The sequence below is a fragment of the Eucalyptus grandis genome, chromosome 9 (genome assembly GCF_016545825.1).
Source record: "Eucalyptus grandis isolate ANBG69807.140 chromosome 9, ASM1654582v1, whole genome shotgun sequence".
Classification (NCBI taxonomy): domain Eukaryota; kingdom Viridiplantae; phylum Streptophyta; class Magnoliopsida; order Myrtales; family Myrtaceae; genus Eucalyptus; species Eucalyptus grandis.
Genome location: NC_052620.1, coordinates 39,502,273 through 39,566,224, shown reverse-complemented (window position 1 = coordinate 39,566,224; position 63,952 = coordinate 39,502,273). Strand labels below are relative to the sequence as shown.

General features: G+C 40.5%; 2 protein-coding genes, 2 long non-coding RNA genes and 5 pseudogenes across 9 annotated transcripts; 4 read left to right on the top strand and 5 right to left on the bottom strand.

The window, feature by feature from the left end:
- Positions 1-6,413: 6,413 nt before the first annotated feature.
- On the bottom strand, positions 6,414-7,361 carry LOC120288160. The gene is made up of 3 exons (XR_005546452.1): positions 7,293-7,361; positions 7,143-7,195; positions 6,414-6,471 (listed from the first exon to the last, which is right to left on the bottom strand). It is a non-coding gene; the product is annotated as an uncharacterized LOC120288160 (long non-coding RNA).
- A 9,113-nt stretch (positions 7,362-16,474) lies between these two features.
- On the top strand, positions 16,475-20,463 carry LOC120288188 (pentatricopeptide repeat-containing protein At5g24830-like). 2 transcript variants are annotated; one of them, XR_005546487.1, is made up of 2 exons: positions 16,475-16,603; positions 20,098-20,463. XR_005546487.1 is itself a non-coding variant. In XM_039301669.1 (2 exons), exons 1-2 carry the CDS (start codon positions 16,507-16,509, stop codon positions 17,952-17,954), a joined length of 381 nt encoding a protein of 126 aa, XP_039157603.1. In that variant the 5' UTR covers positions 16,475-16,506; the 3' UTR covers positions 17,955-18,033. The 2 variants fall into 2 exon arrangements, 1 of the variants encoding a protein (XP_039157603.1); XM_039301669.1 differs by lacking the exon at positions 20,098-20,463 and adding an exon at positions 17,671-18,033.
- LOC120288189 lies at positions 18,034-19,274 on the top strand. 3 transcript variants are annotated; one of them, XR_005546489.1, is made up of 4 exons: positions 18,044-18,065; positions 18,580-18,679; positions 18,751-19,043; positions 19,149-19,274. It is a non-coding gene; the product is annotated as an uncharacterized LOC120288189 (long non-coding RNA). The 3 variants fall into 3 exon arrangements; XR_005546490.1 differs by lacking the exon at positions 18,580-18,679 and having other exon boundaries at positions 18,034-18,065; positions 19,149-19,273; XR_005546488.1 differs by having other exon boundaries at positions 18,580-19,043.
- Positions 20,464-23,184: 2,721 nt separating the features above from the next.
- LOC120288538 lies at positions 23,185-25,468 on the bottom strand (annotated as a pseudogene).
- Positions 25,469-28,411: 2,943 nt separating this feature from the next.
- Positions 28,412-37,868, bottom strand: LOC120288124 (annotated as a pseudogene).
- An 8,790-nt stretch (positions 37,869-46,658) lies between these two features.
- On the top strand, positions 46,659-48,930 carry LOC120288537 (annotated as a pseudogene).
- Positions 48,931-48,993: 63 nt separating this feature from the next.
- LOC104421481 lies at positions 48,994-52,016 on the top strand (annotated as a pseudogene).
- A 258-nt stretch (positions 52,017-52,274) lies between these two features.
- LOC104421479 lies at positions 52,275-54,221 on the bottom strand (annotated as a pseudogene).
- A 2,400-nt stretch (positions 54,222-56,621) lies between these two features.
- Positions 56,622-58,565, bottom strand: LOC120288026 (double-strand break repair protein MRE11-like). Of its 3 annotated transcripts, none has more exons than XR_005546272.1 (3): positions 57,819-58,069; positions 57,425-57,515; positions 56,622-56,641 (listed from the first exon to the last, which is right to left on the bottom strand). XR_005546272.1 is itself a non-coding variant. In XM_039301274.1 (3 exons), the coding sequence occupies exons 1-3, from the start codon at positions 58,462-58,464 to the stop codon at positions 57,495-57,497; spliced, it is 240 nt and encodes a 79-aa protein (XP_039157208.1). In that variant the 5' UTR covers positions 58,465-58,565; the 3' UTR covers positions 57,425-57,494. The 3 variants fall into 3 exon arrangements, 1 of the variants encoding a protein (XP_039157208.1); XR_005546271.1 differs by lacking the exon at positions 57,819-58,069 and adding an exon at positions 57,646-57,745; XM_039301274.1 differs by lacking the exon at positions 56,622-56,641 and adding an exon at positions 58,387-58,565 and having other exon boundaries at positions 57,819-57,959.
- Positions 58,566-63,952: the final 5,387 nt, after the last annotated feature.

Here is a 63,952-nt window from a genome sequence, read left to right as displayed (position 1 = left end):
CAAATCACTGCTGTGGAGTGGAGTGGAGACTGCAAGGCCAGCCTCCGCCCCGTCCTCTCCAAGTTTGATGGGCGTAGCTGGTCAGGGCTAAGACGTACCTGTTCTTCCTCTTTCCCCATTCCGCAGAATACTAATGATTACAAAAGATATCATTCACCGGAAGTTTAATAATTTTATAGGACATTCTCCTGTTCTTTTTGATCTTTCTTCTTCTTCTGACCGGTTTCGAACCTCGGCGGTAGCCGACGACCGGCCACACGAGCCGCAGGGAGCCTCGCCCAGCTGCTACCAGGCTCGGCCTCGCCGGAGAGGCTCGACTTGGCCTGGCGAGGCTTCTGAATGTCGTCTAGTTGGCCGCCGGCCATTACTGTGTTGGCGACGAGTTAGAGAAATAAGAAGGGAAAAAGAAAAGAAGCAAAAAAAAATGATTTAGCTTAATTCTAGAATTAGCAATTATTTTTTATTTATTGATAATATTCAAAATCTATTCCCGTTACTAAATGAATTTTATTCTATTAATCAAGTACTCTTTAGCACGTTACCAAATATACCTTAAACGAGCCATGACTACTCTTAGTGGCCTATGACCCAAAAGTTCAAGTTTTGTAAATTCGTCTTCACATTTCAACCAATATGCTAGCAGCCAGCCGGGAAAGTTATGGCACAAGTTTGAGCACGACCAAGCAACGCACCACATTTCTTTGAGCATTTTCACTTATTAAAAAACGCATCATCAGTGACTGACCGGTATATGAAGATGTTGTTATTTAAATATGTTTGAAAAGAAAATGTATTTTTCTCATATTAAATTCTAGAAAGGAGAAATCGGAATTTATTATTTTTTCCCAAGTCCTATGAGGACTAGGGACACGTCATAATTTTTATTTTTTCTTTTTGCAGCCGACAATGATTTGGTTTCGCAAAGCGAACCGAACGACACAGATCCTCTAGTTCCAACGCAACCATCTCGTCAACTCTCCTACCTCCACCTGTCGCATTCCCATGGCAGCATCGCAATTCTGTTAAAAGATTGGTTTTTTTTTTTTAAATGTAAAACGACGTCGAAATAGAAACGAGCTCCGGGGTAAGTTTGTCATTTCCCGTCCGGGTGGGGGAAATCAACTTTCCACCATCACCAAAGTTACCTCTTTTCAATCGGCTCAACCCAGTTAAATTCTGTTTGATTTGCTTTGTTTGAGCAAGATTTCACTTTTTAATTTTTTTACAAATTTTTAAAATGATGGGTAGATATTTTTGAAAGATTCCGTTACAAGATTTTTTTAAAAGATATCACTTTTTAATTTTTTACAATTCTGTTACAAGATTTTTTTTTGAAACATCATAAAAAAATTAGATGTCAATTTTAGGTAGATATTTATGCTGATCAAATTATTTTAGATAATCCATATTAAAGAAAAAAATTCTAGTTGTATGAGGGATCCCGTAGATTCAATGCATTCTAAAACACCATATGATGGGTATATATTTATGCTATCAAATTATTTTAGATAATCCGTATTAAAGAAAAAAATTAGTTGTAATGGGATCCCACAGATTCAATGCATTCTAAAACACGATATCACTGGACATACTTGCTCGACTGAGCAAAATGATGGGTTTGATTTGTATGAAAGCTAAAATGGAATTTTAATGATGGTGTAAGATAGAAAGATGTAATCGCACTTGACTAGAGATTAGGTAATGCAATTTTATATAAGGTGGGTGATCCTCTCGGTTAGTCATTGGCTGAAGAGGTTGGGTGAAGGATTGGCACAAAATGATGAGATACTTGTCATTTTCAAAGCATAGAGTGATCTTTCTCTTTCTTCTCTCTTTGTTTATTTTTTTCCAATGGGCTAAAGGGTGGGACGGTCTCCTCTGTTTCGAGTTATAGCTACTTGGTTCACTTTAGGTGTTTGAATCCACCGTCGTAGTCTCTCCAACGTACCAAAATCTTGAGAAATACCAAAGGCACGACCTGGTCAAAAGCTTACTCACACATGATTCGAACTTATAAAAATTTGAACCCTTTAAACTCATGAAGTGTGACCCTTTGCCATTAGATTCATCACACTAGGTGGTCAACATTTTTCTTATGAATTGTTTTGATTTTTTGCAAATTAAAGAACGGTCACGTTCACATAGTTCAATTCATGTTAATACGCTTCGGAGGACTTAAAGATGAAAAAGAAAGCATGTTGAACATTGCAAGATGTTCTCAATAGCCACTTAACAAATGCCTTTGAGGCATTGCAAACGGTAGTTGATCATAGGTCCGCATCTTGATTTGCTAGCAGAAGGACAGGGGTAGGATTCCTCCATCTATTCTCGATTTCAAGAACTCTCGTTTAATTTGCAAAAAGACAGGCTCGAGCTCAAGTGATGCGCTCACAAATGGTTAGTGGTGTGAGCGAATCTGAACCTCAAACATCGTATTCTCATCGTACCAATGGCTAAGGATTCACCACCATATCGAACCTCAAAATAGTTCTTTCCACTCTGACCTTTCACGAAATCATCGCTACGGAATGGCTTTTTCTGGAGAATTCCAGCCTTTCTTCTCGGGTTCTTTCTTCTTTCCTCGGTTTCCTATTCTTCCCCCGTATGCGGCATCTTGTTATATTTCGAACCCCGTTTGCCATGGGAAGAAAATTTCGATCAAATTCTCTTGGTTTCTTTTCCTTTTCCTTTGGCTTGGTTCTCTCGTGTCCCCATTTTGGCCCATTGAAATGATAGTAGGCACAGGAAGTGTAATCTTATTCCTTGCTCCCTTTATGGCACCTGAGGAACTCTTCGAATCTGAATATATGTATGCATGTATATATCTGCCATAGTCTTCTTTTGTATGTCGACCAATATTCTATACTGTCCGTGTCCTATCCTGCATTTTCATTTGTTAACACTATAGCCGCGTTTGATCATTCAGATATTTTACGCGTTAGGATGAGATTGGATGAAATAAGGATATAATGAGATTTGCAATATATTTAGTAAATGTTTGTCTATAATATAGATATAGACATGGTACCGTATTGTTCGAACACAAATTCTTCTCTTTCTCCCTACCTCTGCGCGATTTTCATCGACTCTGGTTGATGTCATTGATGCCTTCCGCTGCTTCTTATTAGGTCAACATCGACGCTAAGCGTTGTCGGTATCATCCGTTTCTCTCTCCCCCGAGTTTGTTGGCCTCCTATCTTATGGCCATTGAGCCCATGGCCAAGGTCGAGTCAAGCTTCGCCATGAAAGAACCTTATATCTGTCCGTTTATCACCCACCACATTGCACCATCGGCGAACTTCAGATCTCGACATGATCCTACTTGCACCTACTAGATTTGGGCCGAGATCTTGACATCATCCTCTAGAGCTTGACGCCACGACAAGCCTCGTCGATGGCAATGAGACGGAGCTCGGGCTCATCAGCAAGCTCGGTGACCGGGCGACCTCCCATTGCCACCGTGCTCTCACGGAGACGGAGCTAGAGCCCGCCGAGGACATGAGGGACAAACGTTGTCATTCATCGTCTCGACTGTCGGCGGCAACAGAGGCAATGGGAGGCCAAAATCATGGAGACAAAGGTAACTGCATGCATGGAAAAGTGGTGATGGAAGCTGGGGTCGCATTCAGTGAGTGCAAGGAGGGAGACAGAAGAGAAATGAACGTTATGACAACACCTGAACCTAGGCTTTTATTTGGACCATGTTAGGTTAAATATCCAGACATCAAAATTTCGCATTCCCCCGAAATATCATATAGGATATAATGTAGAGTTATATCCAAGTTCCAACTGACTAAACACATCCTGAAATTCCTTTTGTTTCTATATTTTGCCTTTATTCAGGAATAGAGTTAGCAATTGCAAACCAGAAATGGTCGTCCTTTTTTTTTCCTTTCTTTTATATTGTATTTTTTCCATCTTGTCAATAAGTCGAGAAATGGTGTTCCTCAAGCCTGCGAGCTCAGACATTATCTAGAATTTATTCCAACTTATCAATTATTAGAAGAGGAAAATTTCTGTAGCTACAGAAAGGAAATAATCTTTGTGGGAGGATGGGCTGGACATGGCGGTCAACTGACTCAAAGTGTTGGCCACGCCTGAAGTGGATGCTTGGACCGGATCAATGGGCCTGGCCCGACAGTTATTCGGCATGGATCTTCCGAAAGATGCTCGGCCTAGAGCCGATTCCTACTTGGCTTTGGCTTGCAGCACAAAACCAACACAGGCTGGCACCTCGTTCCGCCAGTACACAGCGACGTCGTGGCTGTGGGCCGTAACCTGCAAATGAGACGGCTTTGCCGGGATGCTGAAGGAAACAGATTCCTAAAATGAAACTGATACTGAGGATTGAATACCAAGAAAAGGTCCCGAGCAAACATATAATACTGATTGAAAACGACATCAATGGCATTTAACGTATCTTATTTTTCAACAAATTAAATACTCATTGTAGTCTTAGAGGAATCAATCAAAGTCTTGGAGTTTAGTTCGTCGAGAGAGTTTACTATCTTCAAATAGGAAAATGCACGTTCCGTCTCTATAAATTAATGTTCATTTTCATTTTCCTTTTATATATGACAGTTATTTTCACTTGAAAAATAACGATTCTTTCTTTCTTACGCCTTTCTTTATGGGTTAGGTTTCGCCCAACATGGGCGAATGGGCCTGGCTTGGCCCAACCAATAAAAAACCTATCAGACGTGAACAAATTTGAGCCTGAGAAGTTCACGAATCGATTGGCAAATGGAGGCGGATCCACCCTGGTAAGCCCATGAGCTTGTCTTGAAGTTGATACGTGTCTTGATCAGCAGCTACACTTGTTGTTGGTTGTGTGACTGGAATTTAATTGAACTGTATGCTCCTGAAAAACCAGCAATTTTTTTATGCATTACATGTGACAGAGGCTCAAATGGTTGATACCTACCCTGCATGTCTCATGACAGGTCTATTGTGTAGAGTGGTCAACGCGAATGTTGTGTATATTCTGGCAAATATCAATATGATTCTTAGGGACAAAGGAAGGTTTAGATAGATAGAATGTCATATAATGCAACGCAACAAAAAAGAGAGACTCTCGTCGTGGTGGAGCATATTGTCGAAACGAGGACAAGATCAATCTTCTAGCACGTGCCTTTTAGCAAAAGTAAGAAGGATGAAGTCTTTTAGCAAGTCGCTAGCACGTGCCTAAATTAGCACTCCTCAGTGAAAGACGAAAGTTCTAAAATGCGATGTCCTAAATAAGACTTGTCCTGCTCGCACGATTAAACACCTATAAATGGCAAGATCGAGCTCGTTCTTAACTCCAACACATTCTCTCTCTCTCTCTCCCATCTCACTCAGAGTCTCTGAAACTCCAGCCATGCACGCGGGTTCATCATCCCCTCTCTCTCTCTGAGAAACGCCCCAGCCCTTCCAATCCCTCTCCACCGAAAGATGTTGTCCCCGTCGAAAAGGATTTGCCCGGATAGTGGAAGGCCCGAAGCGTAAGAGGACGCACAAGAGGTGGAGCGGCAGCATCGTCGATAAAGCCCAAAATATAACTCCTCACCGGGTGCTACCGTCGCCGCCATTACGTTAAACCCCAAAGACGAGCCCACTACTTTGGCAGTCCCTCGGTCGAAGACGTATACTTGATGTACCTCCAGAAACAGTACAACCCGAAGCTGGGTCCAGATGAGTGGATGGACTGGGCCAAGAAAGAGAGTGACACTTGCGAGACGAAAGAGGAGTGCCAACCTAATTATGAAGTATGGGGTCGCTCTCAAGCATCTATGCAAAAATTCAAGGATTTAGATACTAACCCAACAGGTAACTCCAACTTAGATTTCGGTGATATGGATTGGGCTATCAACGGCATCATTCAACTCTTTGGGCGAACCCATTATCGAAGATGCTCTTTGGGGTAGTGTCGACGGTCACTTGATATAGATACTAGTGCATGCAAAAGGCCCTCGACGAAATAAAGAGCCCAGCGGAGACTTGGACCTTCGCTGGACCATGGGTTTCAAAACTAGTTGTTCAATTTGATCATATCCGATGCACGTTCGACTCGTTTGATGGTGAATTTGCTTATGGTTTCCTCTCTGCTATCTCTTCTTCACGTGAATTTGGTTCTCTCCAAGGGAATGCCCAATTTGCAGAATACGAATGTACATCCATTTTCTATGAGCTAAATGTCCGTTTTCTTATGTGTTGCTGTCTTATACCTTTATGAACCGTCATTTTTACACGACACCCATGTCCAAATTCTCCAATTCTCGTGCTAGCATGAACGAACGCACTGTTAGAAGAATTAAACAAGTTAAAGAAGATCAGAAGTGTATAGAAGTCAGTAACAGCAGAAAAGCCAAACCTGAAAAAGTAATCTGGAATGGAGGAAGCTAACCAGAGGAAGGTCGGGGTTGGCGATCCAAGAACGAATGAGCTGGCGATCCATGACTACAGGAGCTGGCGAATCCGTGAAAGCAGAACCTGAAACACAGAAGCAGATCAAGCAAATTAAAGAAGCAGCAGTCGAAGAAATACACGGTGTTGTTCACATTATTCAAGGTTGTAACTTCTATAACAGAAAATAGTTGAGCCAGTGACTAGTATAAAAGGAAAAGATAGAACAAGAGAAGGTGTGCGAGAGTTTATTGTTAGTTTCTAAGGTTGAAAGCTTTCGATTCATCAAGAGCTTCTTCTTCTTCTTCTCTCAGATCTCGTGAAATGATGAAAGATTGTGTAAAGAATAAACTTGAAGTACTGAAGAAGAAATACAACAGAAGCTGAGGTATTCTCATTGCTTGTTCGAGATCTAAACTTTCTCATATATCAATCTTGTTCTGTATTCGATTTCTTCTCATGGTATCGCATGATTTCCGGGTATGATAGATCTGTGTGTTCTTACTGCATGATGTTATAAAGATCATGATATCTCGCGTATAGTTTACTTCAAAGTCTACTGATTATCTCTGGATTTCAAAGTCTTTGAACATAGAAGAATGGCTACTAGACTTCAGAAGTATCCATTCCCTATTCATGTGAATATAGGGAACTTTGTTACCATCAAGTTGAATGAAGAAACTTTCTGTTGTAAGGGGCCCATTAGATTTCTGAAAAGCCAAGATTTAACTCTGGTTTTATTGATGGTGAAACTTTACCTCCAAATCGAATGATACAAACTGAGACTGGAGAAATGATGAACCCTGATTACCTGGATTGGATAAAAACCGATCAGCTTATATCTTCCTGGATAAGCGGTGCAGTATCAGAAAATATTCTAAGTCTAATAATCGGCTTAGAAACCTCACTTGAAGTATGGCAGGCTCTCATAAATAGATTTACACAGAAATCTGTTGCAAAGGAGTTTGAGTTGAGAGAAAACTTCAAGCCCGCAAGAAAAGAAACAGAGATCACCGAGTGAATATCTCGTAGAATTCAAAAACCATTTGCGATCAATTGAATGCAATTGGAAAGCCTGTTGACAATATAACAAGAATGTTTGGCATATTGGAAGGGCTAGGTCCTGAATATGAAACTTTCAGGACAACCATGTATTGTCTTAAGCCTCAGCCAGAGTATGAAGAAGTAATCTCACAACTTGAGAGGTTTGAAACTCGATTACAAACATACTCCATGAATGAGTATAACTCTAACCTGGCCTATTATGGGCAAAGGAAAGCTGGAACAAGTCAGCAAAGAATCAATCCCAGAAATCAAAGAGAAAGTTTTCGAGGAGAAGTTAACTATGGCAGAGGTCAGCCCTTTATTAGAAGAGAATATGGAAATAATTCTGCAGAAGCTGGAAGGAATCAATTCAATAGAATGAATAACATGTATTCAACTCAAGAAGGTCAGGTTAATAAGGATAACTGTCTGCTATGGACAAGGATTTCGACCTTATTCAAATTCTGCACAAAGGTATCAAAATGTTAGATCTTATCCACCACAAAGCTCAAATGGTGATAGACAAGCACAGAACACAAAGCCTACTAATAATGTCCCTCTACAATGCCAGATCTGTAAGAAATCAGGTCACACAGCACTCAGATGTTGGTATAGGTTCGACAATTCATACCAGGTAGATGAGATACCAACTGCATTAGCAGCAGTACACATTGAAGAACCCTATGGCTCAGAATGGTATCCAGATACAGGGGCTACATCACACATTACCTCAGAACCTGGTATGATTCAAACCTATAATACATATAGTGGTAATGACACTGTCATGATAGGAGATGGATCTCATTTGTCAATCTCATGCATTGGTAATGGAATACTAAATACAGGAAATAGCAAATTACCTCTGAATGATGTATTAGTAGTCCCTGCAATCACCAAGAATCTTCTATCTGTATCAAAACTGACAGATGACTATCCCTGTTCTTTTATTTTTGATAAACATGGGGTATATATGAAGGACAATCACAAAGCTATACAATGGTGAAGCTAGGAAGGAAAGTCAAGGGGCTCTACTGTGTGGAACCTAAAGCCGCAGTTTTCTTCACATTGCATCAACAGGAAATAGCAGAAGATACCTGGCATCAAAGGCTTGCTCACACCAATCTTAAAACAGTGAAGATCCTGCAGAAACAAAATCTCATTCAAATTAGTTCCAATACTCAGAATATATGTAGCAGCTGTCAAGTTGCTAAAAGCTCAGCCTTATCTTTCCACTCCGTACCATATTTCTAATGTTCTATTAGAAAGAATACATTGTGATGTATGGGGACCTTCGCCAATTCAATCTGTTCAGAAATTCTCCTACTATGTCATTTTTGTGGATGATTTTTCTAGGTATAGCTGGATATATCCTATGAGACAGAAATCAGAAGTATATGAAATATTCGTTATGTTTCAAAGACTTGTAGAAAATCAGCGGAATCACAAGATCAAAATCTTGCAGAGTGATGGAGGTGGTGAGTTCACTAGTAATAAATTCCAACTTCATCTGGCGTAAGTCTGGAATTAAGCAATTTATCTCATGTCCTCACACACCAGAGCAAAATGGTGTCTCGGAGAGAAAACATAGACATGTGATTGAATTAGGACTAGCAATGATGTATCATGCTAAAGTACCACTGAAATATTGGGTCGATGCATTCAAAACAGCAGTTTATGTTATCAATCTTCTGCCCACAGCAAAACTACACATGCATTCACCTCATTACAAACTCTACAATCGCACACCGTACTATTACTATCTTCGAGTTTTTGGATCAGCTTTGTTATCCATGTCTCGTGCATTACACAAAGCATAAATTTGATCCAGATCACCACCTGTATCTTTCTTGGCTGGCGTGAGAAGCATAAAGGATACAGTGCCTCTTACCTACAAATGGAAGAATTTACATCGCAGACATGTACTATTTGATGAGAATGTCTTTCCCTTTATTCATACACTCGCATCGAATATCACAGGGATCCGATCTATGCCAGACAAGGATAAAAGGAGTCCTATCCTCCGGCCTAACTATACTAAGAAGTCTCCATCACAAGACAATCGTCAAAGGGATACTTGCAGCATACCAGAATCAATCAAATAGCTCCAGCAATACAAAAATGATGAGCTCACCTCAAATAATTATGAAGGTCGATCTCACATCGGGCCATCTTCACCCGCATATTGCATCTGAAAATATACTGGTATTGAAATACAGAATGCTGTTAATAATATCTCTAGTAATAGTGAATCACATCGCCATCTTCACCATAGAGGAACAAATATCTACAAATCAAGAGCATGTCTCACTACCCACCGCCGACAGACAAACTCAAAAACAAGTTGTTGACACCGAAAATATGATTGTGTACATCTTCAACTCATCCTATGCAAACTAGACTACGGTCTGGAATTATTAAAGCAAACCCCAAATATGCATGTCTGGTTGAGTATAAGATTCCCGTTGAACCAAAAATCAACAAAGTCTGCATTAGCACACCAAGGATGGTATCAAGCAATGCAAGAAGAAATGGATGCATTATATCAGAATCAAACCTGGGAAGTAGTTCCTCGAGATAATCACATGAATGTAATCGGGTGCAAATGGGTGTTCAAGACAAAACTTGCACCTGATGGAAGCTTGGATAGACTTAAAGCTAGGCTTGTAGCCAAAGGCTTTCATCAAGAAGAAGGTCTTGATTTCACGTAAACCTTCAAAATTCCCCGTAGTGAAACATGCAAACCAATAATTTCGTTTCGCAGCTATGATGAAACAATGGAAAATCCATCAATTAGATGTCAAAAATGCTTTCTTACATGGACACTTAAGTGAAATGTTGTATATGGAACAGCCTCCGTGCTTTAAAGACACACAAAGGCCTCACCATGTTTGTCTCCTTCAAGATCTCTTTATGGACTTCGCAAGCTCCTCGAGCTTGGTTTGATAAATTCAGCAGCTTCCGCTTGAATATGGCTTTTCTCGTAGCTCCACCGATCCTTCTCTCGTTCATCCCGCATACCGAATCGACACTATCCTTCTCTTACTCGTATGTAGATGATATTCTCACTCGGGCAGCTCATCTCACATGATTTCTAGTCTCATTACTTCACTAAGCATTCATTTTCATATGAAGGATCTAGGTGCTCTACACTATTTTCTTTGGCATTGAAGCTACACGAAATCCAGACATCTATTCCTTTGCCAAACCAAATATGCTCTAGATCTTCTCACCCGAGCTCATATGCAAGATTCCAAACCTCTTTCAACTCCTCTCTCACTCAAACCATCCATTTTAATCAATGATTCTCTACCTTTGCATAATCTTACCGAGTACGTGTTTAGTTGGCGGTTTGCAATACCTCACCTTAACCACTGCATACATGCTTATGCCACAAATATACTGTCAACGAATGCAGCAAACTCACAATTGCAGACTTCAACAAAGTTAAAAAGAGTCTTACGGTATGTAAAGGGTACCATCAAGCTTGGCTTATTTCTTCACTCACAAGACAATGCATCTCTATGGTTATTCCGATTCAGATTGGGCTACAGTGTCGAAACCAAGATCAACAACCGAGCCGTATATATATGATCCAATCTATATCCGGGCAAAGAAAGAAACAACCTACCGTGAGCTAGATCACTCCATCAAGCCGAATACCGTGCTCTTGCATCAGCCACTCGCGATCTTACATGGGTCAGTTTTGTATTACGTGATATAGGCTGTTTTCTTAAGCCTCCTATTCATCTCAGATAGGGATAACAAGTCAGCAATATCTCTTACTCGAATCCTATCTTACATGCTCGAACCAAACATATTGAAATAGATTTTCACTTTGTTCGGGAAAGTCTCTCAAAGGTCACTACAGTCGCCTTTACATTCCAAGTTCTTATCAATTAGCTGATATTTTTACAAAACCATTGACAAGGTAGAGCACATTCTTATATGCGAACCAAATTGGGAATTTCTACACTCTCCATTCCCAATTTGAGGGGGATGTTAGAAGAATTAAACAAGTTAAAGAAGATCGATGTATAGAAGTCAAGAATGTTAAAAGCCAAACCTGAAAAAGTAACTGAAAGAGAAGCTAAACCAGAGGAAGGTCGTGGGTTGGCGATCCAAGTGAACGAATGAGCTGGGCGATCCATGACTACAGTGAGCCGGCGAATCCGTGAGCGTAACCCAAACACGTATGTGCATCAAGCAAATTAAAGAAGCAGCAAATAAGAAATACACGGTGTTGTTCACATTATTCGGTTGTAACTTCTATAACAGAAAATAGTTGGAGCCAAAGTTGACTAGTATAAAAGGAAAAGATAGAACAAGAGAAGGTGTGCGAGAGTTTATTGTTAGTTTCTAAGGTTGAAAGCTTCGATTCATCAAGAGCTTCTTCTTCTTCTTCCTCTCGTATCTGTGAAATGATGAAAGATTGTGTAAAGAATAAACTTGAAGTACAAGAAGAAATACAACAGAAGCTGAGGTATTCTCATTGCTTGTTCGAGATCTAAACTTCTCTCATATATCAATCTTGTTCTGTATTCGATTTCTTCTCACGCACAAGCACCAATTCAGATTCTTCCAAAAATTAAATGAAAGATATGGCATTTTTGGGACCCAGCAAAAACAGAACAAAAATAGCGCCACACCAAAAATTAAATGTAAGATAGATTGATATCTACGGCAATAACAGCAGGACAACTCCCTCATTTCAAAGTTCAAGCAAAGTCCATATCAGCTCAACGATTAACATGACAAAGAAGAAATTTTCACATGCTAAAACCCCTTAGTCCATTAAGTATTCCAGACAGCACAAAGCATGAGTCTCGACTGCAGGCCAATGCAACAAGGATATAAAGACCAAGAGCATCATAGTCATTAGGCAGAGGAAAGCAAACATCAAGAACAACATTAAGGTCCCACAGACTAAGCTCTCAACTGGAGCATTTGTCTGCAAAAAGATATACCTGATATCATTACGTTTTGTATATCAAATCATCGTCCAGAATTTCTCAAGTCAATCGAATCAATATTGAAGGATTTTACCGAAATGACATCCAGCAAATGCACCGGCAATTCAGATTTGACCAACCTGTAGTTTCTTCAAAGGTTGATCAGCGGAACCAGGGCAGGAATCAAAAGATCAATTAGGCTCTGCTCCCGATTCCGTTCCAAAAGCAAATCCGACGTGGAGTGGCATTCAGTTCCATCATCAACAAGGTAATCTGTCCGAAGCAAATCGCTCACACAGAGTGCGGGAAGAAAATCACTAAAAACAGGAGTCCAAACTCCGGGGAGGAGGTTTTAGTGGCAGATCTCTCAAAACAACTAGCGTAGCACATTATTAAAATCCTGCACCATGAAGAAAAGCATAAGAGGCTATGCGACAAGCTCCACACTTCAGACATAGGCATTACGAAGGCATAATACGAAAAAGGCTTAAGAGCCGAGCAATTAGTTAACAAAATCTGAATTTCACCCCAGGAAGCAGAAAACTGCGTGTCTGCGAGAATTCTGATAAGGGAAGATATGCGATAAAACGTCCAAGCTAAACACTGGAATTTGAACCTCTCCCCGATGAGATTGAGAAGATATTTAGAAGAGTTGCAATCAGAAAAATTCAGGACTACATGCCTTGTAAAGGTATAGAAAGGATCCCACCAGTCGTGCATCCATATATAAATATCAGATTTGCCCTAAGAATTACAGGAAAAAAGATAGATTGATATCTACGGCAATAACAGCAGGGCAACTCCCTCATTTCAAAGTTCAAGCAAAGTCCATATCAGCTCAACGATTAACATGACAAAGAAGAAATTTTCACATGCTAAAACCCCTTAGTCCATTAAGTATTCCAGACAGCACAAAGCATGAGTCTCGACTGCAGGCCAATGCAACAAGGATATAAAGACCAAGAGCATCATAGTCATTAGGCAGAGGAAAGCAAACATCAAGAACAACACTAAGGTCCCACAGACTAAGCATCCGGCAAAATCAACGCGACCTACGGCCCAATACAAAAGCTCCACACCAAATCTCTTGAAGAAGGGAGGTCAAAACCAAACCTTGAAAAATTCAACAACTCAGCGAAGCCAGATCATGTCCGAGAAGATAATAGTGTATTAGCTCATTAATAAAAAAAACCACAATATACTAAGTCTGCCAATCAACAAATTCTCCACTCTTTAACTCAAACGAACACGTCAAGCAAAAGGGTTAGCCCTTGCACTCGGTTGGATTCCCCAAGTAACTTCAAATTTGGCTACCGCCTTCCTCACCGTCTAGGCAACAATCTAAGAATTTCCTCCACTTCGTCAGACTCACTCTCAACGTGCTGAGAAACTATACTAATTTTCTCCAAACAAGACCGGAGTCCACCAGTTTCACCACTCTTTAATGGAGAAGAGCCTTTTAAAGAATAGCACACAATGTATGAGAAAGGCTCTGCCCTTGCCCCTTTTTCAAAATTCTAGACAAAGTTCCAAGTCATTCACCTCTTTCATCGATGTCTAGATGATAATTTGGAAGCAACTATCGGTGTTTCTCTCTTCCCTACTCCCACTGTGCTCAACGCAACATATCAAGACTGATTCAAGACTCGATAGCTTAGACTAAAATCAAATAACCTAAAAGCCTTTCGCATACTTCTGGATAAGGAGTAGATCGCATATTCTGAAGAGTGGGTTTGAAGGAGTGCCACACCTTGACGGTATTCAGCACTTCAAGCAATCTCCTAGGATCTGAACAGCCATCACAAAAGCATTCGGCGACCGCAATATTGCGGAGGACCTGCATTGCACTAACGTTAATAGCTCAGACCATGTTGCTTTACGCGAGTCAGACAAAAGGAACGACTTCTTTACTCAAGAAATGCCGTATAGAGATTCTAAAAGAAAAGGAAAAGTATGCACAGCCAGGAACAGCCCGTGTGAGCGCGCGCGCGCGAGAGAGAGAGAGAGAGAGAGAGAGAGAGAGAGAGAACCTTTACTGCATCAGCAAGTTCATTAATAGGCTCATGAAGGCTTCTTGAATTGCTGGAGTGATTCCCGGGCGTGAATTAACTATCAGACCCTGCAAAAGAAAAAGTGCAAGGGTTTACCGATGGATGAATTGAAACAGCTAAAGCAAATCAATTCACAAAGAAAGCGCACATTTTGCTACCTTCGAATCAACTAGCCAAATTTTCTTACAAGCTTCCTCAACTGGAGCATTTGTCTGCAAAAAGATATACCTGATATCATTACGTTTTGTATATCAAATCATCGTCCAGAATTTCTCGAAGTCAATCGAATCAATATTGAAGGATTTTACCGAAATGACATCCAGCAAATGCACCGGCAATTCAGATTTGACCAACCTGTAGTTTCTTCAAAAGGTTGATCAGCGGAACCAGGGCAGGAATCAAAAGATCAATTAGGCTCTGCTCCCGATTCCGTTCCAAAAGCAAATCCGACGTGGAGTGGCATTCAGTTCCATCATCAACAAGGTAATCTGTCCGAAGCAAATCGCTCACACAGAGTGCGGGAAGAAAATCACTAAAAACAGGAGTCCAAACTCCGGGGGAGGAGGTTTTAGTGGCAGATCTCTCAAAACAACTAGCGTAGCACATTATTAAAATCCTGCACCATGAAGAAAAGCATAAGAGGCTATGCGACAAGCTCCACACTTCAGACATAGGCATTACGAAGGCATAATACGAAAAAGGCTTAAGACCGCGACTTAGCGGTCTTCGAAGGAAGGAAGCCCGACCCGATCAACACCCTAGCAGAAACCCTAGCCGTGAGAAATGGAAAAGGGGATGACAGCCCCAAACAGCTCGATGAACTGGAAGGCACCTGGTCCGCAGGAGCTGAAGTTAAACGCCGATGGCTCCTGGTGCAGCTCGACGCTGGCGGGTTCGGTTGCCGGGGTGTGCCGGAACGCCGCTGGTCTCCTCGTCGCCGGCTTCACCAAGAAGTTCCACGCTCCGTCCGCCTGGTTTGCTGAAACCCTAGCCGTGGGACAGAACCACGCGAATTGATCTCAAACCCAGCCGTGAGACAATTTTATCACGTGTGGAGTGCTTATCGCGCCGTGCGGAGGGGCGGGCCGTGCGGAACCCCCTTGGCCGGCCCAATCCATTGTTGCTGATTGCACAGGAATTATGGCCCAGCTTAGTGGAGTTTCTGTCCTCTATGAACCGAGGGATACCAATAAAGCTGGATTGAGGATTGGGTTGCTAAAGCCCACCGAGCCAACTCGGTGCGTCTAAAATCAACGATGTGTGTTACATAAATGACAAGTTGTTGATGTTGAGGCTTTTGTGTGCAGATCAACTTCCTCTGGAATGTGTTCCCCCACTGGAAATATGTGCTTTGGTTCCATCAGTTATTTAGTTTATGCTTTTTTTGCCCTTGCAAAACTGAGTCTCAGGCATGAGCTTCTAGTTTCTTTCCTTTGCCATTTTTCATTGCTTTTATAAGGGAAATTTAATAGATACTATAAAAACAATGATGCCATTCTGCCAATGATTGTGGTTTTGTAATGTGATCATTCTGTACATGTGTCTGTTACAGAGAATATGAGGCATCCTTGTGTAGGGGTAAAATGGTCCTTAACTTTCTAGGACCATATATGATCAGGTTTTGCAGAGAAAAAAGATATCTGGGTAATTGTGTGTGTGACGTCATGAATTGGTGAGTCCTTTGAATCTCTCTTCATTCATCTCTGAATCTGCCGGCTTCAAGGTTGATTTATAAGTTGGTTTCTATGTTTATTGTGGTCATCATTTGTTTCCTAGAATTTGATGACTCAGTTGTTATGAGTTACCATGGACGATGCTTCTCATGTCTCAATGTATCACTTTGTAAGCATGTCGATGTGCTTGTCATTGTATACTGACAAGAAATGTCCATTTAAGGAAGGTTGGGTATTGCATTGGTAATTGTGAGTTCTGAGCGATGCATAGCTTTGTCTGATCTGATTTTCAAATTATTGATGATTATCATGCTGAATATATCTATTTGGGCTACTGCAGTCAATGAACTTCTGTCAGGTCATTGTAGTCAGTGACATAATTCCTTTCACACTATTTTTTTTATAATGATTTTCTTTCTCGAAATTTGCAGGGAGAGCATAGACGTGGCAGGCATGGTTGATGGTGGGTACAATTTAGTGGCCAATTATGAGGATCATGAAGGTATATTAACGAATTTGTGTTCAGAGGGTAAGCTGGGGGCTGCATTATGGTTGCGTGAGAAAATGATACACCGTGGTGCTGTTCCTGATATAGTTTCTCATAATTATCTTCTGAGTGGATTGTGTCGAAGCGGTAACTTAGAGAAGGCAGGTTTTCTTTTGCGGATATGTTGAAAAATGGGACCTTCTCCCAATAGTGTATCCTTCAACAGTTACATCATGGGCTATTGCCATTCTAATAACGTGGATGGTGCTCTTTATCTCGTCTTCTATGGTGAGTTGTGGTGTTCAGCCAAATCGTATAACCCGTAACATACTTGTGCATGCTTTGTGCAGGAGGGGTCTTTTGGAGGAAGCTAGGAAGCTTCTTGGTCGGTTAGTTAACGAGGATAATGACAAGGCAACCTCGGATTTAATCGCGTCAACTATACTGATGGATGGTTATTTTAAGAATGGTAATGTTCTTGAGGCAGTATATATATGGAACAAGATATCTTAGGAGAAAAATAAGATGGATGTGATTGCTTACAATTCTTTTATCCATGGACTTAATTCAAATGGGGACATGAGGAGCGTGATTGGTGCATGTTGTCAAATGCTGAAAAAAGGTTTCCATCCTGATGTTTTTACTTACAATAGTCTTTTAAGAGGATTCTACGAGGGAGGAAAATTGTGTGAGGCGTCCCATGTCCACAGCATTATGTTAATGGAGGGAGTTGCTCCGGATCTGATCACTTATAAAATAATTATCCGAGGCTTATGTGCTCATGGAGATGTTGAGAAAGCATATGAGTTCCTTCAGCTTATGTTAGAGGAGTCGATGGTGCCCTGATCCATCCATATGGAATTGTGTTATTCATTGTTATGGAAGATGCGGTGATCTTTGTAGAGCGCTTTTTGTTAGGGATCAGATGTTGGCATTTGGCATTGCGCCAAATGTTTTTACTTGTAATGCATTAATAGATGCACAAGTAAAGAGGGAAAATCTTTCTGATGCTTACCTGCTTAAGCAAGAGATGCATCAAAATGGGCTTTTTGCTGATGTGGTTACTTACATTTTGTTGATAGGTGCTGCTTGTAACTTAGGCCGGATGCGTTTTGCACTTTGGTTACACGATGAAATGCTGAGAAGGGAGTGTGAACCGGACATTGTAACCTGTACTGAACTAATTAGGGCTTACTGTGTGAGAGGTGACTTGAACAAGGCAGAAAGGCTTTTTGAGAAGATACAAAAATCTGGAATACCAATTGATCATATTCCCCTGAAGATCCTTGTTAATGGATACTGCAAAATGGGGCAGCTTAATCTGGCTTTTAACCTCTATAAGAAGTGGCTGTCAAACTGGAACTAACTTCCCACTTTTTATGTTAGAGAAGTTGGTATTCTTGCCACATGCAACTGCAATTTCTCTTGGGCATTATTCATGACAATGGCTGTGTACTGCACATCAGCTTGATCCAAGGTGCGTTTATCTTGTATCGTTTCGAAAGTTTATTAAATTTTTCACTCCATGCCTGTAATTGCGAGAATGTTTTGAGGATTGTTATCATCTGGCTTAAAGATTTGAGGGTTGCCACTTTTATTCTATCATTCTATTCAGGTGTTTGATAGGATGATTTCGACTCATGGAAATTTCTTTACGAGCTTATAGAATTCAGGACCTTGAAAAAACGATGGCTTTCTCAATTTACTATTAAAGAATCTCCAAAAGTGAAGTTACAGGTTTTCTAGACATACAATTATGAGATGATAAATTCATGTCATACAATGAACCCTAGTGAGCGTGGTCATTGACCATTGACCAATATTTCATCTTTCTTTATTTTTCCCTCTAATCCCCCTTTCTAAGAGTAAGTCACCGTTAGATTTTTGCTAAGCGTTTCATTTTGGCAAAGAGCGCTTTTTGCTGTTTCTGTTCATTTCTCCTTGTGAGTCGTTTCTTTCCTTTTTAAATTTCATTAATGTTGCTTCATCAGTTCTCTTGCTTCTCGATTGGAATGCCTAAGCGGTGGTTGGTGTTTTTGACATGGTCCACTGGATCAGTTTAAATTTCCGCTTCACAGTTCTGTTTTGGAGGTATAATTCTCAGTTAATAAGAACTTCTGTCTGTCATGTATCAAGCTAAGCATTCAATTATGGTTCATCAGGATTTTCGATACCATGACTGGGTGCCAGGAAGGACTTAACCATCAGTCAAGAAGCAGTTACAAAAAATATCTAAAGGGGATTCCTTCTTTAGTTTGTTCGTGCACAATGTTATCATCATATTGAAGCAAACTTTCCCACAGGATATCGTATGCAACATGGTATTGGTTTGCTATCTGGTTGGGTTGGCCTCCTTTTGAAATGGTGCGTACTGCATAAGAAAATCCCGAGTTACAGAAGCAAATTGCCAATTGAGCTAGTGCTGTCATTTAGAAGACATATGACGGCCTATAGTGTATGTTACCTGACTCTTGCTAAGTGTTTATAATCTCATCGCTTGCGAATTTGGCTATTCGTTGGCACTTCTAACTTCGACTAAATTCATGTCATATTTCTGCAGAAAGTTTCATGCTGCAAGAACAATATAATGCTGCATGGGGAATGCATCTAGCTACGAGTTCACATTTGTGGGAGTGGAGTGTCCTCCCAAAAGACAAAAAAAATAAGGTAATAATTGTGGTCTTGATTTTGGATTGTTATGTGTAAACTTGATTTCTGTGGAGTAAATTCAAACGCTATTATGTCATCCTACTTCTTATTGGAGTACAGGTTTTATTTAGATCACTATATGTAGGAGTTGCTGCTTGGTGACATGTTCTATTTGCATGCAGAATTTGATGGAACTGGGGGAGCCATACATTGAACTACGGTGCATGGTGAGTTGATCTTTTGATGTTGCATTGTTCTTTTCATTTCGTCACTATGTGCAGTTGGGAGAATAAATAGACCAAGATTGGCATATGTAATTTTTATTCATAGTCCTTTCAGTAGAGCACCTTCTATGCTCATTCTGTGTGCGCAACATTTTTACTTTTTAGCAATTAATAAGCATCACTGTCAAGTCTTATTTAATCTACTAAATTATTTTGTTTTCTGTGATATCGTCCTCGAACTCACCTTTGTGTAATTCAATAATCTTTTACTAAATGTAACTAAATAATTAATTTTTCTCGTCAAAATGTTGATGTCACATAATTGATGTCTTGTGCCACCACATACACACAAACACACATAGGTGCTCTCAAGTCACACACACCACTGTTCCAAGCTCTTGCTCTTCATCTCTCTCACATCGCCATCCTTCGATTTCTTCAGTTTGTGGTCAGGTTTCCTCTGATTTCACTGGTTGGTTTTTCCAGGAATGTTTGTGTGGGTGCTGAGAGACGGCCGAGCTGCACATTTTGGTGCTACAGACATGCTTGTCTAGGTGGATGCACAGGCTGTTGTTCAGGCTCAACAATGTTGACTTATTAAAACACTTTCATAGACAGTACTTTGTGTCCTTGCAGGGCCTTGCGGATGCTTATTCCGGAGATGAGCTTGTGCCATCGGAGCTGCGTGGTGAATATGTGCGAGGACGTGCTAGCTAAACATGGGAGAGAACAGAAAGAAGAGCTTGTTATCTTTTGGACACCGCTGGACTTCATTGAGGAGACCTATTCCTCTGATGGGCTTGAGTTACTATCTCTGGTCACTGTAACAAAGCCAGTCATGGTATGATTTAGATCGCTCAGTTTTGCCAGTGTTTGTCTTCTAGACTTATTATTAGAGAGACTTCTCAATGTACTAGCATGTTTTCTGAAGCTGCTGTATTAGGGGCTATCGAGCAAAAACATTTGTAGCAGGGACTACCAGACAGCTATTGCACGTTTGTAGTTCATTGCACCTAGTACATGCACGTAATTTATCGTTATATATGTCTATATGATGCATTGGCATTTGATGTTATCCGCCCCTAAGAGGATTTTACCAGGGAGCTAGCAGCACTTGTCTGAGACCTCTTCAAAGCTTTTAACAAAATTAATTGTGTAGCTTTGTTGTATCGGTGACTCTTAGTAAATGTCCGGTAGAGAGTATGCTTGTTTCAGCTGAAGTAACATGAAAAAGTACTTTTTTCGCTTTTCCACCACCATTTTAAATTATTATTCAAATTTTAAAAATGGGTTGAAAAGATATGTGAATTTATGTGTCAACATTTGCATTTTGTGGAAGTGTCATTGTTTAAGATTTAAAAGAAGATAAAAAGCTCATCGCTAAATTTTGATTAAACAGAAAAAAAAAAAAGTAAAAATAATTCAGGATTGTTCCTATCTGCATTGATAACTTTTGTAAACGAAATTACAGAAATTATTCGTTCCATATGGCGAATGTCCCATAATATATTGGACTTTTTTTATTTTTATTTTTATGTAAATGCAAATGTAGGCTACTGAGGTGCATATCCTAAATGTAAATATTAAATATGGAAAAAACCATCAAATATCCCAAATTATATCCAGTGTAATACATTTATTCTAAATTTTTTTTCCACAATATCAAAGATTTCAAACCTATACATATGTGACATATTTATCTTTTGTCAATAAATAGCTAAAAATCCACTTATATGGATGCCAAAAAGTCAACAGTGTTGACATAGACGATATTTTGGTTGAAAATCATCTGACATAATATTAGCGAATTATAAATGCATCACATAAATACTTAGTTTCAAATTTTTATGTCACAAGAAAAAAGACAGGAATATCGGCAAATGATAAATACGTCATATAAATACAAGTTTGGGATTATTATGTCACGAGAAAAAGTTTAAGGTAAATGTGTCGAATAGGTATACTTTGGAGTTCTTTATGTTAAAAAAAAGGGTTCAAAATAAATGTGTCACGGTGAGTATAGTGTAGAGGTTTTTGATGGATTTTTCCCTTTTGATTATTATATTCCTAATTATACTAGTGAGTAGGGACTACTTGTTACATAATTGCTTAGGTAACTAACTACTCAACTTTTTCTCGATAGTAAAATTTGCAGTGGGTTCATCGGTTTTTAGTTACTAACTATATTTAGAGTGTGTTTGTTTTATGGAATATTAATTATTTGAAAAATATATTCCTAAAATGATCGCTTTTATCCTTTACAAAAACAAACAAAAATCAATAAATGAAGAATATCTTTTATCGTCTACGAAAATATTTAGAATGTTGTTTGATTAATTATTTCAAACGAAATAAGCAATCGTTTTCAGGATAATATTTTTCAAATCATTCATTTCTTGCGTAACAAATATATCAATATTTACTTTTTTTATGAGAGGATTAGAGAAACAGCATATCTCCATTTGTTTTGACTTGGCATCAAATTTGTGTACTTGCATACATGGTGAAACTTCATAAGTAAGATACCGGATTGGCAGTCGTCGAGAGGCCAGTGCGGCAGAGCTAGGATCAGCCCCGGGAGCTACTACCAAGTTTGGTACAAGGCTCCCAGCTGGTTACCATTACCGGGTTTAAGGTCTCCGGTTGGCTTTGATAGACCCCAGTGTTTCACACTCCCACTTGGGAATTTCCCACTTGGGAATTTTCCCGGGGGGATCCGCCATAGGGGCTTGGGGAGAGCCTTTTATAGACCTGCTCAGGTCTGAGAAGTATCTATGGAGAAGTCACCAACAATTTTACATTTTGAACAGATGAAGGGGTGATGCTATACATAAAAATTTGTAATAATGACCCTTGTCAAGGAGAATTGAAGAAAGGATTAAGCACATTGCATCAAGAAAGGATGGAAGTATGATTTTAGAGCTGTAAGTACCGTTGTTGATGCAATTTGATCCTTCGATGCGAATCTTCTTTTTCGATTTGTGCAATCCAATTCTTTTTGCCAATAGTTACTGAAATGTGGTGCTGAGGAGGCGCTTAAAGGTCATGATCAGCTGCAATGTATGTCTAAATCTGACTTGTTTTCAATCAAAGGTCATGCAAGTTCATGTGAGGAACTAGCAAGTCAGATGTGGGCTAAACGTAGGAGTAACAATCTTTGTTCTTACGTATTTCAATCATCTAACTTTCACTGTTTCAGTCATCGATGCCAAAGGAGGGGAATAGGCCTTTTGCAATTTGGATTTCCACTTTGTATATATAGTTGTCCGAGAACACTCAAAATACATAAACTTGTTTTGAGTTTAAGATGGGGTATTACATCCCTGGGAATGTCAGAAAAACAATAAGAAGCCCGTCATGGAGTCCTGTCAAAATTTCCTCTGAGAACACACTGTCAATGAAAACATGTACGAATTGCTTGCCAAATGTGCCTACTAGAATTCAACCTTGGTATGTTTGTATGAACCTCAACTTGTCATGTGCCTATGAAGATTTGAGCCATCAATCGCCTAAGTCGGCGAAAAGTTGTTGGCATTGCCGACATCATTTCCTTTGCCTGAATGCTTCTTGTTCCCTGCAACAGGTTGCAAATTCCTCCGTTAGATATCAAACCCAAGAATAGTATCATCATGTGCTCTTTTTTTTTTTTTTTTGAGGGGGGTGTTGGGGAGGGTGGAGGGAAGACGAGAATCATAAAGGAGCATTCAGTATCTTCTCAGGCACCTATTCATACAGGTAATTCAGGTAATTATCATCAAGAATATAAACTTTTTCAGCATGATTTACTAGAGACGATGAAGGAACGCTCAATCCAGTATGGTTGACAACAGTGCAGAATCTTGTATTGAGGGTCATTTCTGTTATGTAATTACCTGCCTAGATTGCATATGGAAAGGGAAAATATGCAGGCATGAGTGCAGTGATACTGGCAGTGCAGTCAAGTAGATAACATTTTACAGTATAAGTTTCCAAGCAAGAATAATGGCTCAGATAGCACATTTCTCTTAAAGAAAATGGCTAAAATAGGTGCACACGCAGGCACTCAAAACCCCCACTGCTAACTGAATGCGGGTTCACCTTATAAATGGTATAACGTATTAATCAGGAGTATGGGAGCAAAACCCAAAGTGATGTGTGCTGAAACACGAGAATGGAAGGGAATGAATTCAAATTCCATTCCTTGGGTAATGTCACAAGAATCAGTATATGCTGCTGGCAGTCAAGTGTTGATATCTACCTTCATAATGACAACAGATAGTAACTCATCTTCAGAGAACTCGGACCGAGTTTGGACCTGTTGTTCAGACAGAATAAGTTAGCATATTACAGAATGCAAGCCAATGGGAAGCAAAAGAAGCAGCACTAAAATAATGCTTGTTTACAAAACTTTTAGGAAAGTGAGAAGCTTACTTTATTACTTCAAAGATTGCAAACAGATAGAGTCCCATCTCCACTAAGTAACATGAAAAAGCAAAGATAATGCCATTATGCTTTAGGAAGTGCTGTCGCATGTGTGACTAGGACGGACAGTCTATCTTCAAAGACAGTCAAAGTCCATCTCCAAGCAATATTAATGTAGACAAGCAATAAAAAAAATCCCAGCCATTGCCAAATACACTGCATTGAAAGAACCACCTTGTGGCGACAAGTTTCATGGAATCAGATGCAAATGTGATGTCCGATATGAAATCTTCATGGGCACTAAATGTGTTGCAGCAAGAACGTTGTCTGGTGTCCCAAATCTACAACCAAGTGATCCATCGAAACGTTGATAAATAATAAGCTAGAGCTAACACGGGACACTATAATTTTAAAGCATGCGCTTCTAGGACGTGATAGCTACAAATATGCCCATTCTGAAGTAGGACGCACTATTCTTATATTACTTATTTATTCTCATCAATGTTTCTGAAGGGTACTTTTCCTCAAGAGGCTCGAACAAAAGTAAATCAACAGAAAAACGATGGAGAAGGGAGCTGAACAATCACAATATATGCATTTATGGAAGAGAAAAGCTTTCCTTGATTCTAAAATTTGTAACTCAGACTACGGCACTCTACATGAAGCCCAATAATCAGGACCTTCCTGCAAAGCTCTGGTGAAACTGTACAAGAAATTTGAATCAAAGAGAACATTGAAGGGACGATCAGAGCATAAGCACCTTGATGCACCCATAATCGTCTCCCGTGGCAATAGTAGACTCCGTCAAATTGACCGATGTATTGACAGCAGCCCTGGTCCCCAAAGTTAAAAATTTCAGCATCAACTCATGCAGAACAGGGACATGGACAAGGACAGAAGGAAGCACTAAAACACACACACACTCACTCACTCGTGAGATTTTTCGACTCGGGCGACGACAGATCCCATCTCCACATCCGTCGCAAGAATCGAGCAATCCGGAGAACCAGTAAAAATCGCTGACCATACGCCGCATTGCACAATGCAAACGGCGAGACTTAAATTCAGTACATCTAAGCTCCTTCTTAAGTTATTAAAAAAAGAAAAGAAAAATGAAAGGCTCCTTTAGCTAAAGAGGAAGGAAATTCAAGCAAAAGCATCCACCTTTCCCATCGTCGATAAACCGAACAGCTCGACAAGACTCGCCGTGCGCTCGCACTTCCAGCAACTTAATCGCAGAACGTTCGAAAACCTCAATCCACCATTAAAAGACAGCACGAATTGCAAAATTCCTACAGAAATCGCAGCGAAAAGAACACGGCTTTTACTTTTCCGGCGAGGAGCCGTCGCCGTAGCGGTACCTGCAAACATCGGAAAACCGAGTCAGAAAAACGGCGCGAATTCGATGAACTCGAGAGCCGGAATTTAAATTATGAGCCGGGAGCGCCGAGGTCGGAGGAGGCGTTACAGGAGGAGGTCGCCGGTGATGAGACCGGAGGCGACGAGCTGCTCCGATGGATGAAAATCGACGTCGAATGCGAGGTTCCGGAGATCGATCTCCATGCTTTCCTCCTTTCCTTTGCTCTACAGAGCAATTGATCTTGCCTTTCTGTTTTTTTTTTTTTTGGTAAAGGGTAAGGATATATTAAGCAAAGGACAAAAATACAAGAATTCAGCCAAAGCTCACACTCTAGCTCGGGAGAACAGGGAGAGTGAGAGGGAGCCAAATCAAAGGATACAAAGGCAAAAAGAACAAGCTAAACAACCCACGGCACTACAAATTACCACAAACCAGTCCGCCAACCCTCAATCAAAAGTGAAGAACGGAGGGTGTTAGGAAGATGTAGCCGATTCAAACAGAGGGATCGAATCCCCAGCTTCTCTAGAGTCTTTTGTTTCTTGGAGTAGGTGGAGCATTATTAAACATAAGAGTCTTGTCCTTCACAACCTTGATTAGGTGATTTTTCATAGCTGGGATCACCAAGGAATCTTCTCGAAAAATGATGGAATTCCTCTTCTTCCAAATAAGGTGGCACATGGCCCCGAAAGAGAAATGTGCAATATTATGAAAGAAATCCTTTCTAGTTAGGAATTTTAACACCCAAGCCAGGTTATCCACCCACGTCCTATTTCTCCAAGGAAGATTACACCTGGAAGCCCAAAAATATGCAAGAGTTGCAGAGGTCTTACATTCAAAAAACAAGTGATTAACGGAATCAGGAACGGAACTGCAGAAGGCGCACACTGAAAACTCGATTCTTCCATGAAAAAGAAGTAAGGTTTGAGTTGGCAGCAGATTTTTAGTGATTAACCACATATTAAATTGAAACCTAGGGGCAATCGCATTATCCCAAGTAAAAGAAGCCCAAGGCACACGTTCCTTTTTAATTCGATAGTATTTCAGGCGGAAACGTAGAAACGAACTCCGAAGGGTCATTGCGCCAAGTGAAGCGGTCATGGGTCGTGGAGCGATCGGAATAGGGATGCCCCACGTTGCGAGGAAGAGTCTCGAGCGATCAACCCGCAGGGAGAAGAGATCGCCACCACCGCATAGCTTGGAATGTCGAAACTCGCCATAAGATTCGGTGGTACAAAAAATGTAATGGTCCACAAGTTAGCCAATGGTTGTGCCATAGAGAAACTGAGTAACCATGACCAATCTGCCAAAAGAAAGACGACCTGAAAAATCTTCGAATCTGCAGAATTTTTTTCCACGTCCACGAACACACGGTGGGTTGGGAAGAATTCCAAAAATCTTCGAATCTTGCCTTTCGTTGATTGCTTTGCTAAACCCTAAACCCTCGGGAGAGAGATGAAAGAAGAGCTCTTTTTTTTTTTTTTTTTGAATAATAGCTTAAATAGGTTGTAAACTCAGATTTAGTATGATATAGCCTCTAGATTTTTAATTTATGCAACAAAATCTCTCAACTTTGGCCTAATCTACAAAGTTATTTTTGGAGTTTTAATTTGTTTAATATAATTCCCGAATTATTAATAGATATTCGATTTAGTCTCTGAACTATCCTTTCGCTTGTGTAATTTTCACATAATTTAAAGATTAAATTGAATATTTACTGATAATTTAATGATCATATTAAATAAATTAAAAATGTAAGAACAAAATTGCATATTAAGCCAACTTATAGGATCACATTAAATAAATTAAAATTTTAGAAATAATATTATACATTAGACTAAAGTTCAATAACCATAGGCAAGGCCCGTTTTTAGTGTCTATTTCATTGTTATTATACTCTTTCCTTATATGCCTAATATTATTTTTGTATACTTGAATTTTATGGAAAATTGCTTTTTGGTCATAGTTATGGTGCGCATAAAATAAACTTACAGCATATGAAAAACTATTAAATGAAATTTTATTTATATAGTCATAAATAAGATATATAAATATGGATGTGGGGAGATTCATGTCTAAATTTGAGAAATATGACTGAGTTTGATTTAGTGGTCATGTGTCAAAAGTTAAGTTATCAAGATTATTTTTAGCATGAGATCCAAAATTAGCATTTTATAAGATTTACAGAAACGAAGAGATTCATGATATATAATGATACGCCCCCTATTTTGATATACTCATTAATATTTAATTTAGCATTAATATCACAAAAAAAAAACTCCTAATTATCCCTATAGTGACATAAACACCCCGAACTTAAGCCCTAAACTGGTTTATAGTGACACATATATCCCCACCTTTTTATGTGTTGTAAAAAGCCTTAAATTTATATGTCACACGTATAAATTTGGATTTTTTCGTGACAAGGCAAATTTAGGATTTGTGGTGACACAATGAGTATAATTTGAATTTTTTTTTTTATAGTATTTACACTTTAACTTTATGATAAATACATGTTCTCGTTAGTTAGACTAGTATTATCTCCCCACGTTACCTTCCTAAGACTCTTTACAAGTTCATCTCTATCCATTTAAGAATGTCAATAATCTTTGTCATTGTGTCTTTGGTGCCTTGATAATCGGCGACCGGGCTTTCAGTGCTCAATTCAAGCAACTGCGGAGTCCATTCGAGGAGTTGGACTGTGAAGTTTTAGCACTTCCTGTGCAACTCAAAAAGACTAAAGAAAAAACCTCACGAGGGACTTGACCATCACTCAACATGTTCGGCACCTTCACCGTGCCAATGCATCTTTCGCATCATCACTCTGTGTTCCCAAATCGACTCCACGCCCGTCATGTAATCGAACATGTTATAAACGAGCCGATCAGCAGCTATTACTGCTTAATGCTTTAGGACAATGGAGTCAACTACATATGCAGGTATACAAGCATGCCATTCCTGGACTTGATGGAACGAGCACCGTAACCAAAAGGTGAAGGAACGAATGGAGTACAGTGTTAGCTGGAGATCTTAACATTCCTCCAACTTGGCAAAGTCAAAAATTCAAGAAAAGGTTACATTTGAGAATCTCACTTTTTATTGTCTTCAGTTCTCAATCACCGATCCCGGTAATCAAGAAAAAGAACGAACCCAATTTGTCATCGATCTCCCATTTGGGGCATGGAAGGGAATCCGTACCATACGTCGTGCTTAATTTACACTACCAGGTCCAATCCGATCTAGTAGTTCCAAGGGGAAGACCGCCTGAGACATACCTCCAGCAAATTCTTCCACTTGAAGAGAGTTAGAGGAAGCAAGCACGCAATACATGCTCTTTTCCTTTGCGGATAAACTCACGAGATCATTGGCAGGAACAGTGAAAAACGGAGTTCCCAAAGCAACTTGCCTTCTTCATGACTTTCCTGGCGCTCGTTTCGTGTTGGCAGGGTCTCAAAGGAGCAGGAGGAATGTGCACCCTGTCCATTGTAATTATTGTAGGAGCCTGGAGAATGGCCTTGCGTGGGTTCAAAGCCCATTGCATGCTCCAGATGGAAAGCGGCCTCATATACATTAGTGATGGGAAGTGACCGTCCATTGTCCAACCCTCTGATGTCTGGAACCAATACCTGTTCACACAGAGAAAAAACTATCGAGTTACGATACATTACATCAGAAAGAGCACTTGCCTAGTAGTAGAGTTACGAGAAGAATGACGGGCACATATAAACGCATACAATTTTCCATGATCTGAATCAATAAGCTGTCCATAGTCAAAGTTCCAACAATGATACCTACTCCATGTTAGGATGTCCTAGATCTATTAACAAGAGAGATAATGAGGTCGAAGTAGACCTCACAAAAAATGAATTTCCCATTTCCATACCCTATCTTGTTCAAGTTTCTGGTGGAATCATCGCAAGAAAAGAGAGAAAATCTGGTAGCAATATTGTTGTATAATATTTATTTAAGAAACTAGAAACATCAACTAGCATCATTACATGCACGTAAATATGCAAACTTCCTTTCCTTCATTTCTTCTTCTGTTTTTCTTTTGTGATGAGTGCCTTTTAACATCTCTCTGTGAGGATATTAAAATAATAGTCATAAACAAAATCATCCAAGCTATCTTCTTCCCTCCATTAGTGAAGTGGTTGAAGGTCTGTTTGCTCTAAGGGCATAATCTGAAGAGACAAGAATCCCAAATAATATCTACACACAAGGTAAACCATCACATCATGGAGTGCAAGGAATTACCCATATCCTTGATGAACAAAAACTACACTGAAACACAAATAAAACCTCCGGATATGACTACTTTATTCAAAATGTGAGTGCGAGGAATCACCCATATCCTTCTTCAGACCAGCCAGCAGTGAAAATTCCTTCAGCAGTGCCAAATGCTTCGTCTTTCATTCCAGCAAGGATCATTCTAGCTGCCACAGCATATGTTACACCGGTCCATACTTCTCGCGACTGCATGCATGTCTCGTCCACTTTTCCGTTGGGATGCATTCCATTCACTGCACCCATCCTTCCACCCTTCACTTTCATGACGTTAAAATCATATACCTTCTGTAGAGCGCTTCTTATTTTACATTCATCAAAAAGCGGAGGCAACCCAGATGAGGCAGTGTACCATTGCCCCGCAAGCTGATCCGCTTGTATAGATTTACTATTACTACTTGACCCGCTGTCATAGTTAAAATATGAACCATTCTATAGCTTTTCTTCAAATACAGGCTTAGCCCTCAAAAAAGTGCTTTTGCACCAATCAGCGAACTCCTTGTCTCCCAGCTGAAGGGCCATGGCACCTGCAGCTTGAAGTGCAGCAAGCCACAGACCACCACAGTAAGCACTAACACATGGACCGTCCAGGCATCATATGTTTGATCTGGAAATCCATCATTTCCAATAAGACCATCATCATCCCGATCAAACTGTTTCATGTACTCCATAGCAGCACGAACGGATGGCCATACATCTACACCAAAGGACGTGTCTCCTGTCGCTGAGAAATCCCTATATACTTGAAGCACGAATTTTGGGTTCATATCCTTCCACTTGCTTGTGTCTTGAATGTTATAGGCATTCATTTCATGCCATGGATCATGTGTTCCAAGATCATGAGGAACCGCACCTCTAGCTTTACGAATTCCCGACTTCCCCTTGGCAAGAAATTTCACTTTTCTTCCATCCTCACATAAGATTGCTTTAGCAAAATCACGTTGAATGCTAAGTTCAATTTTGGGAACAGCTCAAGAAGGGCAAAAGATGCATAAAAGTGCACATCATACGTACACCACATAATGTATTCGACCCCTTCCAAGTACAAGAACCTACCAATGTCATCCATTTCAGTGTGCACTTCATGCACCGTTGACAAATGGGAAGAATTCTGAGAATCATCCACATTCCATGGGGTCATTGACATATCTTCCCCTGATAATTGAGGGAAAGTTTTTGTTTCACTTTCAACACTGAAAGTATGCTCTACTCCCCTTTCTCCACAGTTCAATTTGGCTTCAACTACCGCTTTATCTCCTTTTTGCATCTTCCTTGCTGGATGATGATCAACTGTCATGCCTTAAATTGGCAATGGGGAGTCTAAAATAGTTGCAAAGAAACCATATCATTGTTCAGGCCAAAGTGGAATTATAAGAGAGTTTTTACTTTTATAAGTTAGTTATTCATATGCAAGAGCATAAATTAAAACATTCCCAAAAAGGACCTAATTGCTTCTTTTCGCTTGTTTAATACTCAAAAAGAGAACAAGAACCTTCAGGACAATGTGATATCACGAGTCTGATTTACTTGTTTTCGTCTCTTTGTATTATATTATTTTCCTTTATTCCTGCCCATGAGTGTTCTGTATGCATCTGTTTGTGTCAGCAAGTTAATTCTGTGTGTGCGCGTGTCCGTGTCTGTGCGTGTGTGGAGGTGCATGCATGCATGTTTTTCTTCTTCTTTTTGAGGGGAAGGGAGGGATTAGGGAGATGGAGATGAGGGGTGTTTCCATTTAAGAAGTGTAGAATACCAATCCAAACCGTTGCACCAGCAACCAAGAAGCAAAGCTCGTTGAATAGAGTAAACTTGTAGCTGCAAAGAACAAAAAGATGTTTGGATACAGGGCTGACAAAAACCAGAATGGTTGTGCATAACCAGATATAATCATTTCTAGAGTCATTTTCTAATAGGTGAGTCATGCTGTGCTCCAGCCTATGCATATTGCAGCCTCAGTGGAGTCATCACCAAATAATCCAGCTTCTATTAAGATGCATATAATTTTCGGTTCAGTGATGCCCAAAATTAAATTGATGATATCCTTTACAAGCAATGGTTCAATAACTTCAACTACCTATAGGTCCTTCAAAATTCAAAGACCTATCATAAAAGTCTTGATGAGATTTAAGCATCTGTTTATACTAAATCTATCATTCTGTCAGGTCCACCTGACAGCCTGAGTGAAGTGCTTGTAATTTGCTCCCACGAGCAATCTCAAGGAACGCAGTGCATGATAAGCAGAGCTTCTCATCCCACTAACATGGTGCATTGCCCAGGCAAGATGCCTGACAAATGACACCTATATATACACGAAATAATGAGTTACCATTCTGGAAGCTTATCGTCCTTAAGAATAGGATCTTGCCATTTTTCAATCTCTTCTTCCCATTATTTATAATCTGACAAAGCAAAATTAAAATGTTAGGATGAACCAAAAAAATAAAAAGACCTTACCTTGAAATCTCAGTCCTAAAGGTCTCTTTGCACAGTGACATACATCAAACACATATAAGAATTAGGAACCCTCCTTTACAAGTTCCAATATACAAATTGCAAAGGAGAAATTTTTCCCAAGTCCTAAACCAACTGCCTAAAAAAGGAGTGCAGAAACCAGAAAAGTGATTTGACAAACCAAGAAAATAAGGGAAAAGAATTGAAGAAAAGCAAGTGAAGAGGAGATTACTTGTTAATGCATCATGAACCAAGTTCACAGCAGCTCTTTCTGACGTCCCATAAAATTTAGCGTACCTCCTGTAAAATTGCACCATTAAGGAAATCCAACAAACTAACAAGAGTAGTGAAACATCCAACCTAGATGCTTGTACTCCACGACCAAAAATTTTCTCATCACACTCAGTTAGCCCCTCCAAGAAACATGAAACAACAATGAAAGGTGGTTACTATGGGCACACAGAACACACTATGCTTCTCTTATTAGATTGCCCATATCATACCAAAAAGCAAATGCACATAATTTTCAACAAAGTTTCTTTTATCATATAATTAAATACATAGATCATTGAATGACATAACATTTCAATATATTTCTTGCAGTTATATCATGTATCTTTCCCTTTCCCTGGATGCCAACAGAACCAATGGTATCCGAGTTAATTTATACTAGCAAATGTTTACATACATTGCGTGTGCACAGAACTGAAATTCAAAAGATTAAGCAAAATCACCTTGTTAAGAAATATTTAAATCATTCATTGATGGAAAGAAATAACTGATGAAAAATAAAAAATTCAAAGAAATTGAGAAAATATTTTAAGATTCAAAATCTCTTACGGAGGTTATTATAAGATGGAATGAACATGTGAGAGATAAAATATAATTATCAATTTACGCATTTGTCCATGGACACAATATTTATCAGATAAGTAATTAAGAATATTTGAGAAAAAAAATGACTGAGATTTAAAAAAAAAAGAGGTTCTCTTTGCTTTATGTAGACAGCATATATAGACGAAAATTGATTCTTCATTTAGAAGCTAATTACTAGACACGACTTGTTTTCCAAAACATTAAGATTTACATGGTTGTAATTGAATCTGTTAAGTATTTCCTATCCAGCTTGAGGTTAATTTCGGATATGCTGATTTTTCCACTATATTATTATTAAAAGGGTCTTATTAGCTAGTTTCCTCAGGACATTGGTTAAGCATGCTTAATAAGGGATGTGTTGATTTCAAAGCATTGCCTACACAGGACGTGTGAAAAACAATAGTTTGAGAACTGCAAAAATTATCAAGTTACTGTAAAAGTATTCCAGTGGTACTCATTAACAAAATCCTCATTACAACAAATAAACGTCCGTATCTCGCACCTGTTTCAGAACTATGCAAATTCTGATTCCAAGTACCATATGCACAATATGTACTCTATATGTGTTTGGATCAACTATTTGAGCCTCAATCTAGATCTCACCCCAGATATGTCCGCTCTCGCACGCACATGCGCACAGAGAGAGAGAGAGAGAGAGAGAGAGAGAGAGAGAGAGAGAGAGAGACCTATTATGGGAGCTTCCCTTGAGGAATTTTACTATTGGAGAAGACCACGAAAGACCGAACACAACAGTGCACTTCCCATGGGGTTCCGCCCATGTAGTGGCTGACACTGCAGCACAAATTGTTTCTCCTGGTGATGATGGCATGCTTAGCCCAGAATTGAAGTTCTCCCTATCAAATTGACCATCCTTGAGGCACAACCAAATGAAAAGACAATAACTTAGTGTGAGGAGATTTTGACACTGCTTCACACAATTGGAGAAACCAGTTATCTTAAAATTCTCTAGTTTGATAATATCAGACATGAAAGTCAACCTTTGGCAGAAGAGAAATAAAAGTTGTATATTTTGAATCATGGTTGTAAAAAGGGTGCAATGAAATCCAATCAAACATGCAAAGGAAGAGAAAATGTATGTCCAGTCCAAAATATAGCTCCCAATACAAATAAGAACACTTACTTGAGCCATAGTATCCCACATGTCCTTCGCAGTGATAGAGCTTTCTTGAGAAAGCCCAAAGCAGGGCAAAACAGTTACATTCACATTTTGAGTTTCACAGGCAGCTATTGAAAAAGTCACAGGTGGGCTCCCTTTTGCAGTCCTGGAGCGAGTGCTTAAGCCTCAGTAACACATGCACTGCCTTAGTAACACATGCAGTTGTCTTTAAAAAGAAGGAAAGAGGAAAGACAAAGCCAATGATGACACAGAATACAGTAAGAACTCCCAATCTCCACCTCTGACATGGTTTTAATGACTTGCCTGTGATGCAGAAGTACACCAGAAACTCCATCTTCTCCACTAGCAAAAAAAAGATGAGTCCATAGAGTACATATCAGCACATGCTGCAGAAGAAAAAACTAAGTGCGTAGAACTAGATACTCACATAAAGGGTTCATTTACATGATCTCCTGACATGTGTGAGACCCCTCCAACTGAGTTCTGTAGAAGAAAAAGATGCATCCTGACTTAAACAGAAAAAGGCTTACTGAATTTCTCAAACAGAAATAAATGCCTACCGCCCATGTAAAGAGAAGGCTGACTTTTGCCCTTTCCTTCCCAGTGTAGACCAACTAAAACAAAAATAATAGCTACAATGAGCAAACAAATAATGGCAGCGGACCAATAAATTATTTGGCTGACACATATCATATTCAAAATAAGGAATTTCAGAGATGGCAGGATCAGCAATAAGGCAGACAAGAACGTATTGAACCAACCAACAATCTATCTCAAATCAAATGTGCATTGTTCAGTTCCTACCACTGTATAAGCTCATTCTACCGGTAACTTAAAAATTTGATCTCCCACCGAGCTCTATTTTAACCAACCATAGAGGATCTCCTATACGTAATAAAAGCTGAAAATCATCCACAATAGAATCCATAAAAGTTGTCAGTTGCATTGTGAAATTTGCAGCTTCTTTGATAGATTCAAGGGAGAATAAGAGTCCCCCCACTTCCAGCTAAAAGAGAGCTTTCTCTGTTTCTAATACTAGGAATGATTGACAAAAAAAAAACCCTCAGGGTTGATTGGTGAAAACTTACATGGTTTACGCCTATTCCAAAACACTAAATTTTAGCTTGGTCAATCATGCTAGATAGACTGCCCACCAAAGTCAGGATGATTAAATGAAATCTTGGCTGCAATATGGAGTTTGCCCTATGTTGGCGATACCCAAAGCAAAATCATCGGTTAGCAGAATTGCAAGTTTCGATTGAAGTAGGAGATTGATGTTAGCTACTTTTGACATCTCAAAGTCACCTGTGACTCGAATTTCTTATTTTATATGGGTTAACCATCATTTAAAAGAAATTGTGTTCAGAGTTAGCTGTGAAAATACATGAAAGGACTTTTGGTGCTGCTGGAAAAAGGAACTTTGTGTAATCAAGTTTAGGAGGGGGGGAAAAACTGTACCGTGTAAACAAATACTGCAACAGGAAGACTGCCATCTCTATAATTATGAGGTACAAATGGTGATATCTGCCGGCAAGACACCTTCAAATCTGGGTCTGGCTCACCTGATAAATAAGTAGTTCAGTATGACTAAGAAAGAAATGCACCTTTGGAGAAAGATGCAAATCATTAGCTGAATTTTCCAAACCAAATGACAAAAACAACAAACCATCGTAAACCGTCCATGCTCTAGGAAATAGAGCATGGTATGTTGAACGCTGACCGCTCAAATTCCAACCCCATGATGATATACCTTGATTGTTGTTTTTCCTGCAAGATCAACAATGCTAATCATTGGGCCGAAAAGAAAAATATAACACACAACCCTCCAACACCTATTAATGATTCTCTATCCAATCTAACTTATGTGTATGTTGTTATACCTTCATATAACCAAGAAAACACTTCATCAATTTGCATTAACTAGACAAGAAACCAGTCTTCTTGGTTTATAAATTTAAAAGCAGAATATTAGACTCCTGCTACAGCCTAGCAAACTAAACAGAACGACAGCCAAGAAAACCAGCAATCCTTTGGAAGTAGATATATGATAGCATAGTCAAAGAAACAAAAACAAAAGTTAGAATCCCATCCTTCAATCAAGAAACATTAATGTCCTGCCCAAGCTAGTTTATCTTTTCAAAAAATTTGATTAGCAATTATACGATGGAGTGCCAGAAAGCTTCACATACAACTCATAAATTTTTTCTTGGAGATATAGGGAGGGCTAGCTTGTCAGGAGAATACCCCATTCTTATTCTCTTTTATTGCTTTCCTTTGGTCCATGCCTCCACAGCCAATACTCTAAATGTGACAAAACAGTTATAAATGGTGGGCAGGATTTCGCATTAACAACAAAAGGGCCTTGTGAGTTCTTCACTACAGGACAAGCAGTAAGATCATCAGAAAAGATTCAAATGCAAAAGTTTTTCATCTCACCCTAGCCCTTCATGCTGGCCTGGAGCCAAGACTGATGCATAACTTTTATTTCCCCCATCCCGAGATATGAAAATCTGTAGAACCCCAATAACCAAATTATCCAGCAGAGGCTCAAACATCAAGAGGGATGACTTCATAATTTAAACATCTGAAATATTTGGATTATCTAAATTGCATTATATCATCAGCTGTAAACTCACTCTTTAAAATCACTTACATCATCAAATATAAAACCAAAAAGCATACGATAGGTTTATATACTATTTGAAGAGCAGAGCTTTACAGAAAAATGATTAGCCATGACAGGTGAAGCTTCATGTGTACCGGGAATTATTTGCCACTGCCTGAACTCACCTCTAAACCCTCTGGATATGCTACCACTTCTGCAAAATAAACCCAATGAGATAAAAAGATAGAGAAGTTCTATGAAGGGATGAAAAGATCATGCTTTATGAAGAACATACCCCATCCCTCCTAGAGGAACCCCTTGAGATGCAGATGGCTTGCAACTCCCTCGTGTGAAAGGATCAAAAGGTGCTTTCTGCACATGGTGTATAGAATATCGACAAGCAAATTGCAATGTCACAACTTAATACAGAGAATTGATGGAATCTCATAGATAACCTGAAAAAGGAAATTGCTTTAGCTAGAAGGGAAAGTACCCTTCCATGGGATGTCTCTTCTCTAACATAAGACCATAGGCGTACGCCCAGTCGAACCTACAAATTTAGGAGATCAAAAAATTATGAAAGACGAAAAAGACCAGCTATAGAATCCAAGGAAACGAAAGGTTCGAATAGCACATGCGGAGATACACGGCATCACGAAAAAATAGACACAAGAAACAAATGTAAGAATGGTAGAAGATGTACCATTTGTATAGCCTCCCTAAAAGTGATGCTGAATTCTTTGAGAATATTCGCATGGCTGTCCAATCTTCTTCTCCATGCTTGCTCCGGAGGAGCAGCACTATCGAAGTCAAACTGCAAAACGCACCATCAAAATTCATCAGTAAAAGGAAAGCCCAAGATCGAGCACCCTGACTCCTTAGCAAACAAACAATACCCGAAAAAGTGAAAAGAACACAAATTCAAAGAAACTTCGGATTATGCATGAAAGACAGGAACTTCTGAAATAAGATCCATAATACGCTCATCACGCGCTTCGCCGGAAGTACAATGTCGAACAAATACTCATCTTCCCAATGATCAACTGCTTGCTGAAGGCGATACAAGCGAATAAAAAGCTATCAAGTTACGGCACTCGATCCCTGCCACTTCACTCGAATCGTCGCCGGAACGGAATGCCGAATTCCTCCAAGCAAAGAAAAATCAGCAAAAAAGAGAACGCGCGGTTCCTTCAACAGGGAAAAAGGGGACACTCGCCTGCTGCAGAGTCGATCTGTTGATGTACTCTTCCGGCGGCCACGAGTGCTTTCGGTAATTGAACAAGCTCCCGCCCATCATCTCGACCAATTAAAGCATTTCGCACTTCCAGAGAAAACCACCGCCCCACCCACCGTGCCGCCGCCACCGCCGCCGCCGCCGCTCACCGCCGCAGCAGAACACGACCGGCGCCGGCCATTCCCCTTCCGCCGCCGGAACCTTCACTTTCCTCTTCGCCGCCGGTCGGAAGAATCGCCGGGATCAGAGGTGGAGGAGAGTCCCGAACCGTCCGATGAATCCGCGGAAATATCAGTCGGGAATCGGCAAGATCGTCCGACAAAAATGGAACTTTTAGAGAGAGAGAGATTGATCGGGTCGGAGCGCGGCTGCAACTAAATGGAGCAACGGTGGTGGTGGAGCGCGTGGAAGGGAACTGGCCGCCTGGGACTCTCGGCACCCATGTCCGTTGGGCGCCTCTCAGCTCGCCACGTGGCGGGGTGCAAAGAGGCGAACCCGGTTCCCTGAGTCTCATGCTTTCGCTTGCTTTCGTATCGAGTGATGGGTTTTAGAATGGATAAACTCAAAAGAATAAGTGATTTTCAATTTTGAAATTTGGGACTTATCATATCTACTGTAGAACCTCCCATATTTACCGGCCCAATTGGAGGGTTTACTCAGAACTTATCTTTTCTTTTGTTCTTTTATTTGTTTCATTTTTCTTTTTACGGTAAAATAATATGAGTGACGGAATGGTTTAAAGGAAAGTTTGAATGAATGTGAGCGAACGAAGGTGAATCAGGAGCGAGCGAGGGCAAATCGTGAACAATAGAGAGTTGTGAATTGTCTGAATATGGTTGAACAGATCAAAGAAAAAGAGAGAGAAAGAACAGGATGACGAGAGAAAAATTGGAATTTTTAAACTTTAAGAATCGGGTTCCAAATTCAGTCCGATTAGTTTGATTCCGAGGTGGTTCTGCTAAAAAGGATGGTTTGATCAGATTACGAAAAATACAGAGCGCGTCCGATGTGAAAGATTAAATAGTGATGCGCCGTTGTCCGACTCTCCCGCCCGAACTAATCCGTAGAACGAGTCCATACCGGAAAGATTGGGTTGCTTTCGACTGGAAATCACAACTTATGGATATGTAGCTTATCGAGTTGCTGACAAAGTGCTGGCCTTTTTGTCAATGAAAAAGAGAGGCTGTGCTAGTGCATGAGCATCGGAAACTGTCTTCCGCAATCCGTGGAAATTTTCTGAATCTGTCGTGTACAAGCTACCGATAAGCTGGTATAATTGTTTTGGACCAAGAAGTCTGGAGTTGTAATGGTATATTTTTGGTTGGTGCAGGGAGGCAGTGAGATATCAGGATCGGCTCGCTTAGGAGGAGCTGCACTTGCAGTGATCCCATGGGCCCGACTTGGGAAAGGGCGATTTTAAATCTTCTTCTGCTCATGTTGATTACATAACTGATTGTTGTTCCCATCGTGCTTCTTCATTTTTATGAAATGTGTTGGGATATAATACACGGAAACGACAAGATCTTGCAAATTACGTCAACGCAAAATCGCCAGAGAACTAAATGAGAAAAATCAGGACATCATAAATTTACGTGGTTCGGTCCAAGTATCGGTACCTACGTCCACGGAGAGAGAGGCAGCAGTAAATAATCCACTAAAATCAGATAATTAGAGTTTACAATCGCTCAATCGCTCAAGTGTTTCCCACATCTACATTTAACCAAAAACCTTAAGTGTTTATAAATAAACAACTCACTTGGGAATAAACTCATGGCACAAAATTACCGCACGACAAAACTCTCTACGTACGGCTTCGCGAGGCTTCAAGATCTTGCGGATCTTCTTTAAGCAGCGTGGACGTGCGCGGCTTCTCACGTACGTAGGGCTTCGGCGGACGTTGAGCGGCTTCTTGCTTTTCGCGGCTTTTCTCTAGGGTTCTTTCCACCTTTATACGTGTGCCGAGGACTCCGAAATCGTGCGCCCAAAGAGTTGACTGGGCCCACCATCCACGCGCAGGCTTCCTTTCTCTCTCGGTGGACTTCCTTTGGGCGGCTTCTCTAGGTGAAGAAAGAATGGGCCCACCACCTTCTATTTCCACGTCTGGACTTCACGCCAAAAGTGTGTGTGTGCGAGTGTGCGCAAGGTCAAACCTTTGACCTTGGGCCCCACCTTTAATCATCCACGTCCAGAGGCTTCACGGCTTCATTCTTCTTCTTCAATTTGGATTCGGCAACAGCAAAGAAGAAAGTTTCCCTTCAAATATTTTATTTTTATATTTCTTCTTTTCCAGCGAAAAACTCGAGACATAATTTTAATAATTCTCCATCTTAGCTCGATGTTTGAAGCCAAGTTATAGTGCTCATCATCCATGCTGCTCTCTCAATGCCCCGACGGGCGCTCACTCTCCACAGACGTCAATAGAGCTCAAGCAGAACTTGAGCTTCGCCAAAGGAACAGACTTAGTCATCATGTCTGCCGGGTTATCTACTATAGTAATCCTTTTAACAGTAACATTACCCTTAGCTAAGACATCTCGGATGAAGTGGTACCTGATGTTGATATGCTTCGTTCGCTCGTGATAAACTGGATTATACGCCAAATATATCGCACCTTGGTTATCACAGTGTATATCCACACTTTTCTGTTCTAACCCAAAGTCCGAGAGCAAACTCTGTAACCATATCGCCTCCTTTGCTACAAATGTTAGTGCCATGTACTCTGCCTCAGTCGAAGACAAGGCAATGTGATCTTGTAAGGACGCTTTCCAACTAACTGCACCACCTGCTAGCGTAAACACGTACCTTGCTAAAGACCTGCAATCATCCAAGTCACTGGCGTGATCCGAATCCACAAAACCAGTGGTCTCACTGCCATTGCTGTCTCTCCGGTATACTATACCCACGTCTGTTGTCCCCTTCAAATATATGAAGATTCACTTCACAGCTTCCCAATGAGCTTTACCAGGATGCTTCATATAAATACTAACCACGCTCACAGCTTGTGAAATATCAGGCCTAGTGCACACCATAGCATACATAATACTACCCATGGCACTAGAATAAGGAACACGGGACATATGTTCCTCTTCCTTCTCAGTCTGCGGTGATAATTTTTCTGAAAGTTTAAAGTGCTTCACTAAAGGTGTACTTACAGATTTTGCTGACTGTATATTAAAACGTGCTACAATCTTCTCAATGTATTTCTTTTGAGATAGACGTAAAACTCCTGCAGTCTTGTCACGCAAAATCTCCATACCCAAAATTTTCTTTACAGCACCTAAATCTTTCATCTCAAATTTAGCATTTAATTGCCTCTTCAACACATCAATATCAGACATATTCTTAGCTGTTATCAGCATATCATCAATATACAAAAGTAGATAAATCAAAGAACTATTCTCCAATCTCCTAAAGTAAACGCAGCTGTCAATTTGACTTTTTGAATAGTCTTGACTAGCCAAGGAGACTGTTTCAGCCCATACAAAGATTTCTTTAACAAGCAAACATGATATTCCTTACCCGGAATAGCAAATCCCTCTAGTTGCCTCATGTAAATCTGTTCTTCTAACTCACCGTGAAGAAACGCGGTTTTCACATCTAGCTGCTCTAACTTGAGATCCTGCGAAGCAACTAAGGCAAGTAAAACACGAATAGAAGTATGTCTTACCACAGGAGAGAACACCTCATTGTAGTTAATGCCCTCACGCTGTGTATATCCATTCGCCACAAGTCTCGCCTTATACCTCGCTGCCTCGACACCGGGAATGCCCTCTTTCCGTTTGAAGACCCATTTACTTCCAACAATCTTTTGGCTATTAGGTACTTTGACCAGCTCCCATGTCTGATTTCGATGGAGTGATTCCATCTCTTTACTCATAGCCCCTAGCTATTACGATGACTCCGAATTAGCCATCGCCTTAGAGTAAGACGAAGGCTCATCTGTCTCCACCTCATCACCTACAGTCAATGCATAAGCAATATCTATATAACCATAACGTACCGGTGGTTTAATTTGCCTTCTCTCTCTATCTCGTGGCTATAGTCCGCTCGGCTTTGTTTGGTTGTTCACTATCACCGACTTCGAACTGCGGCTTCATCTACGGTCTCAACTTCGTTACCTTCGAGGTCTCCTGAGTCTCCACCAAGCTCCACCTCACTAATGACACCATGATCTGTCTTCTCTGGGTTGTGTCTCGTAACTCCTCTCGTTGAAGCATTGCGCCTCGTCGAAGATCACATCTCTGCTGATTAGAAAATCGGGTGATCTGAGATCAGTGCACCACAGCCAGTAGCCTTTCACCCCATGTGCATAACCTAGAAATATGCACTTCTTTGCCCTCGGCTCAAGCTTACCATCACTCGCATGAGCATACGTAGGACATCCGAATATACGTAATCCGAAATAATCAACAGGTTTCCCCGACCATACTTCTTAAGGAGTCTTCCACTCGATAGCAGACGATGGAGATCGATTTACCAAGTAATATGACATGTTCACTGTTTCAGCCCAAAATTCCTTGCCAAGTCCTGCATGCGAAAGCATGCATCGAGCTCGCTCAAGCAAGATTCTGTTCTTCCGTTCTGCCACGCCATTTTGCTGTGGTGTCCCAAGTACTGTGCGGTGTCTTACAATACATTCTTTCTCGCAGAACTCGGTAAAATCTTTACCACAGAACTCCATGCCATTATCGGTTCTCAGGCATTTGATATGCTTATCTGACTGCTTCTCAATCAATGTCTTAAATTTCTTGAACCGATCAAACACATCATATTTGTGCTTCAGAAAGTATACCCATACATTCCTCGAATAATCGTCGATAAAAGTCAGCATTTATCGGGCACCTCCTTTCAAAGGAACAGAAGATGGGCTCCGGACGTCTGAATGAATATATTCAACAGGTCGTTTGGTCGAATGAATAGTTGTAGTAAACTTAATTCGGTGCTGCTTCCCATAGATGCAGTGCTCACATAAGTCCAGCTTTTCTGTTTTCTGACCTTTCAACAACTCCCTTTCACTCAGCATTGTCATACCTGCCTCACTCATGTGCCCTAAACGCATATGCCATAACTGAGTCAAGTTAGAGTCTGACTCACCTGATGAAACTGCAGCGGTTTCAGTCACGGTCTCTCCTAGTAGATGATAGAGAGTATTCACTTTCTTCCCTTTCATCACTGTCATAGCACCTCGAGAGATCTTCAATACTCCACCTTCAGCGGTGTACCTACACCCGATGTCATCGAGTGTCCCCAGAGAAATAAGGTTCTTCTTGAGCTTCGGTACATGCCTCACATCTGTCAATGTGTGAACCACCCCATTGTGCATCCGGATCCGAATTGTCCCTATCCCCACAGCCTTACAGATTGCATTATTCCCCAAAAGAACCCTACCACCATCTGCAGCTTGGTAAGTAGTAAACCAGTTTTTATGAGGCGTCATGTGATAAGAACACCCCGAATCTAGCACTCATTCGTCTCCTAACGAAGTAGCAGTCACACATAAAACAACTTCTGCATCCCTATTGCTCCCCTCAGCAACGTTTGCCACACTGCTTGTGGCATTCTGCTTATCAACTTTATTTCTCCGCTTTGGACAATCTCTTTTAATGTGCCCCTCCTCGTGACACTCAAAGCACTTCACGCGTCCCTTGGACTTTCTATTGTGTGATTTTGATATGCTTTTACCTCTGCTGCTACTAGGCTCTCGATGTTGTTCTCTACCTCGAATCGTTAGTGCTTGCGCTGCTCCTTTCGCCAGACCGTCATCTCGCAACTTTCTCTGCCACTCCTTAGAGAATAATGCGGACTTTACCTCTTCTAAGGTAATAGTAGTACGCCCCTGCAACAGCGAATCAGTAAAGTGCTCCCATGACTCTTGTAAAGAGGCTAACAACATCATGCCCTGCTCTTCATCATCAAGTATCTTACCGACGTTCTTCAGATCCAACATGAGTTTATTAAATTTATCTAGGTGGGTTCTAATAGACGTACCTTCAATATATCTAAATTGAAACATCTTTTTCAGCATATACAAGCGATTGTTCAAACCTTTCTTCACATAGAGTGTTTGAAGTTTTGCCCATAATGTTGCGGCATCCTTCTCCTCAATAACCTCTAGTAAGACCTCATCCGACAAATTTAACAGAATTATGCTCTTTGCTTTTTGCATAAGTTCTACCCTCTCTGAGGCTTTCATTATAATTGGCAACTCATCTTCGCCATCTAGTGCCTTAGCCGAACCTTGTGTTGTCAATAAAGCCCGCATCTTAATGCTCCATAACACAAAGTTATTTCTTCCATCAAACTTCTCAATTTCAGATTTCCTCTCAGACATAATTGCAATAACAGAATTTCCAGATAATAATCAGACAAGCAAAAGCCCCAAATCACAATCAAGAAATCTAACCCCACGCTCTGATACCAATTGTTGGGATATAATACGCGGAAACAACAGGATCTTGCAAATTATGTTAACGCAAAATCGCCAGAGAAATTAACGAGAAAAATCAGGACACCGGAAATTTACGTGGTTCGGTTCGAGTATCGGTACCTACGTCCATGGGGAGAGCCAGCAGCAAATAATCCACTAAAATCAGAGAATCAGAGTTTACAATCGCTTAATCGCTCAAGTGTTTCCCGCACCTATATTTAACCCAAAATCTTAAGTGTTTATGAATAAACAACTCACTTGAGAATAAACTTACGGCACAAAATTACCGCACGACAAAACTCTCTACGTATGGTTTCGCGAGGCTTCAAGATCTTGCGGATCTTCTTCAAGTGGTGTGGACGTGCGCGGCTCTCACGTACGTAGGGCTTCGGCGGACGTTGAGCGGCTTCTTGCTTTTCGCGGCTTTTCTCTATGTAGGGTTCTTTCCACCTTTATACGTGTGCCGAGGACTCCGAAATCGTGCGCCCAAAGAGTTGACTGGGCCCACCATCCACGTGCAGGCTTCCTCTCTCGGTGGACTTCCTTTGGGCGGCTTCTCTAGGTGAAGAAAGAATGGGCCCACCACCTTCTATTTCCATGTCTGGACTTCACGCCAAAAGTGGAGAAAATATTGGGTGGGTCTTACCCTCCACGTAGGCTAGGGTAAGACCACTCAACGATCGACACGTGGCTCCACGTAGGCGACAGCGTCAAATGTTCAAAATTCGCGCGGGCCTCTCCTGGGGCCCACCACTCTGATGCTCTCTCTCCTTTGCTCTCCTCTGCGTCCTGTCGAATCGTCCTCTCTCTCCTCTCTCTCTCTTTCCCCGTTCTTCGTTCCGTTGCGGGGGAGAACAAAAGTCGCACAGGTGCTTCTCTTCCCCCTCCTCTGCTCTCTCTCCTCCACTGGTTGCCCGCGATGCCGACGCCCTTTCCACCTCCGCCGACGCCTCTGCTCTCTCTCCTCCGCTGGTTGCCTGCGACGCCTCCGCCGACGCCCACCTCCGCCTCCACCTTCGCCGACGTCGACGCCCTTTCCACCTCCGCCGGCCTCGGCCGATCGTTTGGGGGGACTCGCTCATATCTCACGCGTCCTCGTCGGTACCGCAGTAGCTTCTCGGTCTTTGATTATCTCTGCTCGTTGTTATTCGGGCGAATCTGTTCCGGCGACTAAAGCGCGAGCTCACACGCTTCTTTGATCTTGTGGACTTTTTCGCAGTGTCATCTGCTGCGTTGCCGGGTTCCGCTCGCTTTTGCTGCCGATTCTCGCCAAGAACACCTACATTTCAGAAAATGCCCTCATGCCAGGTCGATACTCGTTCTTTCTCTGTGAATTTAATTGACCGATACCGTGGATTAGCGTTTTCGTTCTTGTCGTGTTCTTCCTTTTGACCTCCTCTCGATGTAAGATGCAGCACTACATTTCTCTCCATCGTGCAATTAGCGAATAGCATACTTTAACTGAGAAGAACGCTCTCTCTCCTCCGCTGGTTGCCCACGACACCGACGCCGACGCCCACCTCCGCCTCCGCATCCACCGATGCCGACGCACTCTCTCCTCTGCTGGTTGCCCGCGACACCGACGCCGACGCCCACCTCCGCCTCCACCGACACGTGTCTTAATCATTTGTTCTAATATTCAATAGTTCTTTGTTTGACAAAGGATACTGTTGTTGATGCTGGAATATTCGATGGATCATTAGGTGTTATCTCAGCAATATCTGCACTGAAGGTTCTGAATGCCTGCAGAAAGTTGGGTAATCTATTGCGGCCTGTCGAGGTATATGAAAATTTTGCTGCTTATTGTTCTTGAAGCTTCATTCGTGCCTTTGGCCATGTACTATTTTGCCTATAGAGTAGCATTCTTGCATCATTATTCAAATACCCAGAATTGACATTTGCTGGATGCACTGGAAGGTGTGGATTTTTCTTTTTAGTCTTATCCTTTAGGAGTTTATCTGGAATAGGATAGCTAGCACCTGAAATCACAATCATTGCTAGAAAATTATGTTATATGTATTTGCAGTTAATTGTGTGGGAGAACCATGTACTTGGAGGTGACAGATTTCAATGATTCAATTCATGTAGGAAATTATGTATGTTTGAGTGGGATTGTCAAAATATTCAGTTCAGAGGTCAAACCAAAATTCTATCTCATGGTGCAAGAGAGATGGATGGTAATCCAGAAGAAGTTCACTCTTTGACTCCATGATTGATTAGACAGACCTTGATTAGATCATTTATTTCCAGTAGTCATGCTCTCCTGTTTATAGTTTTGCATTGAATGCAGCCAACTATTTATCCAAAGGTCTTCACTGATCTCCTGTATCTGTTGCTACCTCAACGATGATTGGACTGACCATATCTGAAATCTAATCAAGCATCTGCCTTTGTCTTGGAACTTTTAGGTAATCGCTTTTAGTGATGAAGAGGAGTTAGATTCCAATCTACCTTCCTAGGTAGTGCTGCTGCTGCTGGAATGTTGCCAGCTTCAGCCTTGCAATTTTCTGATAAAAGGTTTCTTGAGTAACTCCCATCTTCTTCTTTTTACCCTTCGTATTCATTATCAATGTAGTTATTCCAATGTTTATGCAGCGGTGTAATTGTACAAGAGGCTCTTAAAGAGAACTCCATACAAATCAGTGAGGAAAACTTACACAACCTCAAGTATGACCGAGATTCTGTTTGGGGTTATGTTGAGGTATATTCCTTTTCTGCCTTGCTAAACCAGCTGAGTACAGCCATTGTCTAATTTCTCATGTTGTCTATTCCGCTCCTGTAGGTTCACATTGAACAAGGACTTGTACTAGAATGGAGGGGTTTGCCTCTCGGTGTGGTGAAAGGAATAGCTGGACAGACAAGATTGAAGGTATAATGGATGTTTGAAATTAACCATGCACCCTGTTTAATTAGTTAATATAAGAAGATCTTGTTGCGTAAGGGAATCGGTTAACGCCTGTGAGAGTTTTCTATTTTCTGTTAGAGTTAATTTCTTCACACGATTTTGCTATAGCTAATGGTGTGCATTATATTGGGAATAGGATCACACTTATCCTTCGTATCATCCATCTAAGTTGCTTAATTTGTCAATATGATGAGAGGCAATAGGCCTTCAACAGTTAACCCTAGGAAAATCTCTTCTTGGGCCATATTCCTATGGATTATTCATATGCCAGAGTGCAATGTCTTATGTTTAGTTATTGTGTTTTGTTAGTGACACTTCCAGAAGAATGCATACACTATAGACTGTGAAGCTCTCTACCTTTTGACAATATTTTGCAGGTAACTGTCAGAGGTTCTTAGGGGCATGCTGGTACGGTTCCAATGTCTATGCGTCAGGACCCTATGTCAGCTGCAGCTGAACTCATTGTGTTACTGGAAAGTCTTTGTAAACGTGCTGAAGATTTTCTCTCCTTCGATGGTCACTGCAAGGATTTGACAGTGCAGTCACTTTCCACTTCACTTGTTTGCACTGTTGGAGAGATATCATCGTGGCCAAGTGCAAGTAATGTCATTTCAGGCCAAGTAAGAAATTTTTCATCTGCCTTCTGGTTATTATAGCAAGGCTGTCTAAAGATAGTTTAGAATTCTTGATCCATGTGGAGCGATTTAATTTGCCCGGTGGCAGGTGGTATTCACGGTGGACATACGTGCAATAGATGATATGGGACGTGAAGCGGTGATCTATGAATTATCTAAATATTGTAAGTTTAGTTTTCTTAGAACTTTTTAATAAATTGGATATTCCATCTTGACAATCACATTTGACAATTTCATAGGAGAAAAAAATCTCATATACTTATGTTTGCTAAAGTGCTTTTATAATAAAGCTGTCTTCATGTATAATGATGTCTTAAGTCTAACTAAATGCATTATCTAATTGCAGAGCTATGAAGATATTAAGTGCTTCACTCTCTCTCTCTCTCTCTCGGTCCAAATATGCACACATGCACGAAAAGTTTGTTTGAAGCTGGAGATGCTTCACATTTTAGTCAGTTTGATGCTTCACAATTGGTTACTTCACTTGAGAGGTTCACATATTGCATTTTTCTTACCTTTTTGGTGGTGGTGGTGGTAGTGGTTGGTGTTCTTCTTTTTTTTTTTTTTTTTAGGGTGGGGGGGTTTGTGGTTTAATAGAGATTTGTACTGATTATTTCATTGTTCTCCTGAAGCTATTTGATATGCGCACCGAGAAAATATTCGTAATGTTCTAGTGAAGATTTATGCATCTAAAGGGATGCTTTGGGAAGTTATTATTAATGAAAGAGATAAAATTGCTACAAGAAAAGATATCAAGAGGGCATTTGGAATGTAGAGACAGTTTAGAATAGGTTGGCATAATGAATCTATTTTATCTAACAACAAAAATGTCAACTTAGTGTATGAAGAATTGGGTTTACAAATTGATGCGTCCCTTGCTAATTTTATTAGGTGGTCACTTATTTCGAGCATCTTGTTCACCCTTCAAATAATCAGGTATTCTGATATGTATTCTTCATCGTGGATGCTTTTACATGGGGTCTCTCTCAGCAATTGAGCATCTCTTCCATCGGATTGATTCTTAAGCTGAAAGGATTTGAAATACATTAACTGCAAATCTCTGGATTTTGTTTCTAATGCCAGTTGTAACTTTGCAGGGAGCTGGAGCATGGATGCTTTTGGTGGAAAAGCTACTTTGTTTATCTAATCATTGTTCGTTGAGACTAGTATGCTTGAGCATAATTGCAAGGAATATTGGTACCTTAATCCTCTTTGAGTTTTGCTGCTTTTGTCTCAAGTTGTGGAATAAAAGGAAAATTAATTGCGATTGTACATTATTTGGTTGGAGTCTTTTCTTGTGGTCAGCATTTTGTCTTTCTGGACTTCCATGGAAATAATATTTGGAAGACTTGGTTGTCTTGTCTCTCTGCTAAGGTAACAACGGTATCTCATATTTGATTAGTTTTGTGTTGGTTAGTTAAGGAAGGTGAGAATAAACTCCCATCTCCAACAGCTCAGTTTCAGTGAGGCTTTATGTTTTGTCTCCTTGTCTATGAGATTCATTTTGCTCTATTGTATATATTTCAGGGCATCCGAGCTATAACTAGTCCAATGGGGTGTCTACTTATTGTCAAGGTACTTCCTTTATTTTATCCTACCACCTTATAGAGTATTTTGGCATACATGTAAACTTGTGTATACAAGGGAAAAACTAAAAATTTTGTAAGCAGCACTTTCATTGCCACGGAAATTTCGGGAGTTTATGCAGTTCTAGCAGCCGCATAGACCACAAGTACTTATTTCCCTGTGCTATGACATCTGTCCAAAACAGAAGATCTAACAGAAGAAGGATTACAATCTCCCTTTCGCAGAATTATACAGGTGATCGCTTGAACTTTGGATTGGCTGCTGAGCTGGCTAAATCTGAAGGTTACATGGTTGAGGTACTTCCCTTGTAATTACTTCTAGATGTGATTGTGATTTTAATATATGCTGGAGACTGGTGTCAAAAGGTTATGCCTTATTGCAGATGGTGATTGTTGGAGATGATTGTGCTTTACCTCCCCCTCGAGGCATAGTCGGGAGGAAAGGATTGGCAGGGACTATTCTAGTTCACAAGGTTTGTGGTCTTTTTCTTTCTGAAAGGTTGTGCTTTAAATGTCCCTTTTGGCACTAAATAAGAATCTTTTCCTTCCCCACTTCTCATGGTCCACGCTTGTATCCTTAATTTTTGCCACCATCACTTTTATCTATTCGAGTAACTACGTCAACTTTAGAAACACTCATATTTTCTTGTTGTAATAGATCTTTAACATAGGAAGCTCCTGTTTTTGGCAAATCAATTTGTAGAAAGTTTTTGAATTTTTAATTAAGAAAGTCAGAAGGACATCCCTTTCAGATTATTCTTCTGAAGTTTCCATGCATCTGGCAATATCTATGGTTCATTGTTGTTGAGAGACTCCACACTTCTTGCCCTACGTTTATGAATAGTGAAAGTGAAGAATACTGATATGATTCTTTGCTTTCATTTGTCAATATAAGGTCGCTGGAGCTGCAGCCGCAGCTGGGCTCTCACTTAAGGATGTTGCAGCAGAGGCGAAGCGTGCATCAGAAATGGTTGGGACGATGGGTGTTGCCTTGTTCAATGTCTTTTGTCTGTTAGGTGTTAGTAATGGCTTGCAGGCTTGAAGATCAGAGAGATTTATGTTTGCTTGAAGTAGTTGTTCAATGCCTGGCGAAGACTTAAGAGTGTCATTTTTAGTTGATTGGATGGCTCTGCCTTAGGCATTGTTGAGAAATAATCGTGATCGAAATGCAATATTGTGATGCTGAAGGTGATATATTGATTCTGATCTGATATCGGTTTGTGTGTGCTTTAGGCATTGGATAAGATTAGATACGAGAGCCTCACGGACAAGAGCAAGCTCGATGCGCAGCTCGAGCTGTTCATTAGACTGGTGCCGGACAAGGCCAACAAGACCCTTTCGATCATTGACAGCGGCATTGGCATGACTAAAGCAGGTAATGTAATTGGCTGACAGAGATTGATCAATTTTCTTGCTCGCGTCTTTTGGCTATGGCTATGTTCCTATGCGATAACGGTAACTGTTACGCTGAGTTCATTTAAGTTGTGAGATGAATTGGACAGATCTTGTGAACAACCTGGGTACGATTGCGAGGTCGAGGATGAAAGAATTCATGGAGGCATTGTAGGCGGGAGCTAATGAGAGCATGATCGGTCAATTTGGTGTCGGTTTCTACTCTGCTTATTTGGTGGCTGAGAAGGTCATTGTGACTACTAAGCACAATGATGAGCAGTACATCTGGGAGTCCCAGGCCGGTGGTTCCTTCACCGTTACGAGAGATGTGAGTAGGGAGCAACTCGGCAGAGGGACCAATATCACCCTCTTCCTTAAGGAGGACCAGGTGAGTTCATTTATGGTTGCTTTTATGAATTGGTGGAAAAGATTTACCATGGTTTTGGATGATACATGATGCTAACAGCGTCACGTCTCTGTTTTCCTCGGCTGGAGTACCTGGAAGAAAGAAGGATTAAGGACCTTGTGAAGAAGCACTCCGAGTTCATTAGCTACCCCATCTATCTATGGACTGAGAAGACAACCGAGAAAGAGATCAGTGATGATGAGGACGATGAGCCTGAGAAGGAAGAGGAAGGAGATGTTGAGGACGTCAATGAGGAGAAGGAAGAAAAGAAGTCCAAGAAAAAGAAGATTAAGGACGTTTCTCATGAGTGGCAGCTCATCAACAAACTGAAACCCATCTGGCTGTGAAAGCCAGAGGAGATCATCAAGGAGGAGTATGCTTCCTTCTACAAGAGCTGGACCAATGATTGGGAAGACCATCTTGCCGTGAAGCACTTCTCTGTTGAGGGGCAACTTGATTTTAAGGCTATTTTGTTCGTCCCAAAACGTGCTCCGTTCGACCTCTTCGATACTCGCAAGAAGATGAACAACATCAAGCTCTATGTTAGGAGGGTTTTCATTATGGACAACTGCAAGGAGCTCATTCCAGAGTATCTTGGATTCGTGAAAGGAGTTGTCGATTCTGATGACTTGTCCCTCAACATTTCTCGTGAGATGCTGCAACAGAACAAGATTCTGAAGGTCATTAGGAAAAATCTTGTCAAGAAGTGCATTGAGATGTTCAATGAGATTGCAGAGAACAAGGAGGACTTAAAAATCTATTTGATGGTTGAAAGTGTTTACTTATTTAGTCAATTGATGATAATATTTCGTATTTTAATAAATTAATTTTATAAAATGTATCGTGAATATTTATTTGTCAATGATTATGGAGTTTCATATAACAATGTCCACCAATACTTATTTTTCGTTAGAAAGTTTTCATACCAATGTTTACTTAAACAATGCTGATGAGTAGCACCAAGATGTGAATTAGTAGTGAAGCTGCAGGGCATGAAAAGATGAGCGGCGGACATTTTTTCCACATTCATATCATATTTGGATCTAATTCTTACCTTTAGTAGTGAACTCAAGTGCCAAAGGAGTAGGACATCACGGATTTATCGATCATTCTCCGCAATTTAGTCGTTGATTACTTGATAGTATGATGTCGTAATGATGGACAAATGTCGCATTGAATCATAATCGGGCTTAGAATTTAAGCTTTGACGTACACTCCTAAGTCAAAATGAAGAAGTTAGATTTGAATGTTCAAAAAAATATATTAGTACACAATTATAACACACACATAAATGCCTGATGGCAAGAGTATTGGCACTATAGGACAAGACAACGTTTATAACCCATAATGGATCATCAATCAGAGTAGCTGCAAAACCTCCATAGACAGTGTTCATATCCATGACATTTCTTATTTTATCAGTCCCAAGTGCAGGTAGTACTTTCTTGTAGTGCTTTGCCCGCACCTTCCACTTACTATCATCGTGCTTGAAAGCACTCGCGCTTCCTCCTTGTATTTCTGACATGCGCTCAGGTGCGACGTGCAGTCGCTCAGGCCATTTGGGGATGGATTTGAGACTGATATTCTTGAGCTTTGGATCCAGAACAACCACGCAAGGACGGAGCGGAGTATACCAAGCAGAGTCCAACTCAAGGCTGTCGTCGCATTTCGGTGGGTAGGCATCAGGTTTTGCAAGGCGATTGTAGCAACTGCTGTTTGAGGTTTTCTGCCACATGGCGATGTCATCCTTCTTGTTATACAGCTTGAAGCACATTGAGGTGAGAAGCTTCTGCAGTCTGTCATAATCTGACTTCTGTTCCTGCACGGTGGCGTTCCATCCACTCTAGCGGTTTTGGTAGTTGACTGGTGGTCTTGAGAGGACCCAGAAACCTCCAGGCCGCAGTATCCGGTTGATTTCTATGAGGTATAATCCACCTGTGACCAATGCACTTTCATAAGTAAGAAAAGAGAGATTTCATACCCGACATCCAATTCTTCCTGGTATTTAGATTCAACGCATCAGGAAAAGGAGTTACCAAATTCAGTCCATGGGATAAGGCATCTTGAGCAGTGGGCCATATCGAATGAGTTCGACGGGAAAGGTAGCCATTGCGTAGAGATGATGCCTAGTATTGCTGGAATCCCCCGTTCCAAGGCAAATTGGACTTGAGCTTCATGATTATCTCGAGGGGCAAGAGAAACGGTTAATATCCCATGATCCAACAAATCGCCTCCCCAGCTTGCAACCTGAAACAATTTAAAGATATTGTAGGCATCAGCTAAAACTACCACTAGAACTGTAAGTGCCAAATCTATTAAACCATAGAAGCATCTGCACATCTCAGAAATGCTAATTAAAAAAAGTACCACAATTCTTTTCCCCTTCATGAGTAAGTACAAACTCACCCCACAACCCGTGTCAATGGCTGTTCGAACTGTGCCATCTTTCATACCCGGGATCAGATCTTGCATCAAATCAACATATGCACTCACGCCCTTGGGAAACATCGTACTGCCACCAGGAAAAAGAAACTTCTCTCCTTGCTTTCTCAGCCAGTTCTGGTTTGATTTCTCCTCGTTGATCCAATCATATGGCACGTTCCTATGACCCGATCCACATATCCATTTTCACTATCGTGTCACGAATTCAGAAATTTCTGTTTTCTAGTATGATTGAGGAAACACAATTACCTGTACCAACATTCGTCCCTGCTCTTTGGCCATCTGATCGGTGGCTTGTACCCTTCTGGTGGCGGGACCAAGCATTCCTTTCTCTCAAAAACCGCCGGGCAATGGCGCTCCATGAAAGTCAGACGATGCATGCCATACTTCCTCCACCTCTGTGCCCAAAAGAAGAAAACCACATATCTTAGATTCATTCTGGTAGATCAGATCACAACAAACTATTTGGTCTGCTCGTACCTTAGGATCCGTGCAGGGAGTGTAGTCTTGGTAGTCTAAGCTACACTCAGGGAACGAGACAAACTTCATCTGAAGTGGAGCAAAAAGAAACCACAGATAATCAAGGAAAGCAAACTAATTGGACACGCTTCCTGTGATTTCATAATTCCTTGAGATGAGAGGCATTCCCTAATTCAGCTGTTGATAATACTTTTATTCATCGATGTTCTCTCTTCAGAATAACTGTTGACTTTCAACAAGAAAAACTCACAATTAAAAGAGAACAGGCAACAAAAGGAAAAGTTAGAACTCGAAAGATCTTCATTGAAATGGACGCCCACCAAAGTATATAGCGTCACATCCACCTGAGTTTTGACTAAAGCAGAACCTAATTAGCAAACCAAGATCCGCAGAAGAAACATAAAGAATGCAGAGTGCAATCGAAGTGATAGTACTCTGTTGCCGAGGGGCAACTAAATCTGAGGATACCACCCAAGAATCAGTAAATTTGTGACGACCCATCTAGTCCTTGCTCAAACAAAATCTAACTGTGATAAGCAATGACTGGTCAACTGAATTTGCAGAGCTAGGATCAAGAAGAGAACAAGAAACGAAGTTTACACCCAAGAACAACCAGATCCTCTGCGAATTACTTTGGAAGAGAACAGAGAAGAGCGAAACAGACGAAGGTGGGGTCAAATGTCAACGGGATCTGCGTTACGTGCGACAGAGAAGGAAGAAGAAAAGCAATGTACCAAAGAAGGAAATGAACAGTTGCGAAACAGAGCAAGAACAAGAACAGGAGTCAGGAAAAGGAGGAGCGACCGTGTTTCAAGAAAGTACCTGACTTGACTTTGGAGAGAGAGAGAGAGAGAGAGAGAGAGAGAGAGAGATCCTTGGACACCTCTCTGCTTCAAATCTTGGGGAGATCCAGATGCAGAGCAACCCACCACTTGTGGGGTCTCAGGTCTCAACAGATGTAGAGATAGAGAGAGATAGAGAGAGAGAGAGAGAGAGACGAGATGAGGAATTGAGATGAGCTCCTAGGACTCACAGGGATATAGGCATCAACATTAACATCTCTCCCTCCCTATACATGGCTTTATAAACCACTGGCGGCAAGAAAGGCATCCCATCATTTAAAGTTAAAAACCCATGTAAACAAGAAGTTTTGGGGGTATTGCAGACTCAATACAGATGCTTACGGACATCAGTCAATTTCACATCCTTGTTCTTTCAAAGGCTTAATTTAAGCCATAGGAAGCCGGTCATCATACACATACACACACAGTGAGCGAGCTATAACTTATATGCTATAATGCTGGCACTTTTCCAGGTATTAGTTTGTCCACATATTACTACATTGCACTCTATCCAAGTTCTCTGAGTACAAAAGCTCTGCACATTCAATTTAATGATCTCAACAAATGACTATCCAGATTGCCATTTGAAAATACCATCTTTTAATTTAATCCATGCAGACAAATCATCACTATCAGAGAGCCTACCGTATCCACATATTACGCCAAACACTAATGCTGATTATTTCCCTGAAGCACTTCAATTGCAAAGCCAGATCACTTGAGAATGCAAATAATCTTTAGCTAGTTGATTCAGGATATGGGACATTGGAGTTTGACAACTTTAATCCGTAAGCTCGAGTTCATGACTACATCCGCTACTAACCTGTCATGACGGCGAGATACCAAAGCTGAATCAAGAGTAGTTTGCTTCAAATTAGCAGATCCTCTTCCCCTGCCCCTTCCTCTTCTAGAAGTTTTCCCTCTTCCTAGATCTGAAGTAGCACGGGAAGATCTAGAAACTCCCAATGATCCTTTTCGGCCTTTGGTGGCAGAGTTTGAGCCGAGTATCTCTGCTGTGTCCTCATCATCGCTAAAAGAAACTGTGCTTCCTATTCCTGCAGCACTCCTATTTCTAGCAGCCTGGGCAGAATTTAACATGAAAAATTTAGCAGTTAATGGCTTCACAGAGAAACTCATAAGAATCCAAGAAGGATAATCAGCACTACAGCTAGATTCACCTCCACAGAAGGTGCACTGGATGTTCCATGTGGGGTGTCACTGGGATGTACAGAACGTTCCTTAACGCGTTCCTGAATATAAAGAAAAAAGTCAATTAAGCATCAATCTTTACTTTAGGCAGCACTTGGCAGGAAGAAGATGAGTTAAAAGAACTTCAGCCTATCGTCAACGGGAATTAAAACCAACAGGCAAAAATAATGCTCGAGACTGTATCCAAGCTCCTAGTTTCTCTCATTGAAATGCCCTTCTGTAACTGCTGGAAAACCTTACAATAAGATATACAAGAAATTCCTGCTTTACTCTAATAACAGCCACAATCATAGCAGAAAGTTAAAGCCTGACTACAGATTGAAGCAAATGAGCTAAAGCCCCCAAAAATTTGGAAGAACTCCACACATTAAATGGTTGGATGAGACTAAATTCACCACATTATAAGGATAACAAGTCTCAATAGATAACTTCTTGCCTCCAAACACTCGCCGACTTTAAGAATTAGATCCTCCTACTCGCATTTCAAGGTGTCAGAATCCCTAGCAATTTTGTTCTGCACATGTTCATAAACAAAAAAATCAACACAGAAGCGTAACAGAAACATAACATTTAAAATAAGAATGAACTTTTGATCAGCAGACTTGTGGTTGTCTTTAGCTTGCAGAAATATTACCTTCCCCACGAAAACATTTAGACTAAGAATGAACTTTTGATCAGCAGACCAGTTGTAAACTTGAGAAGTGAACTCTGGCAGAACCCAAAAAAAAAAAAAAAAAAAAATGCAAGCACACTTTATAAAAATGTTTAAGTGACCAAGGAAGATTGTTCAGTCCAACCATCACCATACCACAACACAGCAACCTATGAAAGATATACACACCAAATAGTAATCTCTAATACGAATACATGCAATTCATTGAAAAGAACAGGGCATCTTAAAGTCCCATTTCTTGTATCACATATGGAAGCTTGTATCTCTTTGAGAGGACAATTTTTTCAAGCTCTTTCTGATTTTCTCTTAATTGAAAAGAAGCCTGGATGGAAGTTTGATGATGTTGGGGCCACAATAAATCTTAAAACAATATGTCCAGCATTACAACAAATATTTACGATGTGGAGGCCCAATGCTGTACATTATAAACAAACGCCTGATCTGACTTTTTAGGGGAAAATTTGCTCTTACTTCACCATTCAGTTTAGACGAGAACTTAGGCTTTTTGCACCTTTCCACAAACATGACAGACATGTAAAATGGATACTTTGCAAGTCCATAATTTATAAACACAAAAACATGCAGAAAGTTATCAAACCAAGCATTTGGCCACTCATCACATACCACTCCAGCAGGATCATCATGATTTCCATGAATGCTGAAGACTGGCAAGCCAACATTGAAGTGAGGGTCTTCATAATTCACATGGCCAAACCTGGGAAGACAAGAGTGATCTATTATAGACATAAGACCAACACCTAAAATATATGTACAATTCATTCACAGAAAAATGGTGCAGATGGATGCAAGAATTTTGATTTCAGCACAAAAGGGTGATATCGTACATTTTTGTTTTCTTTTTTGAGGGAGTTGGTTGCAACTTTTTCTCATCTCTCATATAACACAAGGTTGCTACAATTAAATCATGCAGCATGTCCTTCATTATCGTCCATTCCTCCAACAAGTAAAAACAGAGCCATCATGTGTGAAACAGTAATTGCATATTTTGAAAATTTACGGTCTGGTCGCTAACAACTTCAAATTGCACTGGCCGGTCGTTGAGACAATAGTGACGAAGAATCTCAATGGCCTTTACTAATGTTGATCTTGAGGGTTTGTTCTCATGGAAAAGATCACCACCTAGAAGTAAGAAATCCACCTGATAGAAGCACGGCAAATGCCAATAATTCAGACAAATGGATAACATATGCGAGTAGCCAAAGAGACTTTCATTCAAGAATTATTTTGAGAAAGACTCAGGATTTGGGAATCAACTATTGGTCTCAAAAGAAAACAACAAACTCTATAATGCGAGTGTGAATGCATATCCTCAATCCTTTTTCCAGGTAGGCAAGATATAGCATCTGTGCCATTAATTAAGCGTAGACTATTGGCTCGATGGATAACTGCTACTTGATCCAGCATATTTAGCCATAAGCAGTAGCAATTGGAAATATTTACAGGCCACGATAGATGTACCATGCAGAAGATGAAAGTACAACCTTCCATGGACTAGTTTAAAAAGTGTAAAATGGCAAGGTGATAAAACTGTGGCAAATAAGACAAACAGGATTATGATTTGAAACCTTCTTTTTCTCAGCTATAGAACAGATCTCTTCAAATGCCTGGAAGGAATCGTGCTGCCGCACTTCATCCTTCTCCATGTAGCCCAGATGACAGTCCGTAGCCACGAGTATCCGTAGCGTGTTGTTGGCATCCTCCCTGAAACCGGAGGAAACTCCCGCATGATCAGATCAATTCGAGGCACGAGCTTCCTCACAGAGAAAACCGACGATAATGAACAAACATCCAGAAACAAAGCATTAACGATCAAAGTAAGAAACATCATCGAGTTCGGGCTTCGGAAGCTACTTAAATAGCCCTACTCTCAAAACAATGCCGTAAAGCAAGGAATCTCAAGACAATGGCCTCTGCCATTGAATCTCTCCCTACCAGCAACTAAACGGAATAAAAGAAGAAACGGTCGGTCATACCCAGTCACGTCTCCCATGCTTACAGAAATTCCCCCACCGCCGCCTACGAAATCAGCACTGCAAAATACATCGCAGACGAGCGGACAGCGTCTGCACCAAAGTTTGCGCTCATCATCACACTCGCAAAACATCCAGAGAAGTTGGCGGAGGCGGAGGTGGGCGTCAGCGTCGGCGTCGCGAGCAACCAGCGGAGGAGAGAGAGCAGAGGCGTCGGCGGAGGCGGAGGAGGGCGTCGGCGTCGGCGGAGGTGGGCGTCGGCGTCGGCGTCGGCGTCGCGGGCAACCAGCGGAGGAGAGAGAGCAGAGAAGGGGGAAGAGAAGCACCTGTGCGACTTTTGTTCTCCCCTCCCCCCGCAACGGAACGGAGAACGGGTAAAGAGAGAGAGGAGAGAAAGGACTATTCGACAGGGCGCAAAGGAGAGCAGAGGAGAGAGAGCGTCAGAGTGGTGGGCCCAGGAGAGACCCGCGCGAATTTTGAACGTCTGACGCCGTCGCCTACGTGGAGCCACGTGTCGATCGCTGAGTGATCTTACCCTACGCCTACGTGGAGGTAAGACCCACCCGATATTTTCTCCCAAAAGTGTTTGTGTGCGGGTGTGCCCAAGGTCAAAGGTTTGACCTTGGGTCCCACCATTAATCATCCACGTCCAGAGGCTTCACGGCTTCATTCTTCTTCTTCAATTTGGATTCCGCAACAGCAAAGAAGAAAGTTTCCCTTCAAATATTTTATTTTTATATTTCTTCTTTTCCAGCGAAAAACTCGAGACATAATTTTAACAAAATGGGTGGCCATGGTGATTGCCTCCCAAGGTGCTACCGAAAACTTATACAGCAGCCAGCAGAAATGGCTCGGCAGATTCATCAAATGCTGAAAGAGCTGACATAACAATGGATGACGAGCTCTCTAATCTGTACAACTGAGCGTTCATTGACTTGGTTAGGATTTGTGGTTTCGACCATCCGGTGGAAACATATTGTTATAATTCAAGTTCACTTGATTGTAGCTTCGTGTAGCTAAAGCATAATTTTCCAGGGTATTTTTGTCTTCCCATCCGCAGGAAATCCTGGTTTAGAAGGCTAACAGTTTTTTTTTTTTGGGTTGGTAGAAGGCTAACAGTTGACAATGTGGTTCTGGGGCTGATAATTACAAATGTTGCTGTTTGTATGCTATGGCAGGTTGCTGGTTGTAGTTCTATGATGAAAAACTTCACCGTAAGATCTCTGTCCTAGAATTAAAGGACTCCAATGAGACCAGAGCCGATGGTGCTGATGTAAATTATAAATTTTCATTTCTCAATCCAACTTGATCTGTGATTCTTCGGTGCAGATTTCCTTAGACAACATTAAGAGTGGTCTTCTGCAAATGCCGATAACTTCTGCTTTCAGCTATATGACTATGGAGCATTTAACCTACAACATGATTGGACTTTACTTTTTCAGGTACAATGTATGACTTAACACCTTGTCATCTTCTGATTTCCTTAAAAATTATATTTTCCTGACTATTTGATGCTCGTGTTAATTTAGATTTGAAGAACTGCTTGTATTCCTTCTGAAACTTTCACGATAGAAAGACTCTGACTTTTATGCAATTTTCATGGAAGGATGGCAAGTTTTCTGGAGGGAGGGAGAACTGCTTATATTCCTTCTGAAGCTTTCACGATAAAAAGACTGCAACTTTTATGCAATTTGATGGAGGGAGGGAGGGAGGGAGGGATTTCCTTCTCTTCTGTTTATGGTTACAATGGGGACCTTTTTTGAAACATGTCAGGTAGAATTGTGCCGTTTGTGTGTTGTGCCTCAGCAATAGTAGATATCTTACTTTTGTCGTCTGATTTTCTATTTGAGGGAGGGAGGGAGGGGGAGAACTGCTTATATTCCTTCTGAAGCTTTCAGGATGGAAAGACTGTAACTTTTATGCAATTTGATGGAAGAGGGAGGGATTTCTTTCTCGTTGGGATGTGCAAAACTAGTTTTTTTGCTCACGGTTATGCCATTGTTGTCTCAAAGCCTAGGTTTGGGGCTTGAAAGGAGGACTTGAGGTTTTATGTTAAAGATTTGTTGACAGGAACGAAGATTGAGGAAGACAGAAATGAAGAGCCAAGCTCTAGCTAGTTTGCAGGAAGTTGTCAATGATGATGAGAAATTTGTGAAGGTGGTCGTGGAAGTTGGCGAGGTTATTCACCTGTTGGTCAGCTTTCTTGATTCTCTGGAGATTGAAGTTCAAGAAGAGGCTGCAAGAGTGCTCTCAGAGGTTGCAGGGTTCAATTCATGCGGGGTGTGGTGATCGGCTGACCTGCCACCATGTATTGATGAGGAATTTAAGTTCTTGGCCACTTAGGCAGAATGCTTCATAAATATCTCTATTAGCCTTCGTAATAGACTTAACTGAAGGTGAGGGTTACTGCATAAGCTGCTTTTCAGGCTCATACAAATTAGCGTTCAATGACTTTCCTTGGTTAGGATATGTGATTTTGACCATCTGGTAAAACACTAGGTTGTGATTGAAGTTTAACACTAGGTTGTGATGGAAGTTTACTTGATTGTAAATTAATGTAGCTAAATCATAATTTTCAAGGGAATTTTGTCTTCCCATCTGCAGGAAATCATGGTGTAGAAGGCCAAAGTTGACAACGTGGTTTTGGGGCCAATAATTGCAGATGATATTGTTTTTACGTTATGACAGATTGCAGATCGTAGCTTTATGATGAAGAACTTCACTGTAAGATCTCTGTCCTAGAACTAAGGGTCTCCAACGGCTCTTGCTAGTATCGTTTGTGGTTTGCGCCTTAGCTCTTGCTACTATTGTAATATATGGGCTAAAAAGGAAGAAAAAAAAGAAGAGAGTTTGAAAAGTCAACAAAAGAAGCTGAGAGAGAGAAAAAAGGAAGCTTCGGCTGTGTTTTTAAAGAGAGAGGGAGAGAGAGAAGAGCACAGGCAGAAGCAGGGGAAAGAAAGAAACAGGGGAGAGGAGAGAAAGAAGAGAACGGGAAAAGGGAAATGGGGAAAATTTTTTGGCGTGCTCATGACTGGACGCCTCACCAAGCTGACTCAGCTCCGTTTTGCAATGCCGGTAAGTGATCGAAGCCTTTAATCGTCTATTCGAATGAATCGTCGCAATTAGGGCTCGAAATTCGAATTTCTTGAAGATTTATGCTGCGAAGTTCGATTTTTAAGTCGTGGAGCTACGTATTTTTGTGGAAATGATAATTTAGGATATTGTGGAGCTATAGCGTTTTACGGATCATGATTTGAACTTGCGGTTTGTCTGGAACGGAATTTTCAAGTTGGGGGCGTTCTGAAATTATAGCGAATAATAGCTTTGAGCTTGATTTTTAGCCGTTTTTGGAGATGTTTTTGGGCGGTTGAGTTAAGGCTGTTGTACTACGTCGATAGAGCTTTCTAAGGACTATAAGACGGCTTGAAACAAAATTTTGTGGAAGAAGTTATGGCGCAACGAAGTTAGCACGTGGGCCATGCCCATCGGACAACAATAGGTTTTCGCTAAATGCGAGCTTTCGTTGGCGCATAGGTGTCGTTTTATCGACAAATAGACGTAATATAGTCCAGTCATTATTAAAATATCATTTTACTTAATCTTTTAATTTTTTTTTTGGTTATTTGTTAGAATTTGAGTGCGTCGACTCGAGTAATCATCGTAATTGATTTTTAGCTTTTCCTAGGTGAGTGACACTATTTGTTTTTTGTATTTTAAACTCATGTTTGAGAAACATAATAGATTATATATTCTATAAGTTGATAAAAAAAACATCTTTTGTTGCATAAAACATGATCGAGCTATTATTGTCATTTTGTTATTTGAAAGAATGAGTTATATTTTGAATTCGATTTGAATGGTTGTTTGAAAATTATTTGTGAAATTCTTTATGAAAGAATCTTGGGACGTTTTGAAGAATGCTTTGATATTTATATATCAAATGTTTAAGTTGTGATATGACTTTTATTCTAATGTTGGATTATTGGATATTGTGATTGATGGTTAATGCTCAATGTCCATTGTGCGGAAAAGTGACGATGCAAGTTTTTCTCCTCTATTGCTCTTTGTCTTATTGGCTCAATAAGACGCCCCCTCACTCTTTAGTGGTAGATAAATGCTCATTTGTGATTGTGAGAATTAAATTAGAAGACAAACTTAAGTACTATTTATAGAATTTCCAGTTAGGCTCTCTTATTACTTGCCAGGCTCAATTCGAGCCACATTAGCCAGCCTCATATTAGACTAATTAAGAAATCTTTTATCTCATCTTATACCAATCCCGTAAAACGATAAATTATAATATCAATTAATGTAACCCACATTAGGCAACCTCTTACAATAACTGGTCTTTCTTTTAACTCCCAACTCCAGCACTTCTTAACCAGCACGTAGAAAGAATGATTTCATTCACTTACAAATTTTCCTCCAAAATTGATAGCAATTAGTGATGCCCGAATAGTAGAAAGTACTCAATAAAAAAGAAAAGGAAATGTATGATGTTGTAATCACTTCCGGAGAAAAGTTGATTGATGGGAGATCTTCCTAAGTAGGAATTTTTTTTTATTAATATCATAAAAATTATAAACTGATACACATATAATAAATTTATTCAAAACTAATATTTTTATCATAAAAATCTTAAATGAGTACATATATAGCAAATTGACGCCAAACTAATTTTTTGACTATAGGATACTCTAAATTGATACAATAATGACAAATTTATTCTGAACTAATCTTTTGACCTCCAAAAATCTTAAATTAGTACATTTGTGACAAATGTATCATCCGTTAATTTTTATCAAATTTTACCATTAAATTTGCTAACGTGGATGACATATGGTGTGTGGTATGGTACGCAAATGCCCTTCATATTTGGACCCACTAGAAATTCTAGAGCTCATCTAAGATAATAATCCACGTGAAAATTCATGGGGTAAAAACTATGAAAAATCCTAAATGGATGCACTTATGTTAAATTTAATGCTACACTTTTGACAATTTTGAGATTTTTTATTGACATGCGGACCTACACACTCAATATTACTATTCTCCATGCATTCATTCACGCGCTGACAACATCTTTTTTTTTTTTTTAGACCTGGACTCCTACACTAGCCGCATTATAAGGGTCCAATCGGTCAGGCACCAATCGGAGGAG

Coding starts and splice junctions, on each gene's coding strand:
- LOC120288188 (XM_039301669.1), top strand. CDS start 16,507: ATGATTTTCTTTCTCGAAATTTGCAGGGAGAGCATAGACGTGGCAGGC. Junction 16,604..17,670: donor CAATTATGAGGATCATGAAG/GTATATTAACGA, acceptor TTTTGTTGATAG/GTGCTGCTTGTAACTTAGGC.
- LOC120288026 (XM_039301274.1), bottom strand. CDS start 58,464: ATGGAGAAGGATGAAGTGCGGCAGCACGATTCCTTCCAGGCATTTGAA. Junction 57,960..58,386: donor CTATAGCTGAGAAAAAGAAG/GTTTCAAATCAT, acceptor TGCTTCTATCAG/GTGGATTTCTTACTTCTAGG. Junction 57,516..57,818: donor AAGTTGTTAGCGACCAGACC/GTAAATTTTCAA, acceptor TTGTCTTCCCAG/GTTTGGCCATGTGAATTATG.